At 48.4% G+C, this 60,948-nt stretch overlaps 2 protein-coding genes across 7 annotated transcripts in view; both read left to right on the top strand.

Annotated features, from left to right (window-relative positions):
- The first annotated feature begins 12,504 nt into the window (after positions 1-12,504).
- On the top strand, positions 12,505-30,838 carry Cndp2 (carnosine dipeptidase 2). Of its 6 annotated transcripts, none has more exons than XM_071602636.1 (12): positions 12,505-12,523; positions 15,555-15,673; positions 16,651-16,794; positions 19,530-19,692; positions 22,215-22,303; positions 23,903-24,103; positions 25,320-25,404; positions 26,373-26,533; positions 27,419-27,583; positions 28,877-29,018; positions 29,253-29,400; positions 30,153-30,838. In XM_071602636.1, exons 2-12 carry the CDS (start codon positions 15,614-15,616, stop codon positions 30,220-30,222), a joined length of 1,428 nt encoding a protein of 475 aa, XP_071458737.1. In that variant the 5' UTR covers positions 12,505-12,523; positions 15,555-15,613; the 3' UTR covers positions 30,223-30,838. The 6 variants fall into 6 exon arrangements, with proteins under 6 accessions (XP_071458737.1, XP_027791093.1, XP_027791092.1 ...); XM_027935292.2 differs by lacking the exon at positions 12,505-12,523 and adding an exon at positions 12,546-12,626; XM_027935291.2 differs by lacking the exon at positions 12,505-12,523 and adding an exon at positions 12,566-12,683.
- Positions 30,839-47,214: 16,376 nt separating this feature from the next.
- Cndp1 (carnosine dipeptidase 1) overlaps positions 47,215-60,948 on the top strand; it is a 35,258-nt gene continuing 21,524 nt past the window's right edge. The window contains exons 1-7 of the mRNA XM_071602832.1: positions 47,215-47,289; positions 48,832-48,987; positions 52,035-52,157; positions 53,824-53,970; positions 54,867-55,029; positions 56,574-56,662; positions 60,481-60,681. Of these exons, the coding sequence (XP_071458933.1) occupies positions 47,215-47,289; positions 48,832-48,987; positions 52,035-52,157; positions 53,824-53,970; positions 54,867-55,029; positions 56,574-56,662; positions 60,481-60,681 (954 nt within the window). The remainder of the gene's footprint in view (positions 47,290-48,831; positions 48,988-52,034; positions 52,158-53,823; positions 53,971-54,866; positions 55,030-56,573; positions 56,663-60,480; positions 60,682-60,948) is intronic.

Here is a 60,948-nt window from a genome sequence, read left to right as displayed (position 1 = left end):
GTTTATAATTAAACTCAGCATTCAGTTCCTTTCTATATAATCAATGCAAGATGAGGAATCAAGGAAAGCAGGGTTTGACATAAAAATTTTTTATGTTGGATTAATTAGTAAATATAGAGGGGCACACCTGTGATCCCAGCAGCTCAGGAGGGTGAGGCAGGAAGATTGCAAGTTCAAGGCCAGCCTTAGCAATTTAGCCACACCCTAAGCAATTTAAGGAGACTCTGCCTCAAAATAAATAAATAAAAGGGAATGGGAGATGCGGTTTAGTGGTTAAGTACCCCTGGGTTCAATCCCTGGTACCAAAAACAAATAAATAAGTTAAAAATTAAAAATTTAGTAAATCCTCAAATATTTGGATATTTTAAACTATAGATGAACAATGAGTAACAACAGCATTCTTGCAGCATGAAGAATTGATACAGATCTGGAAGGCTTACCCCAAGCTCACAGATGAGTCCTGACAGGTACTGCCCAGTGAAAATCATAAATGCCATCTTCCATTGTCAACTGTGAGGTTCCAAAATTAGTTTGAAATCCTTACAATAACATGGAAATTCAAACACGTTCCTATAGTAGCATAGATGCAAATGGCAAATGAAGAACTCCTGTCCAAGCTAATGTTGTGATGAAAGGTACACTCATCACCAGAACTCCATGAGCAACCATGACCCCCAGCCCCGCATCCCTTGTCTGGAGCCTTCCAGGCAGACATAAGCCATGGAGCCAGGGCCCTGAAGAGGTGTCTCAGCCCTGGTAGGGGTGGCCCCTAAGAGTCCTCTCATGCCATGGCCACAGCATGACTTCAGGTTTCTCTTTGCGTATCCAGGTGTCCTTTAACTACAAACAAAGCGCCATCTTTTCTCTTTCTTGAACAAGTTAATGGTTTCTGCTTTGAAACAGAAACAATGAAGGACTTTGTGGAGCTATGCTTAGAAATGCCAAAGGGGAGTTAAAGGACATTTTAGAAATTTTGCTAAAGTTGACTTTTTTGATGATGCCAGCATACTTTTTTTTTTTAACACACACACCCCCACAAAAAAAACCCCAAAATTCTTGAGTTCACTTGTCTTTCAGATTTCCTTATGTCTCAAGGCACTGCTTGCACACTGTAGACAGAGGAGGTCCCTCCTCTCAGCCACCCCACCCCTCCCTCAGCTTGGCACATAAGGTTGACTAAAGAAAACAGGAAGATAGCAGAATGCAAAAGAAAACACCCTGCTCAGAGTTTGCTCTGAGATCAGGTGGAAGAGTGAAGGGAACTTCAGAACTGTTAAACAGGATGAGTTTTGAAATGGTACTTTAAAAAGAGGTTTCTGCATTTGCCTTAGATTTAATGAATGCAAAGATTTAGCTTAAGGATTCCTGAAAACAGAACTGTTCCCGGGCTGAGGGCATCTGAGAACTGAGGCAGCACAGAGGCCCCCCTTCAAGTCCTGATTCTTGCTGTCAAGTCAGATTTCAGCCATGTCACTCAGAACAACAGGCATGAGATCATTAGAAAGGACAGGGAAAGGGGACACTCTCCAGGCAGAGAGTGGGTTTTCAGAGGGGTGAGGGACAGCATGCCTCTCCTGCCCTTCAGTTTTATTGGGGGTTCCAGAGAAGTTCCGAAGAGGCCCGCCCGGGTCCACCTCTTGACTTTTGCCTGACAGCAGGATGACTTTCCAGTCCCCACTGCCATGGACACTCTAGGTCACTTTGGCCCGTGCTGATGGGTTCTAATTGGAACTTGTTCTTACAGATTTTATGGTTATGTGGAATCATCCTTATCGCCCTGAGTTCTGGGATTTGATCTGTATAAGGGTCACAAAAGTCCCCCCATTCAGGGTAACTTGGGTTTCTCTTATGGACATTATCTCAGGCCTACATTTCTCCGGCAAATAACAGGTAGTTTGCTGAGGAATGTGACATATCCTATACACTTAAGCAAAGCAGGGCTGCAGGTGAATTGCTTTTTAAAAGTTAAAGCATGTGAGGGGTCAGCACAGTGGGTCCACCCACATCTGTCTGTACCCTATCAGAACCACTTGGAGTTAAAGAGCTGTTGCACACCCAGCTGGCAACTGGTCATAGAATCACAGAACCTAAAACAGAACAGAAGAGGAGGCTTTTTTATTTTTATTTTTTGTGGTGCTGGATATTGAGCCCAGGGCCTTGTGCATGCAAGATAAGCACTCTACCAGCTGAGCTATATCCCCAGCCCAAGGGGGCTTTTTCCTTCTGTCCAAGGACTGTATCTACAGCAGAAATTTTGGTTTGTGCTGGAATTTTGTCAGCAGTGGGAATTGTACTTTTTTGCCTTGGATGAAATTAGATTATCTGTGGGCACTCATAACCTGCAGAAATAGAATTGTATGTTTTATTCAAAGGTCCTACCTCAGATTATGAGGCTGTGATGCCAGCCTTCTCTGCCTTCATAAAATATACATACACATACATACATGCACACATATATGTGCATTAATAGGTGCATACATAATTCATTTCCCATGTGTGTAATGGTATGTAATTCTGCTAACCAGTGCAAGAAGAATGGGGTAGGGAAAGCATTTTAACTTCTAGGAAATTACAACTGTAAACCTGTTTAAGAGGAAAGGACAGGACGGGAAAGAAAGAATGCTTCATCTACTCATTCAGGTGTTCATTCACTCTTCAAATCTCTGTTGAGAAGGCACTAGGCCAAGTCAGCCCTGGAGACCTAAGTCCTGTTTTCCCAGAGCTTTGTGTTGGCAGGACACAACTACAATTTCCAGAACATTCTTTCCAAAAGGGGCAAATTTTCAAGATATGTGCCATAATGTCTCAATTAAAAACCCAGCGATAAGGTTCTGGAGCACACCCAAGGCCCTGGATTCAATCTCTGGCATTGCAAAAAAAGAGAGAAAGAAAAAGCCAGTGTGAAACCGATAACACGGCTCCTATTGAGTCACACGGCAGCCAAACTCTATCTCTAATCAAAAATGCATGGCTAAAAATAACTGTAGTGCCACAGCCAGACCTGGCAGCACAGGACGCAGAGCCAGAACTGCGGACACTAAGTGTCAACCATAGTTGCAGGGGTATTTGGTCTGACTCCATGAGGTTTATATTTTGAGGTTTGTAAAGAGCTGTAAATGTTAGTGGAAAAAGCAATTCCCTGCATCTTGTCATTTGTCTTTCAAGCTCTTCAAACTCAAAAACCTTTGACATACTCAAGGTAGAGTTCATTGAATTTGAGAAAATTGCAGCAGATTTTATGAATTCATTAAAATGACTCTTTAACCTACTTAGTATTAAGGTATTATATGATTGCTCCAAACCAGAAGCAGGAACGGTTTATAAAAAAATAAGTTAAGACTGGGTTTTGACCCACTGCTGCTGTTACTGGTGCTCTTGGTGGGGGGCGGGGGGCGCATGGGGATAATTGGATTTTCCTCCTGGCCCTAGTTTAGAAGACACTAAGGTCTTGTTCTGTCTGCCTGTTTCCATATTTCTACTTACTATAAAATCATGGTGGGGAATGAGTCCAGGGGTCAAGTCCCACACTGCCTCCCCACCCTGTGCAGAGGGAAGGCATTGCTGCTGTCCAGCTCCATCACTGGTGAGCCAGTACAAACTAACACCAGGGTGCCAGCTGCTAAAAGCCTTTGCCAGCACACGTCCAGAATGCTGGGCACAGAGGCAGGCATGTGAGGCCTGCCAGCTCCGCAGTCCATCTGAGGAGCGCCCAAGGGCCTGCTGTGTTCACACGTGCTTCCATGGAGCTCTCCAAGCACAGACCACCTTGCTGTGCTCCAGGTGGCCTGCCTCCGGACCCATTAGCACGTGGGCTGGTAGCCTCTGAAGAGCAGAGAGCCAGGAACATGCATTCCGTCCATCAGGGGATCTTCTTTCCTAATGGTGACTTGCTAACCAATCTCAAGCTCTCTTTGGAGGAACTTCAACCCTAGGACATAAAAAATGACCCCTTGGTATCTGGATAGAAGGTGGAAGCTGTCATGGAGAGCAGGGATCAGGTCCAGAGTGGGACCAGCTCTTCCGTAGCGGACAGTCTCCAGGAAGGAGGCTGGCCAGCCAATGGCAGTGAAAGGTAAGCCAGTTCTCTGTGGGAGTCATACTTTTTGTCTTTTTCAAAAAAGACAAAAATTCTTGAGTCTTCTTGGCTGGGTCCAGATAAGGACCATAAGGTTAGAGGCAATGCCCATAGGGGGGCTCCTCAGAGAACAGGTGCTCACTGAACCCCAGCAGGCAATTACGAAGGAGGAATGGGGGAACCCAAAGTCCCAGGACATGGGGGAAGAACTTACAGAGGAAGCAAGGAGAGAGCCTCTAGAGAAGCTGGGGGAGCCCAGCACAAAAGTGGGGCAGAGTTTAAGAAAATAGGAGTCCCCCAAAATGCACTAGAGGTGCTGGAGAGGGACTTAGACCTGAAAAATCCAGAATCTTTACAAGACCCAAGAGAAGGCTCGGTGCATTGGAGGGCAGATGAAGCCAGGCCAGAGCTGAAGATTTGGGACAGGCAGGTGGAGGCTCTGTTAGGAGAACCTGACCTGAGTGGAATCAGGCAAGTAGGGTAGAAAGCCCAGGAGGACCACGCAAAGGTGGAGGGCTTCTTTTAAAAAGCAAGGACATGAATACATGCTCGAAAGACTGGGTGGGCTGGCTGGAGGAAGTGCAAGGAAAGCCGGAGCGTCCAGGATATTTACCCTGCCGGGGGCTGGCATTCACTAGAGTAATCTGCACCCTCCTGGGAATGCACAACACCCCAACGATACAGTCTTCAAGTCTCACTTGGAATTTGGCCAAATAGGAAGTCAACTGAACTTTTGGGTGTTTAGAAGACATTCTCTGATCACTTGATCATAGATTGACAGGGACAACTTCTACTCATCGTTTGATATTTAAGGCTCAATATGCGAATTATGTACTCAGCCAAGAAAGTAAAACTATAACAGAGGTGTCTGAGTCAGCCCAGGCTGCTATAACCAAACAACACACATTGGGCGCTTAAACGACAGATACTTATTGCTCACAGTTCTGGAGGCAGGAAGTCCAAGATCAAGTGCTGTGCCAGCAGAGCTGGTGTCTAGTGACCGCTGGCCTGTTTCCTGGTGACAGAGGGCCATCTTCCTGCTGTGTCCCCTCATGATGGGGGGGGGGAGTTGGTAAAGAGAGGAGAGGGAGTCTTTTTAGAGTTAGGGTTAGGGTTAGACACAATCCCATCCATCCTGGGGGCTCCACCCTCACGACATCACCTAAGCCTAATGATCCCCCCACCCCACCCCCAGACCCCACGTCTAAAAATCTTCAGATTGGGGCTTAGGGGTTCAAGGTGAATTTGGTGAAGGGGACACAGACATTGAGTCCTGCCGCAGTCTGTCTGGGCACAAAATAACCGAGCCGCCACAAAGCCTTGTAGGTTGAAACAGCAACTCTTTATTCCCGAACTCTCACCGGCACTCTACACACACTTCCCAGGAACACACTCCCTCCACGGGGCTCCACGCCCCAATTCTCCCGGAACCCCAGGAGAACTCAATGGGAACTCCAAAGTACTGGGCACCCGAGGCAGCAGGATCTGCCCTAATCCCAGCAGGATCAGCCCTAATCCCTAATCCCGGAGCCGCCCTAATCCTGGAGCAGGGTCACCTTTCAACCATTCCCTCTAGCAAAATGCCAGGCATCATTCTGACTAAACTGTGGCTCTCAACAGAGTCCATAGCATGAGGCCACAGAATTTACTAAGGAAGTTGGTTCTCAAGATACAGCAAGGATTCAGTGGCTAGGTGGTTACTTTTTTTTTTTTTTAATTTTTTATTGTGGGTTGTTCAAAACATTACAAATAATTAAAAAAATAAATAAATAAAATAAAATTAAAAAAAAAAAAACATTACAAATTTCTTGACATATCATATTCCACACTTTGATTCAAGTGGGTTATGAACTCCCACCTTCACCCCATACACAGATTGCAGAATCACATCAGTTACACATCCATTGATTTACATATTGCCATACTAGTGTCTGTTGTGCTCCGCTGCCTTTCCCATCCTCCCCCCTCCCCCCTCCCCACCTCTCCCCTCCCCTCCCCTCCTCTCTCTCTACCTCCTCCACTGTATAACCCTGAGGGTCTCCTTCCATTACCATGCAATTTCCCTTCTCTCTCCCTTTCCCTCCCACCTCTCATCCCTGTTAAATGTTAATCTTCTTCTCCTGCTCTTCATCCATACTCTGTTCTTAGTTACTCTCCTTATATCAAAGAAGACATTTGGCATTTGTTTTTTAGGGATTGGCTAGCTTCACTTAGCATAATCTGCTCTAATGCCATCCATTTCCCTGTAAATTCTATGATTTTGTCATTTTTTAATGCAGAGTAATACTCCATTGTGTATAAATGCCACATTTTTTTTATCCATTCGTCTATTGAAGGGCATCTAGGTTGGTTCCACAGTCTTGCTATTGTGAACTGTGCTGCTATGAACATCGATGTAGCAGTGTCCCTGTAGCATGCCCTTTTTAGGTCTTTAGGGAATAGACCAAGAAGGGGAATAGCTGGGTCAAATGGTGGCTCCATTCCCAACTTTCCAAGAAATCTCCATACTGCTTTCCAAATTGGCTGCACCAATCTGCAGTCCCACCAGCAATGTACAAGTGTACCCTTTTCCCCACATCCTCGCCAGCACTTGTTGTTGTTTGACTTCTTAATGGCTGCCAATCTTACTGGAGTGAGATGGTATCTTAGGGTGGTTTTGATTTGCATTTCTCTGACAGCTAGAGATGTTGAGCATTTTTTCATGTACTTGTTGATTGACTGTATGTCCTCCTCTGAGAAGTGTCTGTTCAGGTCCTTGGCCCATTTGTTGATTGGGTTGTTTGTTCTCTTATTGTCTAATTTTTTGAGTTCTTTGTATACTCTGGATATTAGGGCTCTATCTGAAGTGTGAGGAGTAAAGATTTGTTCCCAGGGTGTAGGCTCCCTATTTACCTCTCTTATTGTTTCTTTTGCTGAGAAAAAACTTTTTAGTTTGATTAAGTCCCATTTGTTGATTCTAGTTATTAACTTTTGTGCTATGGGTGTCCTATTGAGGAATTTGGAGCCCGACCCCACCGACTGTAGATCGTAGCCAACTTTTTCTTCTATCAGTGATTCAGTTTCATTTTGTTGCATATGGATTTCCAGTTTTCCCAGCACCATTTGTTGAAGATGCTATCCTTCCTCCATTGCATGTTTTTAGCCCCTTTATCAAATATAAGAAAGTTGTAGTTTTGTGGATTGGTTTCTGTGTCCTCTATTCTGTACCATTGGTCCTAGGTGGTTACTTTTATCAGCTTGTTAAAAAATAACAATCGGAAACACACACACACACATACACTCTTTCAGGGACAACCTTCCAAGAAGATTCTGTACTTTAAAAATGAATAAAATAACATAATATTTTCCCCTGAAAATCTAACCAGTAAGAAGCAGAGAATTAAGATAGCCCATCATGCATTTTCAAAGAGAAGTGTTCCTCCACATTCATGATGAAATTGGAGTGTCCTTTCTTCCCTTTCTTTGTGCTGCCTCCTTATAGGGGTTCATTCACAGTGTGTGTGGTGACGGTCCCTGGTGTTCACACAGGGGAAAACTTGTCTGAATTATAATACCTACAGGCCTGGTGGTTAATTATGCCCTTCATGCTTTGGTGGCCTGCACACTACAATTGTTACACAGGACATAAGAGTCCCAGCTTTCCAAGTTAACCAGTTCACGAATCACAACTCAGATGAGCCATCCACCCAAGACACACCAAAGCAACAAACAAAAATACATGTAGGCTTCAAATGCATGGGCACAGATATAAGACTCAGAGGAGGAGACTCTATTTTCCTGATCCTCTGAATGACATGACACCTTATATTACAATATATCATGGCTTAATAACCATGTTGGAGGCTCTAGGACAGATATTTCAAATATCTAAGTTCCTAAATTTCAAAAAATTCTGCATTCAATATATTCAAGGTGAGACATGTTTATTGTTGGAATTTTAATAAGTTTGGCCACAAGGGTGGTATTTTGATTAGGAGAGATATTTGAAATATGAAGTAAATTAAGTTAGTTGATGATTCAATAGTGTGTGATATTAAGTTTAAAATCCCATTTGTGCACGAAACATAGAATAAACAAAATCTACCGAAAAGCACTTATTTCCTACTCCCAGAGGGTTGCCAGGCTCTGCTGGTGGGGTGGACAGCGTGCTTCAGGTAGAGAGGGCCTGTGCTGCATGCAGAGGCCAGAAGCGCCCTGCATGTGGGAGTTCTTTTCTTACATGGGGCCACGGGCCACCCTTGAGGACCCTGCAGGTCCAGACCGGCAAGGATGGAGCCCAAACCTGAGCAACAACTGCTGTGAGGAGAGGGAGCAGGAGGTCCCGCAGGCCTCTTTTCACAGGAAGGTCAAGCTCAGTGCAGTCATGCAGGCGCTGTATTAATTTTCCAGTGCCGCGTGACAGCTGTGGTTTGGGTGTGAGGTGTCCCCCAAAAACTCACGTGTGAAGAATGCAAAAAGGTTTAGAGGAGAGAAAATTGGGTTGTGAGGGTCTAAACAGAATCCGTGAATTACCCCCTGATGGCATTAACTGAGTGAGAACTGAAGGCGGGTAGGGTGTGACTGGAGGTGGGCATTGGGGGTGTGACTTTGTGTATCTGGCAATGGAGTCTCTGAAATTCCTGGTCATTGTGTGGGCTGCTTCCCTCGCCACACTCTTCCCCCCATGATGCCCTGCCTCACCTCCAGACCTGAGGAATGGAGCCAGCAGCCTATGGACTGAGACTTCTAAAACTGTGAGCCCCCAAATAAACTCTTTCTCCTTTACAGTTGTTCTGCTTGGGTCTTTTAGTCACAGCTGTGAAAAAGCTGACTAAAACACATGCTTAGCAGCTTAAAATAACACCTGCTTCTTGTCTCCCAGTCTCTGCGGGTCGGGCACCTGTGCTCAGGGTGCCAAGCCAGTGGTAAAGGAGTGGGCCAGGCTGTGTTCTCAGCTGGGGCTTGGCTGGGGAAGACTGCTTCCAAGCTCCTTCAGTAGTTGACAGAATTCACAGGACAGGATCTCGGACCCTTGGGAGCCCTTACATTCCCTGCCATGTGACCTCTCCATCATGGCATGAAACATCCTGGCAGCAGCAAGTCTCTGGCTGCTCTCATCTCAACCTGCACCCTATTTCCAAGAGCTCACCCGATTAGGTGAGGCTCACTCATGCTCAAGGAGAAACAGGAAGCTTAGGATTCTGCCACAGCAGAGGTGACAGGAGACGAGGTAAATCACGTTTGGTTCTGAATGTACGTACACACGCCTTGTTTTATTGTGCCTCACTCACTGTATTGTGCTTTGCAGATACAGAGCTTTTTGTTTTGTTTGCAGATTGAAGGTTCATGGCATCCCTGTAGCCATCAAGTCTATGGGCACCATCTTTCCAACAACTCAGATGATCATTACTTTCCGCCGCCGCCGCCGCCCCTCCTCCTCCTCCTCCTCCTCCTCCTCCTCCTCCTCCTCCTCCTCCTCTTCTTCTTCTTCTTCTTCTTCTTCTTCTTCTTCTTCAGGGTGCTGTATTGGGGATCGAACCCAGGGGTGTTCCACCACTGAGTTATATCCCCAGCCCTTATTTATTTATTTGTTTGTTTGAGACAGGGTCTCTCTAAGTTGCCCAGGCTGGCTTCAACCTCTGATCCTCCTGCCTTGGCCTCCCAAGTAGCTGGTATTACAATCATGCACCATTATGCCCATCTGATTCTTAATATATTTTAGAAATAAAGTATTTTAAAATTGAAATATGTACATTTTTTAAAAATTAATACTATTGCACTCTTAACAGTATCATGTAAACCTAACTTGTATACATTGGGAAACCAAAAATGTTTATGTGACTTGCATTATCGTGATATTTACTTTATTGTGGTGAACCCAACACACAGTATCTCCAAGGTCCAACTGTGCTGTTTTACAAAGGGCCTGTGGAATATACCAGTGAAGTCCTGCAGGTAAGAGGAAATGGGAGCATTTGGAACTGAAGCATTTGGATTAACTGACCCCATGGAAACCAACACAGAGCCAGAGACTCCTAGAGACCAACTATGGGAGGACTAGAATTTACCAACCTCCAAGGTAAGGATGTGGAGCCCTTTACAGTTGACCCTCCTAATCTCTTTACACTGCTTCCTTCTTTCTTCCACTCTATCTGGCAATTATTCTCTGAAAAAGTCACCAACTACTTCTCTGCATCAAGGTTTCTGGAGAATAATTACTGTCTCCAAAGAGGTTTCTGTCCCCAGGAAAATTCTCCATTTTCCAGAAGGGTGATTATTCCCATTGTTGGCATGCTTAGTGAAACAGGGTTTATAAGAACTCAACCAGATTCTGGAGATTAAACTCTATCTCCTGCTGGAAACTGAAAATTGCAGCCACTGGAAGCCTGAGCTAATGTTGCTTGAATAGATTAATAATCAATAGTAAGTTCTATAATGCTTACATTTCCTAAGTTCTCATTATTCCCCTTTCCAAAGCACCCAACCCCTGGCCACCCATGTTATGGCTTGGATGTTAGGTGTCCCCCCAGATCTCCTGTGTTTCTGCAGGAATGTTCAGAGGTGAAATGACTGGATTGTGAGACTTGTAATCTAATCAGTCCTTTCTAGTTTGAATGACTAGATGGTAACTGTAGGCAGATGGGACATTGCTGGAGGAGGTGGGTTAATGGGGGTGATTTCTCTAAAGGATTGTCTTCCCTGTGGCCCCTTCTTCTTTCTCTTTCTGCTTCCTGATCCTCCGTCCTCCACTGGGACCTTCCCCCATGATGTACTGCCTCATCTTGGGCCAGACCAAGGAAGTCGGCCTTCTATGGACTGAGACCTCTGAACCCCTGAGCCCCCAATACACTTTTCCTCTAAGTTGTTCTTGTCAGGTATTTTGGTCACAGCAACACAAAAGTTAACTAAAACATCCATCTCCATATCTCTCTCCTAGTTTTCTCTCATAATGTCCCTGTTCCCAAATCCAGCAGAGAAGACTAGAAACGTATTTATCTATCTCCTGACAACTAAGGCCAGATTCATTGCTATGCAGCCACCTGCAATGCACCCTTTACCAGAGATGAAATGGATGTGTAGGGCCACCTGCTGGAAATTCAAAGCAGCACACTCCTGCTCAGATGCTAACTCATTTACTGACCAGTTGTGTAGGGCAGTGGTCTTGTGACTGATACCCAAGGCATAGGCTTTCTAAGGAGGGCTCAGAGTTTAAAGGGCATCACTTTCCAGCTCTCCAATCCCACGGGGGCTTTCCCCTAGAATTGACAGGCCAGGAAACACACAGGTAGCATAGCAGAGCCCTGCTGTTCCTCCTGATCACAGACTGTCCTGAGAGAGGATGCACAGGCAACACTTACAGAGCCCTCACTCAATGCCAGGCATTGTTATAACTGCTGTGCATTTACCAGCTCATGGAAAACTTCTCAAGTTCTAGACAAAGGCGCAAGTCCAAATTCAACTCTCATTGGAAATGCCTCCTTAATTGAGGTCTGGAGCATATTTGGCATCTTTTTCAGGGTAGGATCTAGAAAGTTCTCCTTTGTAATAATTAACATATTTCCAGAAAAAAAGGGTTCTACATTAAGAATAAAACTTATATTTTCTTAATATTTATTGAGATTCATAATCAACTACTGTTTATCAGATGATGATTAACATTGTAAATGCCCATTTCTGTACCTGCCCCCAAATGTGAAAGGTGTACAAGCTTTGCAAAATTCTTTTGAGAATACTCTTATAAAAAGATTAGCAGACCGCGGAACAACTCCCAGGGTTAAAAAGGGAAGCAGCAGATGCTCAAATCGTGGTGGGTATGCTTGCTTTCTTCATGAATTCCTGGAATTGTGAAACTTAAACTAACAGACTTCTCTTGGGAGTGGTGATAGTGCATGTGTTGCAATCAAGTATCTCAAACTGGAATGTACTTGAATGTGTGGCTTGCAGAATGCTCCTCCTTGGATTCTGCTGGTACAGTGGTGCAAACACAGGTCTCGGTGGAAAACATCAGGTCCAAAGCCTGGGAACTCAGAAAACGCAAGGTAGGTTCCTCAGTTTCGGACTTCAAAGCTGCAATGAAGATCTACACGACCTCTCGCACCTCACAGTCGAAGCACCACGCCCCCGACCAACCCCGGCGAGTGCCGGGAAGCCCAGCTCCACACGACCGCCAGGGGCCAGCGCTCCAGGGCTACCGGCCTTCACGCCCTTCGGCCCGGGCAGACTTTATGCCCCGCCCTCACCGCGCGCTAGCGGAGGAGGGGCGGGGCAAGACAAGGCCCGGGATTGGTGGGCGAGGCATGTGGAGGGGCGGGGCGAGACAGCCCGACAAGGACAAGGATTGGTGGGCGGGGCGGTGGAGAGGGGCGGGGCAAGACAGTCCTGGACGAGGCCGGGGATTGGCGGGTGGGGTGGGGCGCGGGCCGCTTGGGGGCGTGGCCTTGGACACGTGGTGCGGAACCGGCGCCTTGGGTGAGCGGACCTCATTGGCTGGACCTTCCTTCTCTGGTGGGCGATCCGGGCCTCTGGCGACCAGGCGGGAGAGCTCGCGCAGCTGCAGGAGTCGCGCTCCTTGGTGTGGGAACGTCGGGCCCCAGGCCGCAGCCAGTGAAATCCGGCTGTCCCGAGCGCGGTCGGTGGTAGAGGCCCTAGCGGGGCCGCGGATCGGAAGGGGCCTCTTGCGCCGCTTCCCGAGGGGCCAGCCGAGCGTCCGGGCGGGTGAGGGGACCTGCTCGGCCGCGCCCGGGCTCCGGCCTGCGTGGCGACCTGGTGCAGGTGGGGTGGCGGGGAGCAGCGTGCAGCTAGTGCTGCCCTGGGGAGGTCTGTCGTGCGCTCAGCCTTCTGCAGACACGCTCAGGGCCTGGCTCGCCCTGGCACTTGAGGCGGAGGATTCCCCTGCGGCGGGGAGACATTCCCTCGCGGGTGTGGGCAGGCCCCTTATTCCATCACCTGTTTCCTCTGTAAAATGAAGCCTATGCCTGGTCCCCGGCACTAATGCCCTTGAGTCCCTGGGCCCTACAGAGGGGGCCACCAGTATGGTTGGCTTCTGGAGAGGCAGCCTGGTTCAGGCTCCGGGTAACAAAATCAGGAGAACCTCTCCTGGGACCTGTTCCTGATAGCCTGTGTTGTCTCAAATGTTGGCAGGGAGGAGTGGCAAAAAGTAGTTTCGTGATATGTTTAGGATGAAATTCTAGAATAGGCAAATAGGAGATCCCCACCCGCGGTTTAATGAGGGTAGTAGTTCTCTGACTACTCTAACCTTCAGGTCTCAGGGGAAAAAGATTGAGACACTCAGAATTAAAAGAATCATTTGTGTGTATCGCTGCCTAGTTCATATCATTTCTCCTTCCCCTCTTACCAGCCTCTATTTAAATGTTGCTCCTCATGAACTTTAGATTTTTAGAGGGGAGGAAGCCTGTCATATATTTGGAGGGATAATATATTGCTTTTGTTCTTTCCAACATACTGCGTTTACCTTAGTAAATGAGTTTCATCAAGTCACATAAAAGTGGTTCCATTTAGTGGGTTTGGTGTTAGTGGAGGTGAAACAGAAGTCAAGTACTGATTGGGAGACCAAAAATCGGAACCTGCCCGACCTGCTCTGCTTTCTGACAGTTAATATAGGGGAGGTGCTTTGAGCAGTCCTTGTGGTTTTACAGGGTAACTGAACAATCTGTATCTGTTTACTCTTGGTGAACAGGCACAGCTTAGACAATTACATCTTTGAGTGCTTTAGAAAGCCATTAGTTAATTGACTAAAAAAAAAAAATATTAATGAGATGATTCCACAGTGAGTTTGGAATTTGTGGTATTTAGTGAGCAGAAACTCAAAGGAAAAGCACCCAGTGTAGGCTGAATAGGATTTCATCTCATGTAAATAGGTGGCTTCTCTGTGTGCATTTTTGGTGACAGATGGCTAAAATTTGACTCATTAACACTCATAAAAAATGCCTCAGCAGCATTCACGGACTCTGTTCTACTTGAGACTCTTTCCCATGAATGCCTGAGCTGGGGCATTACTTGTTGGCCCAGAGTATGGAAATATTTCATGCTTTCTTTCTAGTGTCTGTGAGGAAGAAGGGGAAAAGGACTTTGAGAGCTTCGTGGTGTAATCTCCTACCCATACAGAAATCACATCTGCCATACTGTGCAGCTGGAGAAACTTCCTCAGTCTGCTGTGCAGCTGCCACACTTCATGTCACAGTGGATCAAGTCAGTCACCTATTTAGAACAGCTCTAGAGCCCTATACCAAGAATATGTGCTGTTCAACAACAGTGTGTCAGTGTGCAAGCATTTGCCCTGCACCCACTTCAGACCCATAAAATTGTGGTAGGATCTTGTCACTTTGCTTCACTCAGGACGAATCTGCTCAGACAGCTGATCTCTTTTCAATTTCTGCTTAAGTCTTGAGTTTTTGAAGAAAGGAGAGACACTGCTTTGAAAGTCTAGAGACATTTTTATTTTGTCTTCATTCTGATTTTTTAAAGCAGTCTCATGATTTACTTGCCCTGCGTCTGTAAGATAGAGCAGGAGTCAGGGTCTCAGGTGTGAAAGCTGAATGTTAGTAAATGTGAGGGGGGGGAATATGTGTGCCAGGAATGGAAGTTTGGTTTTTATTTTTTAATTTAAACTTATGTTTTTAACTGATGCATAAAAACATAAACATTGTACATAATCATGGTGTGCAATGAGGCATTTCGGTGAAGTATGCCTTGTACAATGCTCAAATCCAGGGCAAATATACCTGTCTCCTCAAACACCGATCATTTTCTTATGGTAAAAACATTATGAAACCTGTTTCATGGGCTGGAGATATGGCTCAGTGGCAGAGCCCTCGCCTAGGATATATGAGGCAGGCACTGGGTTTGATTCTTAGCACCACATCAAAAGAAATCTGTCGCCTAGCTTTCTCCTGTGTAGTGCGTTATCATTACCCACACTTGCCCTACTGGACAATGGGGAAGTTTCTTTATCTTGGGTCCTTGTGGAGGTTTCTGAGCTAAGATCATTAGCATTCCTAAAATGAATTTATCTGGTGTGCCTGTGGCTCTCTTGGCTGTGTTCTGGGTTTGTGGCTGTTGAGACAGGATGTGACATTTTTGCTGAGATCTTGAAATGGTCATAGAAAGTGGACAGTTCTCTGTGTGCTTTAAGAATGTGAATTTTTTTTTTTTTTTTTTTTTTTAATGCTGGTAAATTACTATCACTGGGAAGTGCCTATTTTACTTTTCGTCAGATTGTCTGCAACTCGGGGCCTTTCAGTTACCTGCCACTGGACACAGGGTTTTGTGTGGATTTTCCTTCTGAGAAAAGGGAAGGTGAATCTAAACCTCTGACTAGGTCCCAGAGATCATGACTCTGAAGCCAGTGACTTCCTGGAGAGTCCTGATGCAATGAGAGTGTTGTAATGCTGCCCAGGAAGGGAAGGGCAGAGGGCCCTACAGTGCTGATCTGAGAGCTCAGCAAGTGCTTCCAGCCACTTACCTCAGTCCCCACCTACAGGTGACTGGTGGATTGTTCTCCCTTCCAAGAAGCTTCAAGGTCTGCAGTCTAGTGGAAAGATGTCGGCTCTAACTACCCTGTTCCAGTATATTGATGAAAACCAGGACCGCTACATTAAGGTAAGGGAATATTTCATCCTAGTAAACAATGAAATTTACTTTAATTCTAGAATCTGAGAAACTTTCAGTAAGCCAATATGAGTTACACAATTTAAAGCAAGTATTAAAAATGTTACCTAGCAGAGGCTGAGACAGGAAGATTGTGAGTTCAAAGCCAGCCTCAGCAAAACTGAGGCTGCTAAGCAACTCAGTGAGACCTTGTCTCTAAATAAAACACAAAACAGGGTTGGGGATGTGGCTCAATGGTTGAGTGCCCTGAGTTCAATCCCTGGTATCCCCGCTCAAAAAAAAAAAAAAAAAATGTTACCTACTCTTCTCATTACAGCAAAAGTTATACTTTTTGGCATTTGACAAAAGTGTGAATATGTTTCTAGAAATAATAACTAATTTGAGATTTTGTTTAATCTCAATCTGTGATTTCTTATGTTACACATTAAAGAACCAGTAAATATTTAACATGGTCTAAGTTACTCAGTAATATTATATATTAATATTTATTGATGTTAAGTTGAAGAATTATGCTTTAAAGTTATTCTGATGGACACATTTCAGACAAAATATTTAGAATCCTCCTTCTAAAAATTACACTTTAGAAAACTTGACTATTGCCAGGATGAGAAAAAAGCATTAGATATCAGATAACATGAGATATTATTCATATCTTTCACTTATAATTTTGCTAGATTCAGAAACTAATTTTTGGAGCTCTATATTTAAGTTCACATCACCTTAAATGACTAAAAATACACATCTTGACATTTTGTTGTTCCTCTTTAGTTCTTAGTACAGGGTCAGTACAAACAATTTTCAAAGTCTGAACAAAAGTAACCCGACAGGTCTGTCCCCCGTGTCCATCAGCCTGGTCAGAGTGAAGCAGCAAGTCAGTTTCATGTGCCAGAAACCCCCACCCTGCAAGTGCCTTTCTCCCCTAAAGGAGCAACATTTCAGAATCCCTTTCCATTTGCTGTCCACAACAGAAACTTGCAAACTGGGTGGCCATCCAGAGTGTTTCTGCCTGGCCCGAGAAGAGAGGGGAGATCAGAAGGATGATGGAGGCTGCTGCCGCGGATATCCAGCAGCTGGGAGGTTCTGTGGAGCTGGTGGATATTGGGAAACAAAAGGTATGACCTGGCCTTGCAGAACCACAAGCCAGATTCTGCCTAGGGGCTGGCAGGACTCTGCAAGTTCTTGGAGGACCTTTGGCTTCAGACGCTCCACCCAAGAAGTGTGGCCCTGGTGTAGAGCCTGCCTCTGAGAAGGATTGTCACATTGCTCTGGGGCAGAGGCTCAGTCCAGGAAGGAGAACTGCTGACAGTTACTCTAGAATAAGTTCATGTGATGGTCATTCATAGAGCATAGCTGAAATTCTCCCAGAAATCAGCATGCTTTCAAAAGAGGAAGCTTATTCCTGTCACTTTATTCATATCACTTTAAAAATAGTGAAGACCCCACTCACACAGCACCGTGTCCTGAGAGAGATGGGGTTCCACGGGTCAATGGCATTTTAACACAGGATTCCAACAGATGAGAATGCTTTGTTTTCTGCGCAGTTTAAGTGAGCAATCTCACTTTGTGGACCTTGGTCTGCTAGTTTTGGTTTTGGATGTTTTGAGGCCCGCGTGATTTGTATTTTCATGCCCTGTATTTTCAGTTTGGAAGACTCCTATATCACAGAGCATGAAAGCTCTAGTTTGTCTCTGTTCTTTTGCCTGATGACCTAAGTGTTAAGATGCAGTCATGGTCCTGGAATTTGGGGTGTGGCCATCAGTGTGCTCCCTTCATCCTGGTGGGCTGTGTGTCACTGATTCATGGCAAGGCCCAAATTAAAATTCAGGCCTCCTGACTCAGGGTCCACTATTGTTCTTTTTTAAGATTTTCTTCTAACAACAAATTCAATGATTGGTTTAAAACATATTGCAGCTCCCCAACAATTTCCTCCCATTCTTTTAAGAATAAACCAAGTCTCTTGATATTGTTTTTTAATGAGAGCAGTCGTGACTTGCTCCTCCCTTTCTTCCCAAGGTATAAAAAAATCTGGGTGGGGTAAATAATTTTTTTAAGAGTTGTTTCACTACAATAAATAGGTTTATTCCATCTAACACTGACTTCACAGGACAGTTGTAAAGAAAAGGCCTCCTATAAATGGCTGTTGTACATTTCAGATCATATTGAACCTATTTCAACAAGGAGTTGAAAGATTTCACCACTGTGGAAAAGTTCTGCAGAGACTTTTGCAGGAGGCGACAGCACACGGGTCTTCCCCTGAGCATGCTCGTGTAGCAGGGTTCCTTGTTTAGAAGCTGATGGCCTGAGGCAGGTGTGCAGGGAGCACCAGCAGATGCAGAAGCAAGCAGGAGTGTTTCCAGCTTACAGAGGGAAGTGAACACCAGGAATTTGGGTCCTCAAGGACTTCAGAACCAGTTTGCCTATGGGCTCCAATAGCTCCTTAGAAAATGCTGGAGTATTTCAATATTTCAGGCTCTGTCAAATAGAAATATATTTAGAGAAAATCTGCTGTCATTTAAAAGATCATTTTCCTGCTCAGGCCAGCTGAGCTCTGGCTGTGATCGCAGAGGCCGTGTGTCCTTTGTGCCCAGGGCAGGGAGTTTAAGGAACAGTTAGTTCTTTGTCCCCACCAATGCACAAACCCAGCCTTTGGTGCAGTCAAGTGAGCAAAGGACATTGAGTCCTCACTCTGCACACTGGTAGCTGCCAGGTTATGAGAATTACTTGGGGTAAATTATTTTACCAGTAGAGTCTACTGAGAAAACAAGTCATGCGTCCTTAGAGGACACCCAGCTACCCGCCTGGTTCTCTGACCGCTTGTGTACATAAAGCTCAGGAGCCCTGGAGTTTGGGAGGTGGACAGATCTAAGCCTGTCACCAGCATTGTCCTGATCTGATTGTCATTTTCATTTGCTGTTCATTTTACCTCTTCAGTGTAGAATGTTAGTTTAGCTTCATTATCAATTCAGTTTGTATGTTATGTTTATTAACAGGTATTTCCAGAAATGGTGTTTTCTAATAGCTAGATTAATACATGTGTGTGATATTCTGGCTGGAACAGTCCTTTCCTCCTGTGTGAAGCAAGAGTGTGTGCACTCCTACCCTGACACTTTGTAGCCATCGTGGGGGCTTTCTGTTAGGATATAGGACCTGGTAGAGGAGGAGGAACATGAGCGAGTGGGCCCCATGTACAGTCGCAGGTGGAGACCATGGACATGATACGAAGGGGGAGAAGAACTGACTGGTTTGCCTTCCTGTCCCCATGATTCTTCTCCAACAAAGGGGATTTTGTGACTAATATCCCTGTTCCCCATTCTTACAGGATAGTGGACAATTGATAAGGGCTTTGGGAAAAAACTCAGAGGACTACTAATCATCACTGCTTCATTTAGTAGGGTTTAATATGAATTGTACTGCTTTATATCTTGATCTGTTGCCCATTCTGTGCATAATAGTAGTCTGCATACAGAATTTTAAAAATGTGTCTTTTGATTCAAGATTATAATTATTTTTAACCATTATATTTCAGAAAATAATGAAAGTGACATCCTGAATTCAACCTTCATGATACTTTATTATATAAAGTTTTTTTTTTAAAACTAGTCTTTAAAATTTTAACAAACTAGTTGGTAAATGTATTCACTTATACATTTATACTTAAAGGTATTCACTCTGGATTTCAGGGAAGGAAATTCTTGCTAATTAATGACTGTGTTGAACATTATGGTCTTAAACTGTGCGGTAGAAGTTGATTATAAGAACAGATAAGAAAGCCCACGTTTATTTTCATCTTTGATGTGAGTTCTGAGCTTATTAACAGGACTGCCCTTGATTGCTTCCTCTGACTCAGCTCCCTGATGGCTCGGAGATACCACTTCCTCCCATTCTGCTCGGCAAACTGGGCTCTGACCCCCAGAAGAAAACAGTATGTGTTTATGGGCATTTGGACGTGCAGCCCGCATCCTTGGAGGACGGCTGGGACAGCGAGCCCTTCACCTTGACAGAGCGGGACGGTGAGGGACAGTGCTTCCAGAGCTCACTGGCCTCCAGAGGAACAGTGCTTTTAGTGCTGGGAGGAGCATTTCTGTTATTTGAGTTTTGGAAAGTTGCTGATGGTCACTTGTTTTTTCTGCTGTGCAGTACAGCGTGTTTTTCACGTCAGCGGGAGGTTGGGTTCCGGGAGTCGCGCAGTGTGCCGTAGTGTCTGGAGGTCCCGAGAGCCTCCCTCGCTCTGGAAGTGTGCTGTCCATGGCGTGGGTCTTCTGAGCTTCCCTTGCTACTGCTGCTCTTTCCAGAGCAAGGTTCTGAGCTGAGGCTGTGTGGCCTCCAGAGCTGTAACCTCGGGCCTTGCCCTGCTGAGCTGGTCCCCTGCCTGCCCTGTGCATATAACAAGCATGTTAGACACTGGGAGCCCCGAGCTTGGCCTCTTCTTGCATCGCCCTTGGCGAGAGGGTTCTCTGCTTTCCCTTCTGAACTTTCCCTCACCTCGCCACAGGGCACTCCCTGGCCAGCTAAGACAGTCCTGTTTGCACTTTGGCCCCCAGGGCAGAGCTCAGACCTTCTTGTCTAACTGAATGCAGAATCTGCCTTCAGGCCTCTCCTGGCTTGCTGTGGACCCCCTGTGACAGTGCAAAACTGAAAAATTGTTTAAAGCAGCATCTTTTATGACACTCAGTCCCGTCCCGTCCCGTCCCCACCACAGTGTGATTGCTGAGGTACCAGGTTGTAGAGTTAGTCCTCTCTGTGCACTCGGCTCCTCCCTGGTGTCAGACCCACATGTCTACCAGGTGGCTCCCTCACCATGTGAACCCACCTGCCCGGGAACAGGCTTTCTTGTCTTTGCTCTTCAAGCACTTGACTGCGTCCCATCACATACACCAGAAGAAGGGTCATTCTGTCCCCACCCTGCCCACCCTTCCCTCAGCCCTTCCTGGGCCACTGCTGCTTCCACGCTGAGGACCCCCCCAGTGCTGGCTCGCATTGCTAGGCCCTGCCCCATGCTGAGGACCCCCCCCCAGTGCTGGCTGGCATTGCTTGGCCCTGCCCCCCTCCAGGCCTTGGCTGCTTCACGACCCTTACATATTCCCCCCCCAGGTGACCCCAGCATGCTACTCCTTACCTGACACCAAGCAGAAGAGTCAGCTGACTGCAGATTCCCTCCCATCACCTGTCAACCTGCCTCCCCTTCCCTGCTCCTCCTCCCTCCTGTGCCCAGCCATGAGGAGCCATGTGCAGGCCCCAGAACCCAGCTCTGCACCGTGAACAGAATGCTCAAGCCACCATGAGCACCTGCTTGTACTCCAGCACTGGTCACTACTGCCAAGTCCTCTGTGAGGCCACAATCTGAGAACCCAACAGGTGGACATCCACACCTACCCTCCACAGACTAGTGTAGCTCCTCATACCTCAAACAAGCTTCATCACAAACATCCAACCAGTGCACCTCCTCCTCGTCAGGAGCCCTGAGCATGGGGAGCAGGAGTGTTATCATTCACCTATGATCCAGCACAGCCCTGGCCACTGTAGTTATTTGGTGTTTGTCACAGAAACAAGCTCTTTTTATTTATTTTTTTTAAGGAGAGCTTCTATTTAAGTTTTTGTGAAAAGCTGTGTTTTGTAATAAAAGGAACTTCCCAAGGTAACGATGGCTTTAAGCTTCATGCTGCTTTGGGGTAGGTCATTCTGAAACTGCCAGACCTTTAAAACCGTCTAAGGATGAGGAAGTGGGAGAACCAGCAAGGACAGACAGTAGAACTCGGACATGGCTGAGCCTGGCTGAGCCTGGCCAAGCCTGAACCCATGAGCTGGGACCCTGGGACTGTGGAGGCCAACCTTGGGTCATGTGGCAGAGGGCGGAGGCGGGTTTTGAGTGATCTGAGATTTGGTGTGTGTTTTGCTTTGTTTTATGATATTGGGGCTCAAACCCAGGGCCTTGCTCTTGGTTGGTGAGGGCCCGACCCCTAGATACCCACTCCTCTAGCCCCGAGTTGCCTTTGGTGGTGGTCAGCTTCACAGCCCAGACCCCAGTGTAAGTGGTCCTAAAGCAAGTGCAGAGAGGGGAACAACAGGACCAAGGACACAGACTGGAGGTGTGTCATGTCCTGTAGTTTTCAAAGTGGTAACTAAAGGAAGAAAGAGAGAAATGGAGAAGTGAGTAATAAAAATGCAAGGTCTATTCTGTATCAAAACAGGTGTCCAACTTAGGGTGAGCTTTGGGATTGAGCTTTGGGGTGCTTTTATGATGATGGCATATGTGGTTCCTAAGTGTGACCAGGCCTCCTACCTGTAGAAGTCCACCAGCCACCTTGGGAGGCAGCGTTGAAAGAGCTCATCACCTCCTGGGTGTTTCCTGGAATCGCCCTGACCCAGCAGTGTCGGCTGGCTCCTGGGGCTTCTGATGTGAAGAGAAAGTCTTCCCTGACAGTGTGTGTGTGTATGTGTGTGTGTGTGTGTGTGTGTGTGTGTGTGGCTCACTGGAGATGAGCTCCTTCCCAGCTTATCGTGGTTGTAACTGATTTACTGATTGCTGTTCTAGGCAAGTTGTATGGGAGAGGTTCCACTGATGATAAGGGGCCCGTGGCCGGCTGGATGAATGCCCTAGAAGCCTATCAGAAGACCGGTCAGGTATGCCTCCAGCTCTGCCCCCGTCGCATTCCACCCACTCACCAGGTTCCACCTGAGCAATACTCTGAGATCACTGGGCAACCTTAATCAGCACAGGTGATCCAGATTTAAGATCATAGCTGTTTTCAACTTAGAAACATGAGAAGTTTAATTGTTTCACAGATACTCAAAGGTCATACTATTGACTACTTAGCAAAGTCAGCAGGATTCAGCCAACACATGGAATGTGAATTTTCTTTCTTTCTTTATGAGGCTAGGGATCAAACCTAGGGCCTCATTCTTTCTGGGCAAGTGCTCTACAGTCAAATTGCACCCCCAGCCCAAAATGTGAAATTTCAGGCATTGATTGTACCCATGACACTTGCCAGAATGCAGCAAGCTTTGGGATGTGGGACAGATTCCTCCTCAGCTCCCCCCTCCCCCGTTTATATTCTCTTAAAAATAAGTTGTTTTAAAAAAGAACTTCATCAGCTGTGAAATATGTGCTCGTTATTCAAAGTTGGTAAATTAGAGAAAAAAAATTGCTAAAAATCCCAAACCTCAAAATACTCATTTACTATTTTGTTTCTTACTAAACTCACTATTGGTCTTTAGTTGTGATCACATTGTATGGATAGTTTTCGCATCTGGCCTTTATCTTGTATCATGATAAAATAAGAATAAGATAAGCATTTTTGTCAAAGTATGGACTGTTAGCTATGAAAAGGGTCTCAGGCCCTCTGGTCTGGCAAGTGGTTTTGCATAGGAGGGAGCCAACCCACAGAACCACCTGCCTGGCACAGGCGCCCTTTGCACCGGGCATGGGAGCCAGGAAGCCTCACCCCTCCAGTGCCGCCTGGAGCCTCGGCCTTGCGGTGGAGGTGCCTTGGGGTCTAGGAAGTCCAAAGTGAGGGACAGTTATGTATAGTGGAGAACCTCCTAACAGCTCTATCACCCCTATTCCACATACCCAGGTACCAGGAAAGGTCTCACTTGAGGGTAGAAGAGGAGGAGGAGAGCAGGAGGGGACGCACATCTGTGGACAGCACTGGGGGTGGAGGGCAAGGTACATATGGTGAACTGTGCTGCTGCCGGGCAGATTTGAACCTGGTCTCAGTAGACCTGAGTCTGCATTTGGGGCTGCTGTTCTGTGCCCTGTTGGTCTCTCGGGTTTCCCTCTTTCTCACCTGCAGCTTCCTTTTCTCATCTGGGGAGGGGACCACCTGCCTCACCCTGTAGAGCTGGGAGAGCACCTGGAAGATGTCTAGTGTGGCTGGTGGTGCCAGGGCTCGCAGTGAGGGAGAGCCTACTTGCAGGTCCTTGCGTTGGCAGAGGCTCTCTGTGCAACACTGAGGACTCTGGTGCTCAGGTGTGGATGTTCTTTGTCCCTCTGTCATAGAGGGAGCAGCTTGGGCTGTCCTGAACACTCCGCATTTGCTTTCACTGGGCGTCCACAGACGTCCCATTAGGGCTTACCCAGGCATGAGGCAAGGGCCTTCCCTTCCCTGCCCTGGTGCACTGCAGACTGCTGTCTGCCTGTGGCTATCCCAGGAGGTTGGGTATTTGAAATTTCAGTGGAGAGCAGAGAAGCCAACTCCCTCCTCCTGCCTTCTGTCACAGGACATCCCTGTCAACGTGCGGTTCTGTCTCGAAGGAATGGAGGAGTCCGGCTCTGAAGGCCTGGATGAGCTGATTTTTGCCCAGAAAGACAAGTTCTTTAAAGATGTGGACTACATCTGCATTTCCGACAACTATTGGCTGGGGAAGAAGAAGCCCTGCCTCACATATGGCCTCAGGGGCATTTGCTACTTTTTCATTGAGGTATGTGCCAAGTTCTGCAGCTCCTCCCTAGCCCTGAGTTTCCTTGTCTTCCTACCCTAAAGCAGGCACGTGCCAAGAGCCAGTCATACAAGAAGGAGAAGCTCCAAGCTTGGGTGGTGCCCACTTCCCAGGCTCCACAAGTCATTGTGGAGCCCAGGCACAGATGATGGGACTTCCCATGCTCAGAAATCATTTCAGAGCAACATCCAGCCAGAGCAGTGTTGTTCCTATGTTGCCTTGGAGAAGTAGGAAGAGAGGCCATGCTGGCCCATCTAGGAGGGCCAGTGCGCAGAGCACTGAACACCTCCTTTTGGAAGTGGAGAGCGTTTCTGAGGGCTTGAGCCTGAAGCCCTCAGCCCACACTGAGTTACTGTGGGGGATCGAGACCCTCCCTAGAGGAAGAGAAGCTGACGCCTGAGCGAGTGTGGGGAGCCAGCTGGGCTCTGCCCTCACTGGCAACCAAGTAAGGGTGGCACTCCCCCCGACCCCCCCGACCCCGCACAGACTCTGGTGATGGAAGTAGACCCCATCACCCAGTCAGGGCAGAAATCGTGGCCGTGGCTACACTGAGCCCTCACCCTGGGCATCACAGCCTTCCACACATCACAGGTGACCTGGTGCTGGGAGTGAGTTCCCCTTCACATGGGGGCCTTGCCTTACCTAGTTAGAAGACTGGTCAGTGGTGGGGTGGATCTGAACCCAGGTCCTCAGGCTTTCCAGGTCCATCATTCATCTTGGGTATTTCCCACTTGGGAGATGATCCTTGTGAATGATGGGGCCTGTCCTTCCCCTGGAGGAGGCTCCGTGTCCTTCAGGGTAAGAAGGGAGAGCTTGCCCTGCAGCGTGCTCTCACCTGTGGCCAGTATTCCCAGCATAGCTGTGGCAGACATACCTGGGGCACCTGAGGCCGGCATTCCCACTTTTTGTGGCAGATGTTCTCTGGAGATGAGTGCCTTCCCAGCTCGTCATGGTCGTAACTGACTTACTGACTGCTGTTCTAACCTATAGTTACCCAGGGCCTATAGTCAGCATATCCAGGATCATTTTTTCTTGTCTGAGTTTCCTAATTGGAGGAATACCTTTGCTCCTTGAGGGAACAAGTTTTGGTTGGGGAAATTGTCAAGTCTTATAAATGTTCTTTGTTCGATGTGCTGTTACATGATACAAATAAGCTTCCACTAAGCAACCAGATAAAGTGGCCTTTGTTTTCATCCAGGTGGAATGCAGTGACAAAGACCTCCATTCTGGGGTGTACGGTGGCTCGGTGTACGAGGCCATGACGGATCTCATTGCACTGATGGGTGAGTGTGCACTGGCTCACCCTCGGTCGATGCTTGCTGCGTTGGGAGGCTGGCGGAGCTGCTGCTTCCAGGCTCTGCATTTAGTGCACCTCAGCATTCTTCATGAACCAGGTGGTCGGTTGTGATGAATTCCTTCCCTCCTCCTGTCCACTGTTTTCTTTAAAAGGTCCCTGTGCTCCATTTCTGACACTGTCCTCTGCTCTGCCTGGGACTGTCCTGTGCGTTGTCTCCACCTGTTGAGACCCTGCCCTACCCTGCACACCCCACTGGGACACCCCAGTTCCTGCCCAACCTACCCGTAGGAGCACAAGATGCCATTCCTCCTCTGACAGCAGACTACTCTCCTGGAGATGACTACTCTCCTGGGAGCATGGGCTTTTACTCTCCTGGGAGCATGGGCTTTGGTCACTTGCCGTGGCTGCCTACACCTAGGTTCCCATCATGGTCCCCGCTCGAGGCTAAGCAGAGCTCTTATCTCCCATGTGATTCTGTAAGCTCTCCCTTCCTACCTGACGGACAGAGGTGCCTCAGGTGAGGTGATGTCTTCCCAGAGTTGGAGTCTGCTCAGTCCCACTCCCAGTTTCTTCTCCTGGACTCTAGAGCAGTTTGTTTCTTGTGGGATGTCCCTTAAAAGTGAAAAGCTGGATGGTGTGGCCCTTTTAGAATAAGCTGCTTGGAGCCAGCTGGTCTGGTTGGTATCGTGGTGTGACTGAGGGCAGTTACCTCCCCCTGCTCCTCAGTCTTTGTCTAAAAACAAGAGTTGTGATAACTGACTGACTGACTTACTGCCATAAGCACCTGGAGAGGTAGCGGCTCAGGGACATCACCACCAGGGCTGTCCGTGCTGTTCCTGGCCTGTTCCGTCTTGGGCCCCGGAGGCTGAGCTGTGGTCTCTGCGTTGCCTGACTTTCTGGAGTTAGCACTGCTGAGAACTGCTGAGCCTTTTAACCCTCTGCTTCTTCCCCCAGGCTCTCTGGTTGACACCAAGGGGAAAATCCTCATCCCTGGTATCAGTGAGGCCGTGGCCCCCGTGACAAGAGAGGAGCATGAGCTCTATGACCACATCGACTTCGACCTGGAGGAGTTTGCCAAGGATGTGGGGGCTGAGACCCTCCTACATGACTTCAAGGTGCCCTGGGGCCCTTCCCTGCGCCAGCTGTCAGGGCTCCAGTGGGCCCCGCCTGGGGAGGGGCACATGCACATGTGTCGGGTGGCACGCCAGGCTGGGCACACTTAGCGCCTTTTCATGTCAGAATCTACTTTGACTCTGGAAGAACTGGAGGCAGGGTGCAGGAGGAACAGTGCCATCTCCTGCTGGCAGGTGGCTCCGCTTTCTCTGAGATCTCTGGGATTTGTAATGTGATCTCTTTACAGTGGGCCCAAAGGTTAGTTAAGGCGCCCTACAGGGCCAAGTTCAAAGGCAGGAGCTGTCCACACCTTGTTGACTTAGCTGGGGGTGGAAATTGTGCTGTGACTTTACTCTTGGTTTGTTTGAGTAAAGTTGGTTTATGAGGTGTGGATATCAGTTCAGCAGTTTCCATGAAGCTGACTTTAACTGAATTCAGCAACAGGCCCGGCTCTCTAGGGTGGGGATGGGAGCAGGCAGAGCAGGCTTGGCCCTTGAGTTTCATCTTTCCCTGAGAAAAGTGAGCACAGAACTCCAGAAGAACATGCGTGGGACCGAGCAGGGCCAACCCTGTGGGCTTGCCCAAGGCTCGGGTCTTAGATCTGAAAGAGGCCTCATCAGGGTCCTGCAGTAGCACTGCTCGCCAGCAGGGACAGGCTGGTGGGAACAGCAGAGAGGCAGAGATGTGGCAGCTGTTTGGGGGCTGAAGGGTCAAGCACATGCCCCCAAGTGTCACAGTCAGCTCCTGAGGCTGTTAAGGCCAGCGAGCTTCCCCTGGGGTGAGGGACAGTAGTTCCAGAGCCCGCAGCAGCTCTAACCAGTCCTGCCAACTGCTAGATGGCATCTGTCTCCTCAGTGATCAAGCAAACATCTGTCATGATTTTGCAGAAAGACATCCTCATGCACCGTTGGCGTTACCCGTCCCTCTCCCTCCATGGCATTGAAGGCGCCTTCTCCGGGTCGGGGGCCAAGACCGTGATTCCTAGGAAGGTGGTCGGCAAGTTCTCCATCAGGCTTGTGCCAAACATGACTCCTGAAGTGGTCAGCGAGCAGGTCCGTAGGAGAGTGGCGTGCGGGTGGGCGAGAACTATGTCCTCAGGATGTGGAGAACAAGGGACTTCACTGGGGCAAAAGCCTAGACCCTGAACACCCTACCTCTTGGCTCTTGCCTAATCAGTAGTCATAGAATAAGCAGTTCAGAAACTTCCCCTCAATGAAGGCCACATGAACAGGCATCCCAAGAAAGTGACCTTCATCACTGCTAGGGTAGCCAGACCTGATCTCTGACCTCACCCCAAGGCTTCAGGTCAACTGAGGTCCAGATCTGGTAACTGGGTCCACCTGGTTCAGAGAGCAGTCACCCCCTCCTCCAGGGAGGTTCCTCGGAAAGATGGAATCAAAGTCCTTGGTGCTGGGAAGAGGAGACTGGCCCACTTGCCATGTGTGGGAACTGATGTTTGGGCCATATACTGGGTATCTCCTAGATCCATTTTCCACCTAGATGAAATTTAGCTCATGACCATTTTTATAAAGCATATTAGTCTGCTAGAGCTGCCATAACTAAAGCTGACAGACTGGGTGGGTTAGGTGGCAGAAATGTATTACTCCTATTTTTGGAGGCTGAAAAGTCCAAGATGAAGCTTCTAGCAGATGGTGTCTGGCGAGGGCCACTCCTGGCTTGCAGGTAGTACCTTCTCTGTGTGCACATAGTGAACAGTGAGCGAGGCTGTAAGGGCACTAATCCTGTCTAACCAGGGCCCCAGCCTATGACTCATTGAACCTTAATTACTTGTACAAAGGTCTTATCTCAAAGTATAGTCATAGTGGTGTTTAGAGTGTCCACAGGCATTGGAGAGATACAAACAACCTTTTCTTAACATAAAGCAAGTCAGAAAACATGGTTTTTCAACTTAATGTAAACATTATCATCACTTGGAACTCCTGTGTAAAGGGTAAATGCTTGAAATTTAAACATTGCCTTTACCTTCAGATAACTGAATTTTATTTCTAGATTAAGTCTAATTTCCTGCTCTTGTGGTTATGTGGATCAGTATTCAACAGCAGAAAATGAGACTCTATAGACTCATTATAGAATGTTATAGAGCTGGGGCTGGGGTTGTGGCTCAGCAGTAGAGCACTTACCTGGCATGTGTGAGGCTCTTGGTTCGACCCTCAGCACCAAATAAAAACAAACAAATAAATCAAGGTATTTTAAAAAAAAGAATGTTGTAGAGCTGTTGTAGCAGACTTGTTGTAGATGACTGATTGTAGCCCAAGTAAATCACTAACGTTCCATCACATGCCACGCTTTTTAAAGAGCATGTGTCTCTCCTGTTTGTGGTTTAGGTTACAAGCTACTTGACTAAGAAGTTTGCTGAGCTACACAGCCCCAACAAGTTCAAGGTGTACATGGGCCACGGTGGGAAGCCCTGGGTCTCTGACTTCAACCACCCTCACTACATGGCGGGGAGAAGAGCCCTGAAAACAGGTGGATGCTCCTTGGGGACGGATGCCAGGGATCATGTATCTAAGCGTGTCTGAGGGCCTTGCCGTATCATGTTGGATGAATGACTGTTTTGTCTGTGGTGCTCTCGGGAAGGGCATGGGGTGACTTCCTCAGGCCAGGCTGCCATCCCCAGCATCTGTCAGTATCGCTGCCTCCGTGATGGGTCTCTAGCTCGAGGCTCTGAGTTCACTATTTCTCTCATTCCGTTTCTTCTAGTTTTTGGTGTTGAACCAGATTTGACCAGGGAAGGTGGCAGTATTCCTGTGACCTTGACATTTCAGGAGGCCACAGGCAAGAATGTCATGCTCTTGCCAGTGGGCTCAGCCGATGACGGTGCCCACTCCCAGAATGAGAAGCTCAACAGGTGAGCCTCCAGGGCGGGGGCCTGAAGCGGTGGGTGCCTGGAGGAGCTTCCCTCCAGCCTCTCTCCTCCCTGCCTTCCCGCCTCCCAGCTGCTACTGCCAAGAAAGGCCGGCAGGCGGCGTGATTCTGTGACCATCCCTGCATTTGTGTCTGTATTTGATGGGAGGCAGGACAAGGCGTGGTGACGGCAGTGTGTAAACCGTTCAGCCAGTGTTCTCCTACCACTCGTAAACCCCTCTCTACTGTTCCTTTTTGAAAAATTCCTGGTCACTGCTCACTGCTTGAGGCCCTTGTACACGTTCTGACTTAGGCAGACATGACAGGGCTTCCTCTAACCCACTGGATGAAGCGAGCCTCTGGGTAGTGGCAGGAAGGAGAGACCCAGGCAGGCAGGGTCTGTGAGCAGGGCAGGGGGAAGTTCCTGGCGGGAGCTGCTGAGGACTGGCAGCAGGAACTCATCCCGGGGAATTAGGGTAGCCTGGACTAGCAGAGTGCAGCCCTGCAGGAGGGCCTGGGGCAGACAGGCCTGGTTCCTGGGATTCTAGCTGGGCCTGTTCCCTAGATCAGAGCCTTGGGTGTGACCTCCTGCATTCTTAGACCAGGACCAGTATTGGTTCTTGGCAGTGGGGTAGTAAAGATAAGCAGCCGAAGTCAGGGGCAGAGGGTGCGCCTGTGCCTTGGGAGGAGTCTCAGCAGGCCGGGGGGCTGTACTCTGTGACTCCCGCTGACGTGATGTTGCGTTCTTCCTCTCAGATATAACTACATAGAAGGGACCAAGGTGCTGGCCGCATACCTGTACGAGGTGTCTCAGCTAAAGGACTGACAGCCTGGTTTTCTGTGGACTGCCATTCGGAGCAGAAGGAATCCTGCCCTCTGCCCTGTCCTCTTCCTCTTCTGACTCGCCCAGGAAGTGGAAGTTCCCTCCCTTTTCCTCTTACAGGTCACTCACAGACTGCCAAGAATGGACACAGGTGCATCCAGCTGTCGGAGGGTGGAGTTAGCTGTGCTGGCAGTTGGAAATGCTTAGTCATGGGGCTTATCAGGGACAGCTGAGTGACCCCCAGGGTAGGTTCTCAGAGGTGGCCGTTGTGACTCAGCCTCCAGAAAGCAGCCAAGGTCCAAAAGCACAAGTTCCTCAGGAGGCACCTGCCGTCGAATTAGGGTGGACAGGGCTTGCCCTTCTCTGCCCGCCGCCTCCCTGCTGCCAGGCGTGCACAGCTGGGACACCCAGAAAGGAAATGGGAGAGTCCGAGGCGTCCTACACCATGATGGTCCCTCTGAGACCCTCACAGTTGTGTGTTTCTGTCCTTTCTTGAGACCTTGACCGTCTGTCTCCCCACTCTGTCACGGTCCCTTGGAACCCAGCCTGCAAGTGCTAGTGACAGCACCAGTGCCTCTCCGTCCACTCTGCTCAATAAAGTGAAAACAGAGCCTCTGAAGGAATTGCTGTGCCTGGCTTAGGCCTGGAGCACGCGTGTGTGGTGGGGTGCCATGGGGTGTGCTTGTGGGATACCACCATGTGTGCTGGTGAGTGCCCTCAGGTGTGCTGGTGGGGTACTGTTGCGTGTGCTGGTGGGTTTCCCAGGTATGCTGGTGGTGTACCATGGCGTGTGCTGGTGGGTGCCCTCAGGTGTGCTGGTGGGGTACCATTGCGTGTGCTGGTGGGTGCCCCCAGGTGTGCTGGTGGGGTACCATTGCGTGTGCTGGTGGGTGCCCCCAGGTGTGCTGGTGGGGTACCATTGGGTATGCTGGTGGGGTGCCCTCAGGTATGCTGGTGGGGTACCATTGCGTGTGCTGGTGAGTGCCCTCAGGTGTGCTGGTGGGGTACCATTGCGTGTGCTGGTGGGTGTTCCCAGGTGTGCTGGTGGGGTACCATTGCGTGTGCTGGTGGGTGCCCCCAGGTGTGCTGGTGGGGTACCATTGGGTGTGCTGGTGGGGTGCCCTCAGGTATGCTGGTGGGGTACCATTGCGTGTGCTGGTGAGTGCCCTCAGGTGTGCTGGTGGGGTACCATTGCGTGTGCTGGTGGGTGTTCCCAGGTGTGCTGGTGGGGTACCGTTGGCTGTGCTGGTGGGGTGCCCTCAAGTATGCTGGTGGGGTACCGTTGCATGTGCTGGTGGGTGTTCCCAGGTGTGCTTGTGGGATACCACTGTGTGCGCTGGTGAGTGTTCCCAGGTGTGCTGGTGAGGTACCGTTGGCTGTGCTGGTGGGGTGCCCTCAAGTATGCTGGTGGGGTACCGTTGCATGTGCTGGTGGGTGTTCCCAGGTGTGCTTGTGGGATACCACTGTGTGCGCTGGTGAGTGTTCCCAGGTGTGCTGGTGAGGTACTGTTGTGTGTGCTGGTGAGTGTTCCCAGGTATGCTGTTGGGGTACCGTTGCGTGTGCTGGTGGGTGCCCTCCAGTGTGTTGGTGGGGTACCATTGCATGTGGGTGCCCTCAGGTGTGCTGGTGGGGTACCATTGCGTGTGCTGGTGAGTGTTCCCAAGTATGCTGGTGGGGTACCGTTGCGTGTGCTTGTGGGGTATCATTGTGTGTGGGTGCCCTCAAGTGTGCTGGTGGGTGCCCTCAGGTGTGCTGTGCTCCCTGTGCACACATGAGCTCCTCGGGGCTGCTCCTGGAGCACCCGTATGCTTTTTGATAGTGTGTGACGTCAGATCATGATCCAGCCTCAGAAAACAAGACCCAGGTCTTTGAAGGCGGGCGCTCGGTCCTCCCAGCCCACTGGAGTGATGTCCCTGGCCACTCCCTGTGCTGGCAAAGAACTGGCCTGACCCTGCCTGCTGCTTACTGCTGCCAAGTCAAAGTCATCCTTCTTTCACAAGAAAGAACCAGTGGCTGCAATTGATATCAAAGCCCAGGGTAAATGCTGACAAAAGGAGCCAGGCTCCTTGGAGAACTGGTTGATCCCAGGGATGGGGCAGCATAAATACCAGAGGATCCCGGAGTGCCTCATAGTGGCAGAAAGTAACACCAGGGGACACGGGAGTGTGAAGTCAAGTGGAGGAAAGACAGGCTAGCAAGATTGGATTCTAACCCACAGCACGAATGCTACCCATGAGTCCGTGCTAATACAAAGGACAATGGATGAGTGAGAAGGTCAGGGCCTTCTTGTGGGGTGCCAGCAGAGCAAGGGAAATGGAGAATTACCATGGCGTGCCACAGGCAAGATCTCCCCACCCAGTGTGCACTAAAAAGGGCAGGCCAGAATATTTGCCTTTCCTGAAAATATCTCCCCAAGTTCTTAATCTTCAGGGGAAATAGTGACTTTAGAGGACAGACCTGGCAGCCACCATCTGCTTCTGGTGGGAAAAGTGAAACTCAGTGGTAATGACATACATTTCAACGTCACATAGCCCTGGCAGGGTGCCCTGACATGTCATTCTGATAACCTCGCACTCATTGTGAAAAGAAGTTAGTCAAACCCACGCTTGTGAAATCCAAACAAAACCCTACAATTGATGTTACACTGCTATTAAATTCTTTGTTTTGATCATTGTACTATGTTTAGGTAAGATATTAGCTGGGTGCTGTGTATATAGATACTTGATCAATTTTGCAACTTCTCTTGAAGTCCAATACCAGTTCAAAGTGAAAACTTGAAAAGGAAGCCGGTCACTGGCTTCAGGTAGAGCTGGACCAGCAGTTGGTCTTTTTGATGCTGGGGACTCCACCTCAACATCTCCATCACTGATGTGAGAAGTGCCTTCTGTAATTCTGGAAAAAGAGCTACAGGGTTTTTACCCAGAAATGGGCTCAAGTCAGTCATGAACCCATTGCAAAGCAGTTGTTGCACCAGATCATGTAGCACCCTGTGCAGTGCACTAGATCCACAAGACACAGGGATGATCTCATTCAAGTCCCTAGAGATTAAAAATGGGATTTATAGTCAGAGGCATATAGAATCCAACAGTGGGAAGAGTATATGTAAGAAGCACCCACCACTTCTGAGATTGCACAGCCAGACTCAAGCCCCACCCCAAGGAATGAGGACCAGAAATCAGCCCTCTGGAAGCCGTGCACAGGGATGCATCTAGCCGAAGGCATTCCACTGTGAAACTCCACAAGGATGGTGTCAGAGGAAGCTAAAGGCCTAGTGCATTGTGGGCTGGACGGCTGAGAACACAGGCAGACTGCAAGAACTAGGAGTTTGTTCTACCTCGTTCCTCTGAAGCTGCCTAATTCCAGAAATCAGTATAGAAAGTATTCTTGCTTATATATACGGTCTGCATTTTAAAACATCAGTCTTATTCATTAAAAACTTAATATTGTGTCTACCTTGCTGACTATTTTGACTCGGGTCAGAACTTGATGGAGCCTGTCTTATGCAGCACTTACTAGAACAGATGGTGAAATTGGGAGTCCCTCGGCTGTCATGGCCTCTTGTTAGTAACGGGGTTCCCCAGGTGCCCCTGCCCTGAGACACCTCTACCATATCCCACCATATCTTCAGAAGCCAGGCTTGTTTCTTCCTCCTTACCAACTTCTAACCCTGTCCTCCCCTGCCCCACTAGTCTTCTCAGGGAAGTGATCTGAGAACAACTGTATAACATTTTACATGCTTGAGTGACCTATGCATGTAAAATGTTATGTGTTTCTCTCTCTCTCTCTCTCTCTCTCTCTCTCCCCCCCCCCTTCTCCTCCTCTTCTTCCTCCCTTCCCCCATTTCTATCTATCTCTATCTCTCTTGGGTCTTTGCACATTCTAGTTAGGAGATAAAACCTTTATTATGGCAATGACATGGCTGTGATTTCGGCAACAAAATGTTCCAGGAGAAGTTGGTCTTAGGTGTGGAGCTCCTCTTGGGAAGTCAAAACCTTGTCCTGCATTGTGTTCCCAGCAGGAAGCTGGCCACTGAAAAAAAGCAACCACCTTGTCTGACGTAGAAGTTGCCAGGCCACGTCCTTCACCTAGGAAAGAGAGAGCTGAGTGAAGCAGCTCTGACTTGAAGACTCTGAATTGACCGAGGCAAAGTCAAGTTCATTCTGTTCTTGCTATTCTGGAATCTGTGTCAGAAAATGTTGTGCTAGAAATATCCAGGACCCTTTAACAATGGTGTATTAATTACTGAGAATATAAGCTGGTGTATTGTCAAAATAACAAAGACTTGCACACAGTGAAGGTTAATGCTTTATCCTTCATGTAAATGTCTGTGCAAGAAATCCAGGCCTGGTGTGGTGGCTACTCTGTCATGTGGGGCCCAGGATCCCTCTGTCATGCAGCAATTCTCTTCCACCCTCAGTTTCATCTCAGGGACAATGATCTGTCCACCATCTCCTGCTGGAGCAGCCAGTGGGAAGGAGAGGAGGAGGGGTCAAGATACACTTCTTCCCTTAAAGAGCATAATCCAAAATAGCAGGTATTTCTTCCATTTGCATCTTACTGTCCAGAAGGTAGTCACGTGGCTATCCCCACTTGCATGAGAGGTGGGGAGATGCCATCTAGAAATCCAGTGACAACGTAGGGAGGGAAACAGATATCAGAAGGCAACTTTAAAGTTCCTCTGTCACACTTTGATTATACTGTGACACCTATACCAAGGAAAACAGACCAGAAGAAATTTTTAAAAAGAAATGAAAACCACCTAAATTGGAAAAGAAAGTTTTAAATTGTCTCTGCAGATGGCATTTCTATATATAGAAAACCTTAAAGATGCCACCAAGAACCTCTTTGCACTTATAAACAAATTTAGTAAAGTTGGATACAAAATCAACTCACAATCAGTTGCATGTCTAAACACTGAAAATAAGCTATCCAAAAAAATTGAGAAAGTGATTTCTACTTATAATGCCAAAAAGAATAAAATACCTATATGTGAATTTAACCAAGGAGGTGAAAGATCTGTATAAGGAAAACTAAAAGACATTAATGGAAGAAATTGAAGAAAACAAAATAAATGGAAAGACATCCCATGGTCATAGATTGGAAGAAGTAATAGTGTTACTGTGTTCGTACTACCCCATACAATCTACCAATCTAGTGCATTCCTATCAAAGTTCTAATGACATTTTTCACAGAATTAGAAATAAATCTTAAAATTCATTGGTTAGTATTATAGGAGTAAGTCCCTGGTAGAAGGATAGGTTCATCCCCCTTTCTTCTCTGTCCCTCTCTCATGCTCTCTCTCTTGTGCATCTGTGCACACACACTCTCTTACTCTTCTGCTTTCTACCATGGGATGATGCAGTAAAAGCATCCTTGCCAGATGGTGACCCCAGATGGTGGATCTAGAATGTCCCAGACTCTAGAACTGTAAGTATTAAAACTATTCTTCATAAGTTACCCAGTCTCTGCTCTGGTCTTCTGTTACAGCAGCACAACATGGACTATGATAATTAATTTGATTGTGATTATCATTATATCATGTGTGTTGTATATTATTCACTTGAATGTGTATAATCTTTGTCAAATATATATTTTTTAAAAGACTATATAACAAAGAGGAAAAACTCACGGAACATACTTTGTTATCCATGTCTCAGGGAAAAAAATTCAAACATCCATGCTAGTTCTGCCTGCTGGCCTTGGATGGGTACACTGCTCCGTCTAAAAGGTGACACCCCTCTCACCCCACCAAAGCATCCAAGGAGCAGCAGCTGGAGGTGACCACTAGACTCCAACAGCATCAGATGACTTCCGGGCACTGTCTCATCCCAAATCTGTGCACATGAGACACATTGTTTCTTCTTCCTCTGTGGTCAGATTGAAAGAAGCATCTTTTGTTCCCAGATGTGAATGGAACCACTGTGTCCTCTTCATCTTTTCCTGGTGGGGGTGCAATGAGTTGGGGCTCGGGAAGATATTAAATGAGAGCATCTCTGGGCCTTTGTGGGACCTCTTCCACATTCCTCAGTGGTGGAGGCAAACTCAGGAGAATGGTAAGTAGGACCTGCAAGGCTCAGAGCCTGCTGGATCAGGGCACGCTGGTCCCTGGCCTAGGGAGTGCACACTGACCCAGCGAACTGACTCAGGCACTTGCTGTCCCTGCCCCAGGGATGTGGGATTTGGAATCACTTTATCAGCAATACTTTAGGGTGGTTAAACATTCTTCAAAATCATTTAATGGCAACGTTTCCAGGAAGTTTATATTCAAGTGTTTCATGAACTCCGCCCTCAGACTTCCTCCACTCAGTGTCATGTTTTTGTGGCCAAGTCGAACCCCACGGCATGAACGTGCCACATTCCACGTATCTATTTGCTAGCAGATTGACGTAGTCTGTCTCCACCAGTATGAATAGTGCTGCTGGGAACATTTGTGCACTGGCTCTTGTGTGGACATAAGTTTCCATTTTTCTTGAGTATGAAAGCCAGGAGTAGAATTCCAGGGTCATGTGGCCTGTCATTTGAGAAAGAGCAAGACTCTTGCACAACGACTGCACTGGCACATTCCTGCCCATGGTTTACAAGGGTTCCCATTTCTCCGTCCCCCCCCCCACTAGTTTATGCATCTGTTTCGTTGTAGTCATCCTGTAGGCATGCTACGCGTTTCAAATGATTGCTCTGCATTTCCTATGATGTTGAGCATCTTTTCATGTACCTTTGACCAAGGAATCTGCATCTAGCAGGAACCCTCTTCCTTACTTCCCATTCAAAGGATGCTGACATGACTCTGAGAACATTTTCAAGTTCAAGTAGAAGCGCTCCCTGGGTTCTGTCGCCTTGTGGGTGTGTTTCCTGCTCCAAGATTCCGGATCTGAGCATGATTCTGCTATCTAGGGCTCAGCTTATTTCCGACTAAGTTCTTCTGCTGTTGATTTCCACAAGACAGGATCTGGCTTTCTCTTCCAAGCAGCCTGTTAAAAGCTAGAAGAGGGAGTGATAATGACCAGAAAATGCATGGTCATTGGTGGCCAACACTTTTCCAACAAGAAGGTAGAATGCTTCCCTCTCGGAGAACAGCCTTCTGCACCCAGCAGTGATATTTGACCAAAGAGACCCATGACTGTATCCACCCATGTTTAGTTCTCTATGTTCACAGACCCAGCCTACCAGAGAGGGATGCACAGGCTTCTCCCAGGGCCTGTATTTCTCCCTGGGCAGCCACTGACTTCTGAAGTCCTCCCATCCGCTTCTGCCTTCACACCAGCTCACAGTGGATAGGGAGGCTCTTTTCGTGGCTCGCAAGTGCCTCCCTGTCCCCAGTCCCAGCTCATGCTGGACAGGACGGCCAACAGGGAGGTCTCTATTGCTTCGCTGAGCAGCCCTGCTCACCCACAGCCAGGACACTTCTCCACTGTGGGACTGCCGGGGAAGACTGAGAAGCAAGTGGCCCGGGAACAGCCGTGTGGCTGCAGACATGGTAGCCGCAGGCTAAGCTAGCCAGGGCATTTCCTGGCTCAGTCAGCTCCTTGCCCTGATCTATTGTTTTAATGGAAAGTTTTAAACAAGCTTAAAAGTGGACAGCTGGGTGCAATAAGCCCCCACATGCTCACTCAAGGCAGGTCCAGCAAGTATCCGCTCATGACTGGCCTTGAGTGAGCGAAAGCACCTTTCAGTCCCTGCCCCTTCCCAGATCTTTCTAAAGCAAATCCCAGACACTGCGTCACTCTACCTACCACGGTGCATATCACCATTCCATTCACACACTGTAAACCTGCAGCAATTCCTTAATATCAACACACTGCAGCCATCAAATTTCTTGCACTGCACCATGAAAAATGTCTTTTTTATAATTAGTTTTCTAGAACCCAAATAGAAATAAGATCAATGTTTCATATTTGTGTGATGAACTTCTCAAATATTTGCTGTTCTGGAATGTTACCCTCTAATTTGGGAGGATCATTTATTTATTCAGGAAACCAGACCATTTTTCTACAGAAAAATCCACATTTAATAGTGACTCAATTTTTAAAGTTTCTGCTTTATTTGATAGTATCTAATTTCTGGTTTAAATTGTCCTCTCACCACAATAAGCAAATAATGTAATTATGAATGATTTTTTGCTCTCTTGTACAATTCATATTATCAACTACATTTTTATCACTTAGAAATTTATTTTTATCATTATAGAAACATTAATTTTTGGAACAATGTCATGTTTTAGTAAAGAATAAAAGTGGCTCATGGTACTGCTTTTAATCTTATACCCCAGTGAAAATGCCTGAGCTCTGCTCTGATTTCTGACCTGGCCCAGGCTTCTGGAATGGGCATCCTAGCTCAGCATGCTGCCCACCAACAAATGACGCGACAAGAGGGATCAAGGGGGGTTTAGAGAGGATTGAAGAGCAAGTTGGGACAGTAGACCCTGTAGACCATTAGAGAGTTTCTTAACTCTCTAATGCCTCCGTTTTCCCACCTGTGAATGGGTCAGCAATAATATCTGCCTCTCAGGATTGTCAGCTCATTGCTGTGAAGTGCTCAGCACAGCGCCTGACTTTCATATATGTTGCTACTGCTAATAAAAATGCAAATTGGACCTTATTGCAAGAGGGCATGGCTTCTTTCGTGAATAAACCATATGATGTCTGAACTCACTGATTCTCTCCACTGCTATATATAATCTGAAGAATGCTCAAAATCTCAGATTCTGAGCTTGGCTTTACCTAATAAAGGGATGCCAACTTTCCTTCATCACAGTGTTTTAGCACAACCCATGGTAGAGAGTTTAGAATTCTGTTGATGAACCACATGGTAAGGAATCCCACGGAGGGAGTTGGGAGAGCCTGCGAGCCTTTGGTTGTAGGGCACCCTCCACTGTTCACATCAGAAACTTGATGGTTCCAAAAGAGAGGCTCTGGGTGGGGTCCTCTCTCCTCCTGTGGGCTCGCTGTGAGGGCAGCCTCAGGCTCCTGGGCTAGGAGGAGGATATGTGCAGTTCAGTGATGATATGAACCCAACCATGGCTGGGAAAGACACAGCTGCCAGCTCCCCCCAGGGCATGCTGTGCCTTCAGGTGGAGCAGCCACCCAGCAGGTCACAGGCAGAGAGGCTGCTCCACACCCCACCCCATTCATGAGGTACCCCATGGCCCCTTGGCCCACACCTCTACCCCAAGGAACCAGGGTGCCACCAGGAGCTGAGGCTCACCTGGGGCTGGCACTTGGGCTCCTGGAGAGGTGGGGGGGGGGAGGAAGAAGAGGGTTTGTGGTAGCTCCAGTCTCCACCCTCTAGAGGCTGCCTCCACCTGTCTGAGCCCTGAGACAGAAATGTGGGCATGTTACTTATGTGCCGGAAGCTGGCCAAGCAGTTGTACTTTAGTCTCAGTGTTTCAGGGAGGACTGGAGAAGTGTTGCATTAGGGAGCTTTAACCTAAAGACCTTCCTGCCCAATCCCAGCACTGCACAAACTGAGGGAAGTAACCTTTATACACAAAGAGAGGGACTTCTGTCCCCAGAGCACAATGCCCCAATGTCCAGCTTCTCAATCACTCTTTCAAAAGATTCAAAGTGCATTGGTTAAAACAGGCAACTTTCAAGGTACATGAGTGGTTCACAAAGGGACACATACTGGGCTTCTGGCACCATTGCACCATCAAGCTGACTGTCCCCTGCTGAACCGCTAAGGAATGGGATCCAGAATGCCTCAGGGAGTAGGTGTAAGGAGAAGAGGAGAGAGATGGTGTTAAGAAGAAGTCTGTACAATGAAATTCCCCAGAGAACATAGGTGAGAAGGAGGCCCCGGTACCACCCAGGAGTGACCCCTGTGCCCCGGGCACCCCAGGTCCAGAGTCCATGGTGTTTATCTTCACAGTGTACTTTGGGCACTCGCTATCCAATCTGCCCTTTGTACCACAGGCCACAAGTCCACTCAGGAGAGCTGATTTAGGCAACACTTCACCTGACGTTGGACGTTGGTCCTGCTGACAGGTTGGGGTTTGGATCTTGCGCTCCTGGTATCAGGACCCCAGTTATGAATAATTCCCAGTCCTGGCCATGGAAGCTGGGGATATCCAAGATACGAACATTGATGCCTTGTAAGGTTAGTGATTGGAGCATGCAACCTTTTCCGTGAGACCTCTGGTCTTCAGCTTATCCCTGCCCATTTCCTACTTAGGAAAGTCTGCATTGGGTAACAGGTAGCACTTCCTGTGGAGTCTGCAATGTTGAGCACAGGACGCAGGTCAGCATGGGTCTTGCACACGTCCTGCATCAGCCAGGGGGATGGGCTGGCTGAGAAATAAAAGCTAAGAAATAGTACCATGAAATAACCACAGAAGACAGAAATATAGTTTCAGAGCGAGAGCAGCAACAGACCAGCTCACCAGACGGGTGCAACTTCTAACAAAGATGGAGCCCATGCTTGCTTTATTTATAGGGGTACAGGTCAAAGGGGATTGGTAGGTATAAGGTCTCCGTGTGGGAGGAGTCTTGTCTCCGTGCTTGCTTCTTCATGAAAAACAGGATATATGTGCAGGTAGGCAGGCCGTTTGGCTAACGGGTCACGCCCATGTCTGGTGTTTTGAGCAGAGCTGGGTAGGAGTTCACATGTATCAGGTCATCTCACCAGCAGGAGTGCTGCTGTGTGTTCCCAGATACCAGATCTTCCCGTTCAATGGCTTCAGTGCCCATCTGTTCTATGCACATTTTGCGGGTGGCTTCCCACACATGGGGACATCATCTTTCAGGAAGCCATATCCTTGTAGGCAAATTGTGATCAAGCTAGTATATAAGTTCTCTTAAAATTACCAACAAAGCAACTGAATGTACCTTAAAACTTAAATCAAAAAGGAATAGACTTAAAAAGCCCACTAATGACACTACTAAGGGATACAAGACAAAACATACAGTGATGATCTGGGGCTGAAGGTGCAGATTGGCTGGGCCACAGCATGAAGGAGTGAGAGTCCCACCGAAAGCAGGTACCAAAAGCACCCCAGATGCAGAAGGCAGGCAGAGCCAGCCCAAGTGTATGCAATTCAGGGACAGACTAGTTCCTGTCATGGACCAGGCTATATGGGCAATGACCAAACAGACTCCATTTTACCCTAAGACTCCATACCATGTAAGAAATGCTTCTCTGGTGGCAAAGCCCCGCCTCTGTATCTATTAATAGAAACCTAGCATAACATACTTGGCAACACAAAATAGTAATTCTTATATAATGTAAAATTGTCCTCTTTGGTTTCCATTTTTCTTAGGCAATGTACCTTGTCAGAGATGGATTGTCTAGATGTTAGTAATCACTCTTCAACTTCGTACTCAGCTAGGGTCATTTTGACCCACTTCCCTTCTGCTTGCTTGCTGCTATGCCAACCTGGAAAGTCCTGTGGGAAATACCAGTGTACCCACTGCGTTGTCTCATTAACTGCTCACTTCAGCTTCTGGACCTGCTTGCTTGCAGCTACGTCAACCCAGATGTGGTTTTTGCCTTTAAATATCCTAAAATGCTCAGGATTGGGGCTGTTCCTTGCAGAGACAGTTATGGGTCCTGTGGGGAGCAGTCCAACTGGCCAGCTAAATAAAGACTCTTTAATTTGGACAAAACTGGGACTTAGTGTGTTTTCTGAGCGACCTGCCCCACAACAGTTCCCAGTTGGCACTGCTTGGGAACTCAGAGTCACCAGTGTTGGACCTGGAATGGGCACCTCCAAGCACCAAGTGGAGGATCACAGCGTATCTAGAGAGCAGTCATTGCAGAGAGGAGAACGATACTCCTGCCTCCCAGCCAAGTCAGTGCATATCCCAAGCGTACCCCAGAGGGCCAGAAAAAGCGGTGCTCCCTTTTTTGCCGGTTATATAAAGGGTCAAGGCTGATACTCTTACGACAAAAGGCAGTTTAACAAGAGAAAAGTGTAGCAGGTTTATTAAGGTGTACATGTTTACATGAGCCACACCAAAAATGAAGCCCAAGAAGAGGGCCAGACGGTTGAAGGTTAAAATCTTCTTCATAGGAAGAGGGTGTGGGGGCTTCCTGCAATTCTAGAGGGGAATAGGTGGATCTGGGGAGAAATTAATGACTCCAAGATGATACAATAGTTTGAGACCAAGTTCCTCTGGGCTCTGATTTCCAGTCTCTTCATCCATGATAAAAATTTAATCTTCCTTTGTTAGTAAAATTCCAGCAAAGGATTTTTGGGACAATTCTAAGATCTTTGGTAGATCTGGAAATTGAGGAAAAGCCCCTTCCTAGGCTTCAGAAGAGAATAAGGACAGAGAGGATCCAGAGACTGGCTGTGGAGGAGTTAAACCTGCTCCCGAGACTCTGAAGCTCAGCATGTCAAAATACCACACTTTGGGGTACGTTTTCTGAGCCCTCAAAATACAAAAGGCAAGTAAGAAGAAAAATGGCCCCTAAAATTAATTGGGAAGTAGATTACTGTCACCGAAATGCAAACTGTAGGGCATACGTAAAATGGATACCCCTGAAGTATGTTTAAAATTGTCAAGAGAAAAATGCAAGCCTAACACTCATGTCAAAGAATAAGAAATTACAAAACTTAAATAAGTACATATGAAGCAAGAACAGATGGATATGAAAACTACCAATGAGAAGTCCTGAGCATGAAAAATCGCCGTTGAAATAGCTCAGTAGGTCGTGTAAGTTGTAGACTAGGCACAAGCAAAGACAGAGAACTAAGGGACTAAAATGCATTTGCCCAGGACGCAGAGCAGAGCGACAAGGGGGCAAGGGCGGAGGAGACCAGCTAAGCTCTCCGGAGGGAATGAGATGAAAAGGACTGACTCCCTGTAGGAAGAAGAAAGCAGGGCTAGCTGAGTTGTTCCAAGGGAGAGTGGCCATTTTACAGAATTAGAACTGTCCAGTTTGAGCCCCACACTGAGGACTGAGCAGGATGGACACTCGCGCCCACAGGGAAACTGAACGAGGAATAAGAGGAAACCTGACGTGACTGGGGGGAGAACGGGCGTCAACGTCAGGTGTGGTGACACGGGAGACAGGTCACGGCCCCACAGCGCTCATGTTCACACAAGTCATGCAGATAATTTAGTAAACAAGTGAGAAAGCGCTAGGTGGTGATGAGGGAAAGAAAAGCCAGCCTGCTGCGTTGGACCATGTCCATCTGCATGATATCCCCTGGGTCCACCTGGAACTTCAGAATGCGACTGTATTTGGAAATAGAATCTTTGAGATGTGAGAAGTTAAAATGAAGTCATGCTGGTTTCCAGTGGGCCCTAAATGCAGTGACGAGTGTCCTTCTAAGAAGAAGAGACACAGAGAGAAGCTGGCCATGAGACTGGGCCGTGCAGACAAAATCCAAGAAACGCCCAGGATTTCAGGAGCTGGAGAGGCGGGAAGGAGCCCCACCACAGCCTTCAGAGGGAGCACGGCCCTGGCCACACCTGGATTTGGGACTGTGGACTCCAGACTGTGAAAGGATGAGCCGCTGTTGTTTCAGCTGTCCAGTTTGTGAAGTGTTACAGGTGCCCAGGACCCTGATAGAAAGAGGTAGAAAAGTCCCTGCCCTCTCTGTGAATATCTGCCCTTCCATATGTTGAACTTGGGTTCACAACCAATAATAACCTGTGACCAAATCCTAGGAGTAGCCCTGACTCATGCTGCCCTAATCCTTTGGGCTTCGCTTCCCAGGTGGCAAGGGCAGCTAAATCCCTGGGCTTTGAGGTCAGGACAACTTTGCTTTGAGCTTACCGGCTTAGAAGATACACTTTAAAGCAAGTCGAGGTAATTACAGTTTCCTAGGAACAGAAAGGTGTTCTTCAGCGACCTCAGCATTTTGGTGCCTCCACCCTGCCTCAGGGTCCTCCCCTCCTGACTCCTGGAAACATCTCCATCCCCTTCCTTGTCATCAGGCCTGAGTCTGGGCCTCCGCTGGCTCCAGCACGTCCTGCATCTCTGTTCTGCCTGGGTCTCCTCTGCTGCTCCCTGAGGTCACTCAGTCTACCCTGCAGGCATTTACATGCATTTTAACACTTCAACACAAAATCACTACAGTGAGACTGTAATGCCAGATTCATGGGACCCCAATAGACCTCCAGGAGCAGAATCCGATGCAATCACACAAGAGTCTTTATTGCAAGCTCGAGCCTAGACTCACAACTCTTCCCGATGCAGCGGTCCCAGGGAGTGAGTCCTGGTCCTTTGTTCAGTGAGATTTTATAGGTTTTGGGAGGATACTCTCTGTGTCACAACATCACACAGCAAATCATTCCATACCGCGGGAAAATCAAACAACAACTCTTAACATTGGTTAGCACATTCACTGGCGGGAACAAGTTGGGTAGGGGTGATTGGTGAGTACAAGAGGGGGATTCCTTTGAACTGATTGGTTTAGGCCACGAGGGGCGTACGTGCTGAACTACCTGGTTTCCCAACACGTTATCAACACCATAAACTACTGGGGGGTCATCTGGCATCCCCGGTATTTTCCCTGTCTTATGCTGATTGGAGGTTGCAAGGGGGTTGCTATGGGTCCTCACCTAGCCTAACTGAGTCAGGGACACCTGGCACCGCAGACCTCTCCTGTTTTTTACAGATAAACAACTCAGCAGGGTGGGTATGTGCTTAGGAATGCTCTGTGGGTTTTTCCAAGGACAAAGGTCACGCCCCCTTCCTTAGGACAGGCCTTGAGGTAGAAGCTGCTGTTATTTATTTATTTTCAAAAATGGAGTCACATCAGTTTCTCAAGACTTTAAGGACAAGAAGCAGGCTGTGGCTCAGGGCTAGCCCAGCTGCTGAAGCCCAAGGGGGCAACTCACCTGGCTTGAGTTTGTGTTGGCACACCACCCTCAATCACTTGGGATTTCCACCTGTCACCCCTCAAAATCAGAAGCCATGCCCTGTTCCAGGCTCAGAATCAGAAGCATTCCTGGTGTTGAGGATCTCACAATCTGTTTTTGTTTGTTTGTTTCAGCACTGGGGATGGGACGAGGAGTGCTTTAGTACTCAGCCACAATCCCAACTCATTTTTATTTTTCATTTTGAATCAGGGTTTCACTAAGTTGCTGAGACTGACCTTGAACTTGTGGTCCTCCTGCCTCTGCCTCCTGAGCAGCTGGGATTATAAGCATGTGCCACTGCATTTAGTTACACAATCCAGCTTAATCTGGTGACAATACTGTCACTCCTGTACTATATTTCAGTGTATCAATTTAATTGATGATAGGTTCCTTCCTATGGGAGAGGGGGTTAAAAAGAATAGGAATCTGGTTATTTCACTCACATCTTTTCTTTTCTGGCCTTATTTGTCACTGTGCTCCAAGCTGCCTCACGTTTGCAGATGCTGGAAGGCTCTGGAAGTGGTGCCAACCTGGGCAATCTCTCTGGCTGATCTGTGGAGACCTCAGGGGACAAAAGGGCTGGAGGTGGCACTGTTGCAGTTAGTGCTGCCAGCATCTCACAATGACAATGCAACTTTCCCCTCCCCATGGCCCACCCTCACACAGCCAGGGGCCACCTGAGCCCACCTGGGCCTTGGGGCAACCAGATTAGTTGTCTTCTGCCTAGGATGGAATGCTCCAGAGAGGACCTCAGGCTAGAAGTGCCAGATGACGTTCATGCGCCCTCTCCTGGAACCCCCACAGTGCGTGGCAAACACTGTTGTCTGAGTCGGAGCCTGTTGCCAGCCTGAGCCAGCCAGTCAGTAAGTGCTACAGCTAAGGTCCACACCAGCTGAAGAACCCGGAGAGACCTGTGCCTGGCTCAGGTTCCCCTCCATGGCTTCTGGAGAACGTCTTCCTGAATGCCTAGTGGCCGGCTAGGTCCTAGCCAGGTGATATCCTTTGCTGGCACACCCAAACATCCGAACGCAGGGAGGTGTGTGGGACTTGTGTTCAGTTCAGAAACGAGTTTAAACCAAACCTGGCCTCAGCCAAAGGCCCTCTGGCATTGCATTTGCTGGCCAGATCCCACTTGAGAGTGGTGCAGAGACCGTGGTTCTCGGAACTGTCTGGAGAACTTTGCTCTTACTAGCTGCTCCTTCCCTCTGGCACTACTCTTGGCTGCCCTTTGAGGGGACCTGCCCTAACTGCCTCCTTCTGGACTTGCTGCATTGCTTATCGGCAGGAATCCCAGGCTCGGCTCTGCTTGCAGGATGAAAGAATCCAGAAGAGCCTGTTTCTGTCATTGTTTTAAATCCTGTGCTGAGGAGACAAACTCAGCTAAAAACCACATTTTTCTGTTATACAAAGCTCATCAAGGCAGAAACGGCACTCTGTCAAGTGAGAGCATGAGGACTCTAGAGGACTTGGCAAACAGAGTTCTTGGTGTCCACGTTGTCCCCAGCACTGAAGTGTGCTCCTGGGCTGCAGGCTGTCCGTCCTTGCTGGAGACCGCGGGGCTGGGGACGGCCGGGCTTTCCTTTCCCACTGTTCAGCGTCAGCGCAGTATGGGTTTTTCCCAGCACCCCTCGCCCAGCTTGCTTTTGGCTGGTGTTTTGTGGCAGGAGAGAGACATGGAGGGCCATCCACAACAGAGGGATGCATCAGGCAGGCGAGAAGCCTGGCAAGTGGAGGAGAGAGGAAGAGCAGATGTCGAAAGGCCAAGAAAACTGGGGGTGCTCTCCCCACGCCCTCACTCTGGGGAAGGGCAGGCAGGGTGGACATGGCCAGGATGTGGCCCTCCTCTGAAGAGTTAAAAATGTCTTTGCAAGGGGACACTTAGAACTTTGTTTCAAATCTAAGCAACCGGCAGGAATAAAGAGGAGCCTGTGGGATCATGTAGTTAAGGAAACACTGAGATCAGCCCTCTCTCTGCCCAGTCTCCAATTCCAGTCTTTCATGTCACCTTTCTGTCCCCAGCTCCTTTTTCTTCTTCCTGCAAAGGCAAAAACCAGAGTGACCCTTCTAAATCTCCAGATTTTCAGTGGATGACTAGTTCAAGATCAAGCATGACTGTCACACAGAAAACAAACAGAAAGTAAAGAGCAAGAGGAGAACAAGTGGGCAGAGCCAGAAATCCCACCCAGAGATGGTGAAGGCCACATTCATGGCCAGCGTTGACCTCGGGGGCTGGAGGACCAATGCAGACTGCTCTGTCACCTTGGTTGGTACCTGTGGGGAAAGGGAGAGAAACAGAGAAGGATGTGGGAATGTAGGGCATGAGCTCTGCTGTCAGGAGCAAGACCTCTCCCCCGCCCAGGAGGCAGCGCCCACTGAAATTGGAAACATTCTCAGTCTGTGTATAAATGCTGTTTTCATTCTTTTCCTGGGCTTCTTTTCCTTTTTCTTGTTTCTCTTTTCATCTTTCTTTGGAGAGAAGCAACAAGTAAATGTTTTGATGGAAATTGAATGAAAAATAAAAGTTAAAACAGCCTACACCATCTCAGAGTCTGCTTGGAAGATCCCTCCGTGCCCTGAGCTCCGTTTCCTGCCACTAAGGTCTCTAGGTGTCCTTCCCACCTGACTTCTTTGCCATCTGGCTCTTGGCTGGGTCCCAGAAGCTCAGGGAAACCAGGAGGGGAACGGCTCATCAGCGCCATCTAGTGGTCTGTGTCCTTAATCCACTCGTGAACAGCCCAACCTCACTGTGAACTTTTCCCCTCTGATGGGCTATCATTTTTTTTAATTTATTTTTTGTTTGTTCTAATTAGTTATACATGACAGCCACTATTCAACTACATTATATGCATCCCTCATAACATTATATTTATATTGTCAAATGAGTGGTTGTATTTGTGATTATGATTTTTTTTGCCTGTATTATGATGGAATTCATATACGATGCACTTCACTCATATAAAGTAAGCATTTTAATGGGTTTTAGTGCATTCAGAGCTGTACAACCATCACCACAGTTTGGAAATATTCTTATCAACCAAAAAGAAACTCCTTACTAATTATCAGTCACTCCCCAAGCCCACCCCACCCCACCCTGCCCCCAGGTAACCAATGATCTACTTTCTGTCTAGGGATTTACTCTTCTGGTACACCGTCTCCTGCATAAGGGGATCACACAATAGTTAGCCCTGGCTTATTTCACTCGGCACAATGTGTCCAAGGCCCATCCATGTTGTAGCAAGTGTCAGAACTTCATTCCTTTTCATGCCAAGCCCTTCATCCCACTGGATGCCCAATAATATCTCATTACATGGACAATCCACATTTGGTCCATTTGTCTGCTGAGGGACATTTGGGTCGTCCCTTCTTTCCCCATTGACTTATCTTGGCACCCTTGTTGAAAATCAATTGATCATAAATATGAGACTTTATTTTCAGATCTTCAGTTCTATTTAATTCATTGCCTCTTATCTACGCCCCCTTACTCAAAGTTGCTCTCTCTCTCAGCCTTCTTGTTTTGTGAACACGGGATTCTCTGTGGTCTCTCAGACTTTATGTGAGCTGAATCCTATCCAGAGAGTTTCTGAAAACACCCCTCCCTCGTTGCAGTGTCCACCTGATAGGAGGCATGTCACCTGGGAGCTGTGCTACTTTTGGCTGGTGATGTTTCATCCTGTGCTAAGGGACGTTTTGGCTGGAAAGGTGCACCCTCTCTTGCATAAGGACACGCATGCTGTGTGCAGTTCTCTTTGGACTGACGAGAAAGTCAGTCAGTTCTGATTCTCACCTTTGCTTGGTTGGGGCCCAGAGGTCAAAGGACAGTGCACGAGTGGAGTTGGCTGTGGCCAGTGGTGTTTGGGGAGCAGGAGCAAGTGATGAGGAGACCCACACCTGGTGCCCTCCAGCACCGGCACTGTGTCTGCAGAGGCAGGTGGACCCCACCGTGTCAGCCCAGGGAGGCCAGGTGAGCAGCTGGGTTTTCCCCAAGTTCTCGAGAGAGTTTAAAACAAGCAGTGACAGGATCTAACCCACCTTCTAAAGACATCTGGCTGCTGTGTTGAGAGTGAGTGGAGGCTCTCTGAGTCGGTACTGGGAGCGTGAAATGTTCACCTCCTGTCTGTCAAACAGACTTGCTGATGCTCCGTCCTAAGGTAGGTAACCTGCCGGGCAGCCTCTGAAAGTGGGCACGATGACCCCTCTTGGCCAGGACAATGTAGGACAGTTCCTTCCTTTCTGTTCCCAGGGACTCTCAGACGTACCTCATGCTGGACCCTGTGATGTTTTCAGGCCCAGAGCATCAGGCCAGGACCCAAGAGAAGCCCTGCATCTCACAGACCTTTGATCTCTGTAGGACACAGAACTCAGGCCCAAACAAACGGCTTTGGTCATGAGTGGACCAGACGTTAGGGCTGCCTCGGACTCTCCTGGTGCCCCAGGCCCATGCATGTGCTCACAGGGATGGGACACCTTTGGCTCTCTAATCCCCTGGATGCTCATGCTCTCCTGTCCCCTGTAGAGTGGTGAGTCTGCTAGCAACTGTTGGCTCCGTGAGAGAGTCCGTGTCCAGCATCTTTCCCCTCTCTGTATCCCCGTGGTCCCCCTGGGAGCATGTGCACATGTCTGGTGCTAAGTGCAGAGTGTCGAGTTGGCCTCAGATGCCACACCAGTTTGTCTAGCCTTATGTTTTAGGCAGCCATCGATTGAGCTCCACAGACATGCTTTTCTCTTTTAGTCTAAAGAGAAACATGATGATCATATTTTTATTTTTATTTTTTTTAGAAAAAAATTAACTTGGGAAAGGGGAATACAAAAGGATTTGGGTCTACTGTGTGCCGGACACTTAGACCCAAAATCTCAACTGTCCTGCAGTGCATGCCACAGGTGTCACTCCAGGGGCATATGTCAGCATAGCACTAGAGACAGACAAGACTGCAGGATCTTGGAGCTGCTGGCTCCAGGGTCCATGCTTTTCCTGCACAACAGAGGGGCACAAAAATCTACTTGCAGACAATGGAATGGTGTGCATCATTAAAAAGAAATGAGCTGTCAAGCCATGGAGAGACGTGGAAGCAACTTCAGTGTTCAGCCTGACGTGAACGAAGGCAGTCTGACAGTCAGCGTGCGTGCGATTCCAGCCCCGTGACCTGGGGAGCGGCACAGCATGGAGACAGCCCGCAGACCAGAGGTTGCTAGGGTGGGCGGGGTGGGACCCATAAGCAGAGCACATAGGCTCTGCCAGATAGTGACATGGCAAACGAGTGTCACTGTGCTTGTGTACAACAGTGTAGCATGCACAGTACCCAAAGGGAACCCGAATGTCATCTGCGGACGTTGTGTTAGAGTGATGTGCCTGTGTGGCACATTGATAATGGGGGAGGCTGTGTGTTTGTGGTAGGGTAAAAGTGGGACATCTCTGGACTTTTTACTCAATTTTATGGGAACCTTAATCTTTAAAAATAAAATCTATTAAAAACTACATGAAAACCCAGAAGGGAGAATTGGTTTGGAGAAGACACTGATTTTTCTCTGAACCTGGAGGTCTTCGCATCGTGGATTGGTGTTCTCTGCTCCACCTCACTCTGAGCATTGGCCTCTGGTCCTGGCCGGCTGAGCAGAGGCAGCCTGTGGGCAGTCTTGGTACCTCACCAGGACTATGCCTCTGTGTTCAGAGGACTCAGCCCTGAATGGGCTCTTTACAACCAGGTGATGAGTCCACGATGCCTTCAGGTAATCATCAGTCAGAACAGGAAGGTCTGGCACGTTGTGAGTCTGTAATCCCCCAGTCCACCAAGGTTCTGGGTATGACGCTGGCTGTCCCCTGGTGACCAGCTAGACTCTGATTTAGGAGACAGACCCACCCTTTTTGTGTTGTTGTAGGAAAAAAGGGGACAGATTAACACAAGGTCTGCCTTATTATTTTAGACCCTGAAACTCCATCTTTTATCATTTTTAAGTGAGCTATTTTAGATTATACAGTCATGATGTTTTTAATGTATGATTTTTTAGGTGTCTACCTTCCCATGGGTGGAGGTGAGTGAGAGAGAGGGAGGAAGGACCCAGGCAGGGGAATCCTGGAAACCACCTGGAGACCTTCCCCCAGGTGGCTGCAGCTCCACCAAGCGGAGAAGTTGCCGGCCTCCCTCCTCCAGGTGCGCATCGAGCTCCTGGGACTTTTGCTGGCAGCTCCCGTGGGCTGCGCAGGGCTCTGGGGGTCCCACTGCCTGGGGCGCACTCTGCTCACTTGGCCAGGGAACACGCAGGGCCGGGGAGAACTGCCTCCCCTGAGTACCACTGCATGAACAGGTGGAGTCATCCCACCGGTGCAGCCAGGTAAGGCCACGTGTACCACCTGGAGCCTGTCTTGGGAGAAGGGAGGAGGGCCCTGAGGGAAGACCAGGCTCATGGCAGGTCCCTCATTTGGAGGCAATGGAGAGAAGGGGGCAGGGAGTCAGAAAGACAGAGCCCATGACCCAGGCCAGGGCTGTCCTTAATGTCATCAATCACAGGCAGGTATATGAGTTTCGTTTGCTTTCTTTCCTTCTAGAGCACTCCAGTTGCTGGAGCTGGTGGGAAGAAACCCCACAGCACTGCGGGACTGTAGGCATTCCTAAGTGGTTCATCACAGAGGGCTTCTGAGGGCTGCTGTTGATTCTGTCTGTACCTCCCACGTCTTTCTGCCTCTGCCCCTCACGCAGGATGCAGAGCGCTGGTCTTCCTGCGCAGGGAGCAGAGGCACAGAACCATCCTGTCACAGGAATAACCCGAGTCACATGCTTTGCAGACCAGCTCATGAGCTTGGTTTCTGTCTTATTAAAATCCTTGAGCTTTGGAAATGCAGTATCTGAGAAGGATGCAGGAGAAAGTGGGTTTCAAGATCCACCACCTCTGACTATTACGCTCCAGCTGACGTGGGTGGTAATCCAGGGTTGGATAACAGCCTTCCCAGAGCTTTGGAAAGGTCAAAAGCCCAGAAGCAGCACGTATTTTGAATGTGCCCATCAACTTTAACAGGCTTCCTGTCTCCTGGCGCTGCTGCTGCTGCTGCTGGGGGGCGGCATGTTCCCTCCTCCACCCTCCGGGCTGCTGGGGGAGCTCTGCCAGCACATCGACCTCCACCAGGACGAATTTGTGCAGGTAGGAGAAGCTGTGCTTCGGTGCGTCAGTCACGCCCTCTGGGACCTTTTGTGCCAACAACTTGGCTCCATTGAAAATGCCTGTGACCCTGGGTTGAATTAAGATAACCATGGTCCATCAGGTCTGCGGAAGAGCTCCCTCCTGGCCACTGCTCCTGGAAAGGGCACTCTGTCCATCCCTGGTGCATTCATTTCAGCTGCCCCTGTAGAGATGACCAGCAACTCTGTGGGACTCTCTCTTGCTTTGGCCCCTCAGGTGGCCCACTAGCAGTGCCACGAGGCCCCTGGCGAGGTCCAGATGGAGCTGGGGTCCAGAGAGCCCTGGACAGTTGCTGACAGCATTGTCTGTGGTACAGTCCAGGGAGCACTTGGTCTCCTCTCTTATCACACCTGTGGGCACGTGGCACAGGCATATGGAGAAGGGGAGGAAGGAGGATGAGGAGGAAGGGAGAGAGGGGGCCAGGGAGCAGAAGAGGGAGGGACGAGTGGGTGACAAGGTGCAGGCACCTGCGGTGCCCACCCTCTCACTGGGTTGCTTCCCTCTCCCTTCCTTCTACTCTGCCTCCTGTGCCCTCCCTGGGCATCTGGCCATGTGACCACAGGCCTCCCCAAATGAGTGTTGTTGTTGTGCTCACCAGCCGGGGGTCCCCCACCCTGTGTCTGGCACATACATGATAGGCGTTCATTGGATCAGCCAAACCGGGGAACACTATCATGCAAACAGACGTGAAACCTTCCTGTTTCATGCTAATGGCACGAAACTGAATGTCCAGACCCCTCTTCCTGAGCTCGACCTTCGCATAATCCTTCTTTCTACAGGAATATAAACCTGCAGAAAGCCTGCTCGGATCTTCAGAACCCCAGCGGGGTTTCCAGAGTAGGTTGAAATTAACAGGGCTGGAGGCTGATTTGGGCTTTTGGCCACATTTCGTCCTGGCCTCTTCCAACACACTGAGGCCCACTCAGGGTGGAGAACCCCACAGCACCTGCTGAGGTTGCAGGTGAGAAATACAGAACACAGTTTTCCTTAAATAAGTTCCCTTAAAATAAAAGTGAAAGTGCACCCTCTAGGAAAGCGGGATCAAACTAAAATAAATTAGGAAGTAGAGTCAAGATTAAGTGGAGTCAAGATCAACCAGTCAAAATATGTGTAGCTTTCCATAAAACAATCCTGTCCCAGGATAAGCGGGTTGGGTTCCAGCACGGAATGTGAGAGGTCTGCACTAATGGCTCCATATTAGCTGGTGCTTACTGAATAGGGCAGCTGGTAAGTGCCAGGGACACGCTGGTCCTCTCGCAGTGTGACAGCTCGTGGCTATCGTTTCTCATGGTTAGGGAGCATCATTCTATAGGACAGATGAGAAAACTGAGCCTGAAAGAAGGGTTGTCAGAGCCCCGAGACTGGCACAGGCGGAGGTGGACCCGGCCGCACTGCCTCCCACGCTGGACCTCCACTGTGCCCCCTCGTGCTCTGTCCTAACCAGCGCCTCTGGCCTCTGGGTCTTGATTAAACCCGAGTGTGTCTGTCAGTTGCCTCTGAGTGTCACAGTGCACAGGACGTCGACACAGAAGAGCCGGGGACTAGTCAGTCCCTGCCCCTGAATCGCTTCCCCCCAAGGGAATATGGGATCCCCCCATGCTAATGCCCTCCCTGACTTTCCTCACAGACGCTGAAGGAGTGGGTGGCGGTGGAGAGCGATTCCATCCAACCAGCGCTTCATTTCAGACAAGAGCCCTTCCGGATGATGGCCATGACTACAGACAAGCGTGGAATCCAGGGACCTGGGCTCTCAGCAGGTGCCGGCGGGCGGGTTGCCCTCCAGTGAAGGAACCACTTCTGTGGCCACCGACCTTGCCTTCTTTGGCAAGAGAGGGGCTTACCCTGCTCCTCACCCCAACCCTCAGAGTGCTGATTCCCAGGAAGGAGGAAGCACCTTCCAGAGCAGGCCTGGGGCCGGGGTGGGGGATGAGGCTGAAAGCAAATGGAGGAGGTGAGTGAAGGTAACAGTGTTATGGAAAGGCCCCAACCCGCACCTGAGTGTCACATCTCAACTCACTTGTCCTTTCCCTTAAATTCATATGCAACTTTCTCCAAGGGTCATTCTCCAAGGGTCTCTAAGAACTGCATTCTTTCTTCAAAATCATTGCTTAAAACTGCCATTTCAACCCTGATGGTGACCCTAAGCCCAAAGCCACCCATTCCTATGACAACCTTAAGCCTGATGTCACCCATTTCAATGACAACCCTAAGCTTGATGCCACTCATCCCCAATGACAACCCTAAGCTTGATGCCACTTATCCCCAATGGCAGCCCTAAGCCCAAAGCCACACAACTCCTAATGGCAATCCTAAATCTAAGCACCCAGTGCCACCTGCTCAGCATGAAGAACTTCAGAATTCTCCAAATTTTCCAGGATTCTACTTTAAGCCAGTTGTGTTCTAAGTTCTTATTGAAGAATGCATCCTACTAACTATACTGTTTGTCAGTGTGTACCTAAGGAAGTTCTTGGCTTTTAATTATGATTTATATTTTTATTAAAAGTGTCTAATGGGACCCATTTTAGAGATGGAGACAGTGAGGCTCAGAAAAATGACACAGGCCCTTCAGCAACCCAGGGACAGAACGAACAGATTCCTAACGTCATGTTCTGAGTCTTCTGGAAGGACCATGGAGGTTTTTAAACCATGTGATCCATCATCTTCCTGCAGCTGCCTGATGGCCAGAGTCTTCCCATCCCTCCTATCATCCTGGCTGAACTGGGGAATGATCCGAAGAAACCCACCGTGTGCTTGTATGGGCACCTGGATGTGCAGCCGGCTCAGGAGAGCAAGGGGTGGCTCACGGACCCCTACACGCTGACGGAGGTGGACGGTCAGTGACATGCTGACTCCTCAGCACCCTGCTCATCTGTGGATAGAGCTTGCTCACAGGGGTTAAGGATTTAAAGTGTGACTCTTTCCCCAGGCTCCAGGTCTTTCAGTGTCATGAAGGGTGAATTGAAGAGGCCGAGGATATAGCTCAGGGGGAGAGCACTTGCCTAACACATAGGAGGCCCTGGGTTCAATCCCCAGCACCCAAAACAGCAACTACTAATAGAAGGGTGAACAGAAGCCTAGGGTGTAGCTCCATGCAGGAGCATTTGCCCAGCATGCACAAGGCGCTGGGTTCCATAGTTGGTTCATTGGGGCTGATTTTCTTTCATTTGTGAAAGAAACTAAGAAGTTCTGTGTCCCTGCATAGGGCCCTTGGGTGCGAGGAAGACATTTATCTAGGTGACAACTTTCCTTTTTTTTTTTTTTTTTTTCAGTACAGGGATTGAACCCAGAGGTGCTCAACCACCCAGCCCAGCCCTTTTAATTTTTTATTTTTGAGATGGGGTCTTGCTAAGTTGCTTAGGGCCTCACTAAGTTGCTGAGGCTGATTCTGAGCTTGGGATCCTCCTGCCTCAGCCTACCTAGCTCCTGGGGTTACAGGCGTGCACCACCACACCCGGCTTCCCTATCCTTTTTGTAAATTGAACTGTTTCCTTTCATTAGTGCAGTATAATTATACATCGTAGCAGAGTTCAGTTTGACAAAATCATACATGCATGGAATTTAACTTACTCCATTTCAGTTCCTGGTTCCCCCTTCCCTCCCCTTCTGTCTCCCCCATTCTCATTCCTCTACTGGTCGTCTTTTCACTGGTTTATTTATTTTTGACAGGTACTTTATAGACAAACATGCACATGGAATTAACTGGTATATTTACACATGCACATAGTGTGATGGTGTCAGATTCATCTGCATTTCCTCCCCTTTCCCATCCCTCCTCCCTCTCTATCTCATCCTTCTACTCCACTGATTGTCCCTTTATCTTTATGATATCCAGCTCCCTCTTTCCCCTTATTTTGCTCTAGTTTCTGCATATGAGAGAAAACATTGACCCTTGACTTTCTGAGGCTGGCTTATTTCACTTAGCCTGATGGTCTCCAGTTCCACCCATTGACCAGCAAATGCCATGATTTCAGTCTTCTTTATGGCTGAGTAAAGATAACAAGCATAACTTGTATTTTATACAGAAAAGAAGAAAGACTGATAGAGACATACATACTTTTTCCCATTATCCTATCAGTTGTAAATTCCCAGAGCACATGGCCACATCATGTGCTGCTCTGCAGCAACCTTGGCTTCCTTAACAAACTTACTGCTGAGGCCAGTGGAATCCATTTATTTAAAACTAGCCTATTCCACCAGCTGTTGACCGTATTGTACATAAGAAATCACACCTTGCAATTTCAGAGGAAGATTTGTGCCTGGAATATTAGAAAGTATTGTTAAAATCATGACCCATGAAATCACATTGGTTTTTAACTCACTCAGCTTAGCAGAGGTGTCCATGCATCATTTTAAATTCTTTTTCTCCTATTTTAAAAGGGAAACTGTATGGACGAGGATCAGTAGACAACAAAGGCCCCGTCCTAGCTTGGATTCATGCTGTGAGCGCCTTCAGAGACCTAGAGCAAGTAGGTGGCCAGCTGCGCGGACCGGGGAGAAGAGGGTGGTGATGCCCACTGTGTCCCTCCTGAGCTTCAGTGTGTGACCTACTTCCCCCAGCATCTTAGGGGGTGGGCACTACTGTTACACCCTTCTACAGGTGGGAGGAGGAAGGCTTGAGAACTTAGGGAACTTACTCGGAGAGGCCCAGCTGGTGCAGTGACGTGCTCTGAGCATGGGTTCCAGCTGCCTGTCAACCACATTAGAAACAACAGAAACCGTGACCAGCCTGTGGCCACATTACTGTCTGCTGTGAAGCTGTGAATTGTCCTTTTCTAAACTCTGTCTTTTTTTTAACCTTATTTTCCTTCATATCATAGAGTATGGTTTTTTAATAGATGTGTACATATATTTTTTAAAATGTGTTGGATATTTTGTAAGTGATCAAGGCAGAAATCTCTGCCACCTGACGTTCTGTCTGAATCCTGCCCCCAACAGCTCAGATTGGGGTTAGGAAAGGAAGGCAGGGAGCAGCTTTGGGGGGTGAGCCCACTCTTTCTGGCCACTAGAGGGCATCAGTGGTGGGTCGAGGTTTGTGTCTTTTTTTGTGGTTTTGGTATCAGGGATTGAACCCAGGGACACTCAACCGCTGAGCCACATCCCAAGCCCTTTTTTAATATTTTGGTTAGAGACAGGGAGTTACTTAGGGCCTCACTAAGTTGCTGAGGCTGGCTTTGAACTTGAGATCCTCCTGTCTCACTGTGATTACAGGTATGTGCCACCGCGCCTGGCTAGGTTTGGTCTTTAACTGTCTCATGCCATGCTCTCACAGGACGGTTTTGTCTTCAACCAGCGTTTCCTCCTAAGGAATGTGCTTAGACTCCCACTGAGATCAAACCCAGCCATGTGGCTGTGGGCGGTGACTTACTCTCTCTGGGCCCTGAACTCTGTTCTGTAGAAGTGAGTCGCTGCCACTTGACTGCACTCAGATGTGGCCTGTCTGGATGGTGCCAGCTGAGGCGGGGAGACTGGCCTCTTCACTCCCCACTCAGGGGATGTGGCCACCTGCTAGTGAGGATCTCTCCACTGTTGCAGGGCCAGCTCTGTGCTCAGGGAACCTGTGAGGAGAGGAGGTGGCCTCCAGGCCAGGAATGGCGTGGGAAAGGGAGGACACTCACCTCAGCTCCCAAGGCTCTCCCCAAGGAAAACCTCCTGCTAGCTGCTCCCTGGTGTTACAGTGGGGGATACCGAGCTCCAGGCCTGGCCAGAGGTCCTGGGGCTGAAGGGCAGGCTCCAGGCTCCTGGGGACTGCTGCCTCACCCTCATCCACCCAGGAGGACCTCCGGGACAGGCAGAGATGGCCTCAGCACTCAGGAGCTCCTCAGGGCTCTTTGGACCAGCTTCTCCTCTGCCCGCAGCCAGCTCACTGGGTGCCCATTACTGAATGTTCCTGGATGTGCAGTTTTGACAGGAAGTCTGATGCCAGTGGTTTTTAAATGATGGGATTGATATTTTACACAAATATTCCAAAGTAGCTAATATTGCTGTTGTTCAGTGTGGTGTGGTCACAACGATGAGGCTCTGTGTTGGTTTCATGGGTGGTGGGACCTGCAGGGATTTAGATTTCACTTAGCATGATGGTCTCCAGTTCCATCCATTGACCATGAAGCATTTGTTCTGGTGCAGAAGGATTTTATGGTTTGGAGCTAACTTTAAGAATCTACAGCCTCTCTCCCTTCCCCTCATCTTACATTACTGATTGCATTAAGCACTTTCAACAAATAAATATTTAAGAAGAAAATGGGACCCATTTGTTGGGTTCATGGGCAAAAGAGAAAATGGCTCCATTCACAGAGCAAACCCCGCTGGCCTTTCCTGCACGGAAGGGAACTGGTACCCATTTCGGAAGCAGAGGAGGTTGGGGTTCAGCCTTGTGGGTCCATCTCGCCTGTGCTGGGGAGAGCTCAGAGGAGGGCTCAGTCTCGGGGCACCTTCCCACAGGGCGGGCCAACACAGGCCGTGTGGAGCAGCGAGCCCTGCCCAAGAGCCCAGGCAGAAAGCCCTGATAGCACCTCTCCCAAAGGAGGCCCAACAGAGCAGACGCCAGGGCTTCTCTCGCCAGAGTTTATTTTCTCCTGAGACATAAGCCAATGAGAAGGGAGGGGACCACTCACCCCTTTATCTCACGGAGAAAGGCAAGGGCAGTAATTAGAACATTTCTGCTGGGTCCTGCTGATCACTCCAAAGCTGTCTTTTTACCCGCTGCACCCACTTAACAGCCCTGAGCCGTGAGTGTGGCTTCTCTCCACCCTCTTTTTCCTCACTCACCTGCCTTCCCTCCTTCCATCTGGATGCCGATGTTTATTTTAAAATCCCTATATAAAGGTTTGATTTGGTTTTTAGATTTCAATTCTGAAAATTACATAAATATAACAAAGAAAACACAGGAAATATTCACTACCTGTGGACCAGTCCCTGTTCTCTCTGAGCCTCATGTTCCTCATCAAGGGGAACAAGGAACAGTTGTCCTGAAAAGATTAACTAAAGAAACATGTGCAAAGGCTCTGTGGTAGGATCAGGCCCTTCCTGAGGGCCTCTTTTCTTCTTGCCCACAGAGAACTTAAACATACCTTACACCTCCTGGGGCTATCTCACTAGTGGCAGAGTTGGTGTTAATATTCATATTTCATGGGTAGAGAACTGAGTGACCTAGAAGTGACATGTCTTAAGTTTCTCGAGGAACACAGCAGACCTAACCTGAACTTGACGGCTGGCCCAATTGTCCCCCAACACTTAGTCACTATTGGTTTGGTTCATGTTTTATCAAATGTGACTTGCCAGCAAATTCTCAAGATTTCCAACTATATCTCAGTGATTGTGTGCTCTTGTGTGTTAATAAAGACCCTTTGAACATTTCAGAACTTCAGCACTACTTCTTGAGATGCTCAGAGGGATATTAACACGTTAAGTAAATCATTATCCCCAAAGGCTCTTATCCAGCAGGATGACGAAGGTCACCTATGTTCTCACACACAGTCCTGCGTTTGTGGATCCCCCCAGGAGCCAGTCCACCCGAGGACTGAGGAGCATGCACGTGTGCGTGGATCATCCACACATGGTCCCTGTTCCAATCCTCCCAGCCTTTGCTGTGCTCTAGCAAAAGACCTTGGTCTCCTCTCTTAATGCGGCTCTCTCTCAAAGATGTGAAGCTGTAAATTATACAGAGAAAAAGGATCAAAACTGGATGGGAAAGGGGGCATGTTGTAAAAATTTTAAAGGAGCTGTTCTGTGCCCTAATATTAACTAGAGAAAAACTCAAGCTCCTTTTCGCTGCAAGATCAAAGCCTTTGAATAAGTTAAAAGGCAGATTGAAATCATAGATGAAAAATATTAGATACTGGAAAAATTATCCTGAGGCTTAATAATCTTTCAAAAAAAAAAAAAGTTCTCATTTGCCATATGCAGAAATGTGAAGGCAGAGGGCGATTTGTAATCGAGAACTTTCTTCAAAAGTTCCTTTTGGGGAGAAGGAGGAAAATGCCGCCCTCCAGAGCTCAGTAAAGCTCGGTGCTGCGGATGCTGCTTTTTCTCTAGAAATTTCTTCCTCAATTCCATATGAGAGCATTAGTGGACAGGCCACATTGGAGAGATTCACTAGGCCTCACCTAGCATTTCCCTCCACAATTTAGGTTAGAAGGTCTTCCTGTGAACAGAGATGCTGGAAAGGCAAATGGTTCATATGTTGAATGTAAACAAGAATTCAATGAACCCAAGTTGAATACAAATGAATCCTGGATGTTTAAACTGTGGGCAGGGCATGCAGTGGTTTCCTTCTCTGTGTACCCAGGATCTCCCTGTGAATTTCAAGTTCATCCTTGAAGGGATGGAAGAAGCTGGTTCTGTTGCCCTAGAGGAACTTATCAAAAAAGAAAAGGACCGGTTCTTCTCCAGTGTGGACTACATCGTGATTTCAGATAATCTATGGCTCAGTCAGACGAAGCCCGCGCTCACTTATGGGACTCGAGGGAACAGCTACTTCCAGGTGGAGGTAAGAGTGGGCAATGAGCACAGAGAGAGGTATTTGGGGCTGTGGACAGGAGGGAGGGAACTGTTCTGGAGGAAGAGGAAGACAGGAAGCTCTTATCTTGGATACAGCCTGGGGGCAGGGGCTGGGGGTCATAAAGGTCTTAGGGTTTCAGGATACAGTTATGAACTCTCCAAAACTTGGAGAAGATGAGGCTTATGTGCATTTTTTTCCCTGAGGAGGACAGAAGATTGCTAGGGGTTTGTCACAATCCCAAAGGACTAGTAACCA

This window comes from Marmota flaviventris, chromosome 16 (assembly GCF_047511675.1).
Source record: "Marmota flaviventris isolate mMarFla1 chromosome 16, mMarFla1.hap1, whole genome shotgun sequence".
Classification (NCBI taxonomy): domain Eukaryota; kingdom Metazoa; phylum Chordata; class Mammalia; order Rodentia; family Sciuridae; genus Marmota; species Marmota flaviventris.
Note: the sequence above shows the minus strand (reverse complement) of the source record. Positions and strands in the feature narration are given on the sequence as shown.

Excerpts from the sequence above, each read along its gene's own strand:
- Cndp2 (XM_071602636.1), top strand. The coding sequence starts at position 15,614 with ATGTCGGCTCTAACTACCCTGTTCCAGTATATTGATGAAAACCAGGAC. Across the intron at positions 26,534-27,418 it reads CCCTCCTACATGACTTCAAG|AAAGACATCCTCATGCACCG; the intron begins GTGCCCTGGGGC and ends ATGATTTTGCAG. Across the intron at positions 29,019-29,252 it reads GAGAAGAGCCCTGAAAACAG|TTTTTGGTGTTGAACCAGAT; the intron begins GTGGATGCTCCT and ends CGTTTCTTCTAG.